Below are 72089 nucleotides of genomic sequence, written 5' to 3'. Positions count from 1 at the left end.
ATTCATCATCCAAGATAAGATGGCCGCTAGAGAGCATAGACCCCGATGGGTAATACATACATATGTATTCTTTCAGAGAACCCCATAATGAAATAAAACCAAACATGGCATGAATGTACATGTAACTAATGAAATGCTGAACAAGTGTTTACTTTGTAGCAAATCTGCCAACCAGGTTGGCTACGAACGTGGGACTTAATTTAACAAAGGAAGATATGGGAAATACATACATACGACTTCTTTAAGAAAACCGTTTAATTGATTGAAACAAACATGGAACGAACGTTTCTTTTGAATAATGTTACTTTGTAGCTGATTTGTCATGAAATATGGCTGCTAGCCAGCTACAGGGAAGTAAGTTTAACATAATTCCCTATAGAACCCCTGAATAGAATGAAATCAAACATGGCATGAATGTTCCTAATGATGTGCTGACCTTGCGGGGTTACTTCTCAGCCAAACCATTGTCCATTATGACGTCCAGCATGGGACTTCATTTAACATAAGACCCTATGGAAAATACATTCAAATGCCATTTCTAAAGGAGCACTGAATGGAATGAAAACAAACGTGGCATAAATGTTCCTTATAAGATACCGATGAGACCTTTATATATGTATCGTTAAAATATTTATAACATTTATAGATTGAGATATACTAGAAACTGCAGAATATTAAGAAAAAATATCTACGTATAAATCAACATGATCAAAATTATCAATTGACATCTTGTTGATGTATAAAAAAAGAAGATGTGGTATGATTGCCAATGAGACAAATCTCCACAAGAGACAACATGACACAGAAATGCACAACTATCGGTCACCGTTCGGCCTTCAACAATGACCAAAGCACATACCGCATAGTCAGCTATCAAAGGCCCGGAAATAACAAATGTAAAACAATTCAAACGAGAAAACTAACGGCCTAACTTTTGTACCAAAAAAGAACGAAAAAAATAATTATGTAACACATAAACAAACTACAACCACTGAATTACAGGCTCCTGACTTGGGACAGTCACATACATACAGAATGTGGCGGGGTTAAACATGTAAGCGGGATCCCAACCTTCCCCCTAGCATGTTATTGTCTACAATTTCAATGAATTATTTTGTTAATTTCCTTAAACTTTATAGAAGACTCCTGCTTTTGATTAAATTACGGGGCCAATATTAAATCAATTTTGGCCTGAATCATATAAAGATATCTGTAATGATTTTAATCTATTTTCAAAAGATTTCCAAAACCAAAGAAGAAGTAGGTGAGCGACACAAGATCTTGAGAGCCTCTAGTTAGCTTTGCAGCTATGTCTTTGTTTATTCCTAAAGTACTACTAACATTTATTTTGTATCCTGTTTTCCAAAATTCTCTCTTGTATATGGTATCTTATGCTAGATGCTTATTATTCCAGAAAGTAATTGTAAAAGTAAACAGTTCTGACTAGATTTTTTTAAGGGGTATTTGTTGAAATTAGCAGAAACAAAATCCATGATAAATTACAGAACGTTATTGTGTTTATTTAGACAAAGAAATATTTCTGATATGACCAACAGTTGGTCCAGGTTATCAGGTTATCTACTGAAACTATCGTAGTAAACATAGTATACTGATCTGATATTGATCATGAGCAGTGAACTAAATTGAAATAACACAAGTGTCTTATAAATAAAGGCAACAGTAGTATACCACTGTTCGAAATTCATAAATCGATAGAGAAAAAACAAATCCGGGTTACAAACTAAAACTGAGGGAAACGTATCAAATATAAGAGAACTACGAAACAACGAAAACGGAATGTAACAGACACAGAAACGAACTATAATGTAACAATGGCCATTTTCCTGACTTGGTACAGGGCATTTTATGAAAAAATGGTGGGTTGAACCTGGTTTTGTGGCATGCCAAACCTCCCGCTTTAATGGCAACGTTAAATATAACATTAAAATGACAACATTACACGACAGGGCTACAATGAATAAATGGGAGAAAATATAGGACAGAGAAACAAACAAATATTTCAGTTGTCTCATTTGCAATCATACCACATCTTCTTTTTTATATTAGCCATCAAAAGGTAACAGGTTAAAAAAAAATTAAAACAAATTAAAAATTATACGCCACACAAAACTATGCTCAGATGAAAAAAGTTTGAAAGCCATAACAACTACTCCTATATCTACTATTTCATGTATATGTGGATACTTCTAAATCATTACTTGATTAACCGTTGATCGCCGTTGACAATCGCTTACAATATTGATTGGTGATTGTTTAATGTCCAGTGGCTAGTATTTCATGTATATTATATGTTTGTAACAAGAGCATGTGCGTATCGTACAAAATATTCTTTAAATTTTGTCACAAGGGGTGAATAGGGTTATAGACATATGATTATTCTTTCGTCTTCGTCCAATCGCCAAAAAATTGTTTGCAAAAATTAGGTGTCAGTTTAGTTGTGCCGGATGTATAGATTCGCAGCCATGTCCAGTCAGAATGGGGACCACCTATTACAGTACCTTTTTGTATCAATTGTTAATATTTCTCGTCATGAGGAAGCATAAAAGATGTTGCAATTGACGTAAAGCAAACAACAATAGATGTATCAAAGTTTGTCATTAGGGATGAAGAGGAGGACATTCGACCTGTCACGGACAGATTAGGATTCTTGCCATTGGGCACGTCACCTGCTGACCTCTAAAGTTGTTGAATGTTGGTATAAATCTAGCGGAAGCCTACATGCAGTGCAGAATTGTATCGCTGCGTTGAAGACCCTAGTATGGTAGCATGTGGCGGTTCATTCGTCTGGTTGTTGTCTCTTATTGCAATGGCTCGTAAAGCAAATAATAATGAGACAAGAGCTTGTAACCATCAACAAGAACTTGCGGTCGTCAGATGTTCAGTACTTCAGTACTTTGTATATACTTTGTTCTTATGTTGTGCTGTAACACTGTTGTCACAGGTAAGGAGAGGGTTGAGCGCTCATAAAATGTTTAAACCCGCTCCATTCTTTGTGTGTCTGCCCCAAATCAGGAGCCTGTAGTTCAGTGGTTGTCTTTGGTTCAGGTCTGCCATAATTTTCTTCGTTCATTGTTACGTTATGAACTAGACAGATAATTTTCTAAACTGAATTGTTTTATATTTTTCATGTCGGGGCACTCTTATACTCGACTATATGGTATGTGTTTTCATTGTTGAAGGCCGTACGGATACATGTAACTATGATTGCTTACATCCAACTCATTTGAATTTTGATTGAGTGTTTGTCTAATTGGCGATCATACCAAATCTCCTTATTTTTATTGAGGATACCGCCGGTGACTTACAATCCTACAGGAGTTGTAGTAAAATTTTTGTTCATCTGAAGTGCTTTAAGATTTACCTTCGCCAGGAAAGATTATGAAATATCAGTAGGTCCAGAAAACCTAAAGAGTTATGTCTCTTTAGCTAACAAATAATTTCATAAAAGTTACATTTGAATGCTTTTTAAATCCAATTGAATTTAATCGGTAACTATCGGTCGAAATGGTTCATAACTCTACAAACATATGTACCACCAGTGGCGGCGAAACATATTAACTTCAATGACAAAGTCTTTAACATGTTACTTCCATGTTCAAACAAAGGTACTTACTCCTATATCTACTATTTCATGTATATGTGGATACTTCTAAATCATTACTTGATTAACCGTTGATCGCCGTTGACAATCGCTAACAATATTGATTGGTGATTGTTTAACGTCCAGTGGCTAGTATTTCATGTATATTATATGTTTGTAACAAGAGCATGTGCGTATCGTACAAAAGTTCTTTAAATTTTGTCACAAGGGGTGAATAGGGTTATAGATATCTGATTATTCTTTCATCTTGGTCCAATCAACATAAAAATTGTTTGCAAAAGTAAGGTGTCAGTTTAGTTGTGCCGGATGTATTGATTCGCAGCCATGTCCAGTCAGAATGGGGACCACCTATTACAGTACCTTTTTGTATCAATTGTTAATATTTCTCGTCATGAGGAAGCATAAAAGATGTTGCAATTGACGTAAAGCAAACAACAATAGATGTATCAAAGTTTGTCATTAGGGATGAAGAGGAGGACATTCGACCTGTCACGGACAGACTAGGATTCTTGCCATTGGGCACGTCACCTGCTGACCTCTAAAGTTGTTGAATGTTGGTATAAATCTAGCGGAAGCCTACATGCAGTGCAGAATTGTATCGCTGCGTTGACGACTCTAGTATGGTAGCATGTGGCTGTTCATTCGTCTGGTTGTTGTCTCTTATTGCAATGGCTCCTAAAGCAAATAATAATGAGTTAAGAGCTTGTAACCATCAACAAGAACTTGCGGTCGTCAGATGTTCAGTACTTCAGTACTTTGTATATACTTTGTTCTTATGTTGTGCTGTAACACTGCTGTTACAGGTAAGGAGAGGGTTGAGCGCTCATAAAATGTTTAAACCCGCTCCATTCTTTGTGTGTCTGTCCCAAATCAGGAGCCTGTAGTTCAGTGGTTGTCTTTGGTTCAGGTCTGCCATAATTTTCTTCGTTCATTGTTACGTTATGAACTAGACAGATAATTTTCTAAACTGAATTGTTTTATATTTTTCATGTCAGTGCACTTTTATACTCGACTATATGGTATGTGTTTTCATTGTTGAAGGCCGTACGGATACATTTTACTATGATTGCTTACATCCAACTCATTTGAATTTTGATTGAGTGTTTGTCTAATTGGCGATCATACCAAATCTCCTTATTTTTATTGAGGATACTGCCGGTGACTTACAATCCTACAGGAGTTGTAGTAAAAGTTTTGTTCATATGAAGTGCTTAAAGATTTACCTTCGCCAGGAAAGATTATGAAATATAGGTCCAGATAACCTTAAGAGTTATTATGTCTCTTTAGCTAACAAATAATTTCATAAAAGCTACATTTGAATGCTTTTTAAATCCAATTGATTTCAATTGGTAACTATCGGTCGAAATGGTTCATAACTCTACAAACATATGTACCACCAGTGGCGGCGAAAAATATTAAATTCAATGACAAAGTCTTTCACATGTTACTTCCATGTTCAAACAAAGACTTAAATAAGGTCCACTGTTACAAATCCCAAAGAAAGGAAGCAAATCTTATAACGGAGGTTAAAACAACCATGGACGTCAAGTTGGTTACCTATTCCCTATTCCCTAATCCCTATTCGTTGCCTATTCATTACCTATTCCCTATTCCCTATTCGTTACCTATTCCCTATTCGTTGCCTATTCGTTAACTATTCCCTATTCGTTGCCTATTCGTTACCTATTCGTTACCTATTCCCTATTCCCTATTCGTTACCTATTCCCTATTCGTTACCTATTTGTTACTAACTCCCTATTCCCTATTCGTTACTAATTCCCTATTCGTTACCAGTCCTATTCGTTACTAACTTCCTATTCCATATTCGTTACCTATTCCCTATTCCCAATTCGTTACCTATTCGTTACTAACTCCCTATTCCCTAATCGTTACCTATTCCCTATTCCCTATTCGTTACCTATTCCCTATTCCCTATTCCCTATTCGTTACCTATTCGATACCTATTCCCTATTCGTTACATATTCGTTACCTATTCCCTATTCCCTATTCGTTACCTATTCGTTACCTATTCGTTACTAATTCCCTATTCCCTATTCCCTATTCGTTACCTATTCGTTACCTATTCGTTACTAATTCCCTATTCCCTATTCGTTACCTATTCCCTATTCCCTATTCGTTACCTAATCGTTACCTATTCGTTACAAATTCCCTATTCCCTATTCGTTACTAATTCCCTATTCCCTATTCGTTACCTATTCCTTATTCCTTATTCGTTACTTATTCCTTATTACCTATTCGTTACTTATTACTTATTCCTTATTCGTTACTTATTCGATTTTTGATATCCTTCCCCCTTTTTAATTGGTTATATTCTAATGTCTGGTTATAGTTTTAAATTTGTTGAGGTAAAATGACCTTTTTATGACCTATTTATATGTGTTTGTGCTTAACCGATCCTGTTGCTCTATGTTAGATACTTATTTGTTTCTTATTTGATTTTTATACGTTCTACCTTTTAAATGTTTTATATTCGTATGTTTGAAGATCTGGTCCTTGGTTCGGAAAAGTGAATTCACCTTTTAGCGCTTGTATAAAAATGTAGATGTGGTATGATCGCCAATGAGACAACTCCCCACAATAGACCAAAATGACACAGACATTAACAACTATAGTTCACGATACGGCCTTCAACAATAAGCAAAGTCCATACCGCATGGTCAGTTATAAAACATGTTAGCGGGGTGTACATCGTTTCGGAGCTTGACTAATACCTTGTTTATAACACGCGTATTATACGTTGCACCTTTTAGAAAATGATTTTCAATTGTGTTCTTGTCTCTGGCGGTAACTATGTGTTCTTAGAGATGAAATCACTCTATTAGCACGTATGTACCCGTTCCAGCGCTCGGTTTATATCCTGTTACTTATTCGTTCCTTAATCGCTTTTAATACGCGTGGTATACGTTGCACCTTTTAAAAAAAGGATTTTAAATTGTTTTCTTGTTTCTAGTGGTAGATTGCGTTTCTAAGAGGTGATATAACCCTATCAGCGCGTATGTAGCAGTTTCAGCGCTCGACTGAAACCCTGTTACTTATTCGCGTATAATACGTGTGTTATACGTTGCACATTTAAAAAAAAATATTTTCAATTGTTTTCTTGTCACTGGTGGTAAATTTGGGTTCTAAGGGGTGATTTAACCCTATAAGCGCGTATGTACCCGTTTCAGCGCTCGACTGTTACCCTGTTACTTATTCGTTTCTTATTCGCGTCTCATACGTTTGTTATACGTTGCACCTTTTAGAAAATGATTTTCAATTGTTTTTTGGTCTCTGGTGGTACCTATGTGTTCTAAGAGGGGAAAACCCTATTAGCGCCTATGTAACCGTTTCAGCGCTACACTGTTATCCTGTTACTTATTCGTTCCTTATTCGCGTCTCATATGTTTGTTATACGTTGCACCTTTTAGAAAATGATTTTTAATTGTTTTCTTGTCTCTGGTGGTACCTATGTGTTCTAAGAGGTGAAAAAACCTATTAGCGCCTATGTAGCCGTTTCAGCGCTACACTGTTATCCTGTTACTTATTCGTTCCTCATTCGCTTATAAAACGTGTGTTATACGTTCCAATTTTAAAAAGAAATATTTTCGTGTCTCTTGTGGTTACTGCCGGTTCTTAGAGGTGAAATAATCCTAATAGAACATATGTACCCGTTTCAGCGCTCGACTGATACCATGTTACTTATTTGTTTCTAATTCGCTTTTAATACGCGTGGTATACGTTGCACCTTGAAAAAAATCGATTATCGATTGTTTTCATGTCTCTGGCGGTAATTACGTGTTCTCTGAGGTGAAAAAAACATATTAGCGCATATGTACCCGTTTCACCGCTACACTGATACCCTGTTACTTATTCGTTCCTTTTCGCTTTTAATACGCGTGGTATACGTTTGACCTTGAAAAAAATCGATTATCGATTGTTTTCATGTCTCTGGCGGTAATTACGTGTTCTCTGAGGTGAAAAAAACCTAATAGCGCATATGTACCCGTTTCACCACTACACTGATACCCTGTTACTTATTCGTTCCTTTTCGCTTTTAATACGCGTGGTATACGTTGCACCTTGAAAAAAATCGATTATCGATTGTTTTCATGTTTCTGGCGGTAGTTATGCGTTCTCTGAGGTGAAAAAATCTATTAGCGCACATGTATCCGTTTCACCGCTACACTGATACCCTGTTACTTATTCTCTTATTTTCGCTTTTAATACGCGTGGTATACGTACCTTGAAAAAAATCGATTATCGATTGTTTTCATGTCTCTGGCGGTATTTACGTGTTCTCTGAGGTGAAAAAAATCTATTAGCGCACATGTATCCGTTTCACCGCTACACTGATACCCTGTTACTTATTCGTTCCTTTTTCGCTTTTAATACGCGTGGTATACGTTGCACCTTAAAATAAATCGATTATCGATTGTTTTAATGTCTCTGGCGGTAATTACGTGTTCTCTGAGGTGGAAAAAACCTATTAGCGCATATGTATATGTTTCACCGCTACACTGATACCCTGTTACTTATTCGTTCCTTTTCGCTTTTAATACGCGTGGTATACGTTGCACCTTGAAAAAAATCGATTATCGATAATCATTGTTTTCATGTCTCTGGCGGTAATTACGTGTTCTCTGAGGTGAAAAAAACCTAATAGCGCATATGTACCCGTTTCACCACTACACTGATACCCTGTTACTTATTCGTTCCTTTTCGCTTTTAATACGCGTGGTATACGTTGCACCTTGAAAAAAATCGATTATCGATTGTTTTCATGTCTCTGGCGGTAATTACGTGTTCTCTGAGGTGAAAAAAAATCTATTAAGGGCACATGTATCCGTTTCACCGCTACACTGATACCCTGTTACTTATTTGTTGATTTTCGCTTTTAATACGCGTGGTATACGTACCTTGAAAAAAATCGATTATCGATTGTTTTCATGTCTCTGGCGGTAATTACGTGTTCTCTGAGGTGAAAAAAATCTATTAGCACACATGTATCCGTTTCACCGCTACACTGATACCCTGTTACTTATTCGTTCTTTTTTCGCTTTTAATACGCGTGGTATACGTTGCACCTTAAAATAAATCGATTATCGATTGTTTTCATGTCTCTGGCGGTAATTACGTGTTCTCTGAGGTGGAAAAAACCTATTAGCGCATATGTACCCGTTTCACCGCTACACTGATACCCTGTTACTTATTCGTTCCTTTTCGCTTTTAATACGCGTGGTATACGTTGCACCTTGAAAAAAATTGATTATCGATTGTGTTCATGTCTCTGGCGGTAATTACGTGTTCTCTGAGGTGAAAAAAATCTATTAGCGCACATGTACCCGTTTCACCGCTACACTGATACCCTGTTACTTATTCGTTCCTTTTTCGCTTTTAATACACGTGGTATACGTTGCACCTTAAAATAAATCGATAATCAATTGTTTTCATGTCTCAGGCGGTAGTTATGTGTTCTCTGAGTTGAAAAAATCCTATTAGCGCATATGTCCCCGTTTAGCGCTTCACTGATACCCTGTTACTTATTCGTTCCTTATTCGCTTATAATACGTTTGTTATACGTTGCATCTTATAGAAATGGATTTTCAATTGTATTTATGTCTCTGGTGAAAACAATGTCTTCTTAGAGATGAAATAACCCTATTAGCGCGTATGTACCCCGGCGTTCCAGCGTTCGGTTAATACCCTGTAACTTATTCGTTACTTATTCGCTTATAATACGTTTGTTATACGTTGCACCTTTTAGAAAAGGATTTTCAATTGTGTTCATGTCTCTGGCGGTTATAATGTATTCTTAGGGATTTCACCTCTAAGAACCGACAGTTACCACCACAGACAAAAAATAATTCTTTTTTAAAGTGCAACGAATAAGTAACAGGGTACCAGTGTAGCGGTGAAACGGGTGAATATGCGCTAATAGGGGTTTCACCTCAGAGAACACATAATTACCGCCAAAGACATGAAAGCAATCGATAATCAATTTATTTCAAGGTGCAACGCATACCACGCGTATTAAAAGCGAATAAGTAACAGGGTATTATCCGAGCGCTGGAACGAGTACATACGCGCTAATAGGGTTATTTCATCTCTAAGAACACATTATTATCACCAGAGACATGAACACAATTGAAAATCCTTTTCTTCAAGGTGCAACGTATAACAAACGTATTATAAGCGAATAAGTAACGAATAAGTAACAGGGTATTATCCGAGCGCTGGAACGGATAAATACGCGCTAATAGGATTATTTCATCTCTAAGAACAAATTGTTACCACCAGAGACATGCACACTATTGAAAATCCTTTTCTTAAAGGTGCAACGTATAACAAAGGTATAATAAGCGAATAAGTAACAGGGTACTAACCGAGCGCTGGAACAGTTTCATACGCGGTAATAGGGTTATTTCATCTATAAGAACACATTATTACCACCAGAGACATGAATACAATTGAAAATCATTTTCTAAAAGGTGCAACGGATAACAAACGTATTATAAGCGAATAAATAACGAATAAGTAACAGGGTATTAACCGAGCGCTGGAACGGGTACATACGCGCTAATAGGGTTATTTCATCTCTAAGAACACATTATTACCACCAGAGACATGAACACAATTGAAAATCATTTTCTAAAAGGTGCAACGGATAACAAACGTATTATAAGCGAATAAGTAACGAATAAGTAACAGGGTATTAACCGAGCGCTGGAACGGGTACATACGCGCTTATATGGTTATTTCATCTCTTAGAACACATTATTACCACCAGAGACATCAACACAATTGAAAAACGATATATTTCAAGGTGTAACGTATAACAAATGTATTATAAGCGAATAAGGAACGAATGAGTAACAGGATATTATCCGAGCGCTGGAACAGGTACATACGCACTAATAGGGTTATTTTATCTCTAAGAACACATTGTTTCCACCAGACTTATGAACACAATTGAAAATCATTTTCTAAAGTGCAACGTATAACACATGAATAATAAGCGAATAAGTAGCGAATAAGTAACAGGGTACTAACCTAGCGCTGAAACGGGTACATACAAGCTAATAGGGTTATTTCATCTCTAAGAACACATTATTATCACCAGAGACATGAACACAATTGAAAATCCTTTTCTTCAAGGTGCAACGTATAACAAACGTATTATAAGCGAATAAGTAACAGGGTATTATCCGAGCGCTGGAACGGATACATACGCGCTAATAGGATTATTTCATCTCTAAGAACAAATTGTTACCACCAGAGACATGCACACTATTGAAAATCCTTTTCTTAAAGGTGCAACGTATAACAAAGGTATAATAAGCGAATAAGTAACAGGGTACTAACCGAGCGCTGGAACAGTTTCATACGCGGTAATAGGGTTATTTTATCTATAAGAACACATTATTACCACCAGAGACATGAATACAATTGAAAATCATTTTCTAAAAGGTGCAACGGATAACAAACGTATTATAAGCGAATAAGTAACAAATAAGTAACAGGGTATTAACCGAGCGCTGGAACGGGTACATACGCGCTAATAGGGTTATTTCATCTCTAAGAACACATTATTACCACCAGAGACATGAACACAATTGAAAATCATTTTCTAAAAGGTGCAACGGATAACAAACGTATTATAAGCGAATAAGTAACGAATAAGTAACAGGGTATTAACCGAGCGCTGGAACGGGTACATACGCGCTTATATGGTTATTTCATCTCTTAGAACACATTATTACCACCAGAGACATCAACACAATTGAAAAACGATATATTTCAAGGTGTAACGTATAACAAATGTATTATAAGCGAATAAGGAACGAATAAGTAACAGGATATTATCCGAGCGCTGGAACAGGTACATACGCACTAATAGGGTTATTTTATCTCTAAGAACACATTGTTTCCACCAGACTTATGAACACAATTGAAAATCCTTTTCTAAAGTGCAACGTATAACACATGAATAATAAGCGAATAAGTAACAGGGTACTAACCTAGCGCTGAAACGGGTACATACGCGCTAATAGGGTTATTTCATCTCTAAGAACACATTGTTACCACCAGAGACATGAACACAATTGAAAATCGATTCATTTCATTTCAAGGTGCAACGCATAACACACGTTTTATAAGCGAATAAGGAACGAATAAGTAACAGGGTATCAGTGTAGCGCTGAAACGGGAACATATGCGGTAATAGTTTTTTTCACCTCAGAGAACACAAAATTAACGCCAGAGACATGAAAGCAATCGATATTCGATTTATTTCAAGGTGCAACGTATACCACGCGTATTAAAAGCGAATAAGGAACGAATAAGTAACAGGGTATCAGTCTAGTGCTGAAACGGGTACATATGTTCTATTAGGGTTATTTCACCTCTAAGAACCGGTAGTAACCACCAGAGACACGAAAATATTTCTTTTTAAAATTGGAATGTATAACACACGTTTTATAAGCGAATAAGGAACGAATAAGTAACAGGATAACAGTGTAGCGCTGAAACGGGTACATGTGTACATAGACGCTAATAGGGTTTTTTCCCCTCTTAGAACACATAGGTACCACAAGAGACAAGAAAACAATTGAAAATAATTTTCTAAAAGGTGCAACGTATAACAAACGTATGAGACGCAAATAAGTAACAGGGTAACAGTCGAGCGCTGAAACGGGTACATACGCGCTTATAGGGTTAAATCACCCCTTAGAACCCAAATTTACCACCAGTGACAAGAAAACAATTGAAAATCATTTTTTTTTGATGTGCAACGTATAAAACGCGTATTATACGCGAATAAGGAACGAATAAGTAACAGGGTATCAGTCGAGCGCTGAAACTGCTACATACGCGCTGATAGGGTTATATCACCTCTTAGAAACGAAATCTACCACTAAATACAAGAAAACAATTTAAACCCTTTTTTTAAAAGGTGCAACGTATACCACGCGTATTAAAAGCGATTAAGGAACGAATAAGTAACAGGGTATGAACCGAGCGCTGGAACGGGTACATACTCGCTAATAGTGTTATTTCATCTCTAAGAACACATAGTTACCGCCAGAGACAAGAACACAATTGAAAATCATTTTCTAAAAGGTGCAACGTATAATACGCGTGTTATAAACAAGGTATTAGTCAAGCTCCGAAACGATGTATACCCCGCTAACATGTTTTATAACTGACCATGCGGTATGGACTTTGCTTATTGTTGAAGGCCGTATCGTGAACTATAGTTGTTAATGTCTGTGTCATTTTGGTCTATTGTGGGAAGTTGTCTCATTGGCGATCATACCACATCTACATTTTTATACAAGCGCTAAAAGGTGAATTCACTTTTCCGAACCAAGGACCAGATCTTCAAACATACGAATATAAAACATTTAAAAGGTAGAACGTATAAAAATCAAATAAGAAACAAATAAGTATCTAACATAGAGCAACAGGATCGGTTAAGCACAAACACATATAAATAGGTCATAAAAAGGTCATTTTACCTCAACAAATTTAAAACTATAACCAGACATTAGAATATAACCAATTAAAAAGGGGGAAGGATATCAAAAATCGAATAAGTAACGAATAAGGAATAAGTAATAAGTAACGAATAGGTAATAAGGAATAAGTAACGAATAAGGAATAAGGAATAGGTAACGAATAGGGAATAGGGAATTAGTAACGAATAGGGAATAGGGAATTTGTAACGAATAGGTAACGATTAGGTAACGAATAGGGAATAGGGAATAGGTAACGAATAGGGAATAGGGAATTAGTAACGAATAGGTAACGAATAGGTAACGAATAGGGAATGGGGAATAGGTAACGAATATGTAACGAATAGGGAATAGGTATCGAATAGGTAACGAATAGGGAATAGGGAATAGGTAACGAATAGGTAACGAATAGGGAATAGGGAATAGGTAACGAATAGGGAATAGGGAATAGGTAACGAATAGGGAATATGAAATTTGTAACGAATAGGTAACGATTTGGTAACGGATAGGTAACGAATAGGGAATAGGGAATAGGTAACGAATAGGTAACGAATAGGTAACGAATAGGGAATAGGGAATAGGTAACGAATAGGTAACGATTAGGGAATAGGTATCGAATAGGTAACGAATAGGGAATAGGGAATAGGTAACGAATAGGTAACGAATAGGGAATAGGTAACGAATAGGGAATAGGTAACGAATAGGCAACGAATAGGGAATAGGTAACGAATAGGCAACGAATAGGGAATAGGTAACGAATAGGTAACGAATAGGGAATAGAGAGTAGGTAACGAATAGGGAATAGGGAATAGGTAACGAATAGGGAATAGGGAATAGGTAACCAACTTGACGTCCATGAAAAAAGGTAGTCTACATAAATACGTATCGAGAATTATATCTAATGAGACATTATCTGAAACACACTACAAGAAAAGAAAATAGTGGATACACCCCAAACATGAGGATACTAAAAATGGGACCAAACAGTATTAGTGGAAGACAAAAGATGTATGTTGTTCGTTTTGTTGTGTTCCTACGTTTTTAGAATCTGAAGGGGTTCTACTACTTACGGAAATCAGATGTTGTTTTGCAATATAAATTTCCTAAATACGTGTATAAACAAGCAGCTATACGTGTTCAGTGATACTTTTTATTATCATCGTTAAACAACTGGTTGCCTTCAGTCGTATTAAAAGGATTCAGCGAACAAAGTCATATTCTGTTCTTGGTATCACGTATCATTCCGAATAGTCAACTAGTTATATCAATTCTTTCCTTTTGTCATGGTTTTTACACGAAATGTGTTAGACGTTTCCATCTTTGCCAATATGCTAAATCAAAAGTGTCGAGCTTATAAGACGTCAACGTGAATGTTTTTACTTGCGTATGTCGTCACGTGGACAACAACCAATCACAAAACAGTATAGAAATCTGACATTAAAGTCGAAACGCAAGTCATTGATACACGAGAAGCCACTAAAAGCAAGCACGAAGCTGTAGATACAATGATGCTAGTAAACAATGTATTGGTATTATAGCAACAAAACACATTAACAATTATTGACTTCAAGTTCCAAGATCTTGGTTTTCTGTCCTGACTTTTGTAAACACAATGTATCTTGTAGATTTTCGATGAATGGATACGTTTTAATGACACTCTGTAAATATGTTTTATAAAGTAATGTATCACAGCCACATACCAGTGGATTATCTCCCATGTCGACAAGTATAGGGACGGGTCTTTGTAGAAGTTGACTTACGATTGGCGGAACGTTCACAAAGAGATTGTTCCTCAAATTCACAAACAATGGTTTGTGTCTTTTGCTTGCAGTTGTACTAGAACTAAAGTCTATATAATCTAATTCATTGGTGGATAAATCTAATGTTTCCAAATTTGGAAAAGTCACTTCCCAATTTATCATTAAATCTGGAAACGACAATAGACTATTATTAGACATATTAAAAAGTGTAAGTTTTGGAAATTCTGAATTTTGTAGAGGAAGAATAAAATATGTCATTCCATCAACACTGTTACTGATATCTATTTTTTCAAGATCTTTATAATTACACATTTTTGTTGATGGCTCTTTATTCGGCAGCAACAGATCTCCAGCGTCCATTATAACGCCCTTTGATTCCAAGCCGGTGATATCTTTGGGCTCCAAAATAAGTTCATAACTGATATTTTGCATTACCAGAGAACTTAAAGTTTGTTGTCCACAATCGAAAGATTCCTTAGAAAAAATGCTAAGCGTATCAAAAACACTACTTTCTATTACACTATTTTGCAACTTCAATTTAACCATTCGATCTGGAACATCCGACATCGATGAATCGAATTCATGAAAACCATGCACGTGACAACCATCTACCCAGAGTTCGTTTATATTCCTTGATTTCATTGGCCATGGTAATCGTAACTGACCAACATCTCCGCATGTTATATTTAGAATAACAACAGTAGTACCCGAAAGATCAGACAAAAGTTTCCGAATGTCTCTGAAATCTAGAAAATTTACTACATGAATGTTGCATTGAATAACATTGTCACTGAGACTACAGAATCTATCTAATCCTGGCAAATTTGAAAATACTGAAGCTGATGCTGCATGCAGTAAAATCATTAAATATAAATGGCCGAACATATTTTACACACTCACATCTAGTTTTTAAAGTAAAAGTCCGTCAGCATTTCTGGATTATATACTCTATATATACACTATCCGACTGATGAACTATTTTTACTTTACTTGAACATAAATAGATTGTAAACATTGTCTACACCAAGTAGTAACTGTCTCAAGTAAATTAATTATATATTTGGTATTTCATGTGATGTATGTCTTGTGGTAAAACTGTGATATTAAAACGTCGTGACTACATGTTTGTGTGGCCAATAAGATTCACTGTACTTATATATAATAAAACAATTTTTTTATACTTAAAATTGTGGCAATTAAATATGTTTTTATAGTTGAAATTGTTCGAAATATTATTCAAACGACACGGCCTCAAGACATGCAGAGGTCACCATATATATATTTCGATGATGCCGGCAAATCAATATAGAAATACGACGATAAGTTATGATAGCCACTGATATATCTAATAATAAATAGTATCCTTTAAGACCAAATATTAACAGGTGCGAGTAACAAGTAGATTTGGTTATCTTACGGCCTTCACCAACAGCAAAACGCATAGCATATAGTTAGCCATACAAATGCACAGGGATGTCAAATTGTATAACAATTCAAAAGGTACCTTTTATAGTTTTGAAACTAGTGATTGAGCTTTTTTTGTTGATAGCAACATTTGGGTACATTTGTTCAACCTCAGGACACTTTAAATTTAGATATCAGCACTTGGGTACGCTTGCTCAACCTCAGGTAAATAAATAATTATTTGCATGCAGTGAATTTGGTTTTTGTGCAATAATTTCACTCCATTTTCCTGTGATCTGAATCAATTCCTATATCGCTTCGTTAGAACGTCATTATAGTTGTTATTTCTGTGTCATTTTAGTCTCTTGTGGACAGTTGTCTCATTGGCAATCATACCACATCTTCTTTTTATATTTACATGTTGGATTTAAGATGAAGTCCGACAATAAACAATCATGGTAGAATCTGTCATCTTTAGTTTTAATTAGTTCTGTGATTTCTTTATGTATAGCCGTCTCCTCCATAAGCTTACCCTTATATGGAACATAATTTCCATTTTTGCTGCTGTTCATTTGCAACTCAACACTTTTTTTCTGTTTATTTTTTAAAAACGTTCGAGCTGGAAACCTACATAGAAAAAAAGCATACAAAAATCCTAACGACAAGGGCGGACATGAAGAAATATAATTGTTCCATGAAAAAATAATATAAAATTCAGCAAGAACAAACGCACAACAACAGATTTTCGAATCAATAACGTATCATTTTGACATTCTTACTTTATTAGGCTAATTTTGGTATTTTATCAGCCAAACAAAACATTTCCATACTTAAGTGAAGTGTGAATTTATGGTTAATAAAGCGTTGTATTTATTGTGCAAATCAGGATGGATCATAAAAACCATCAATCAATCATACATAATTACAAATTATATGATTACCATAATTAATGTACATATGATAGACTATTGTCGTTTTTATTGTTTACTCTGGTTCAAATCGGTCTGAACTGGTTACGTATGATATCTGCATACTAGTCCTTTGTAACTAGAACTATTTTTGCAAGCAACATGTACAATTTTACCCAGATGTTCATTTTCTATGTAATTTAAGGACTTATTTTTTTAAAAACATTTTAATTTAATTTTCGTTGTCAGGTTCTACATGGCACGTGACAGCGACATGATGTTAATAGCTGTTTAAATAATAAACCATAAGTCTTACAAGGTTTATAATGTATCATAAACCAAAATTTTGTATGTACTGTTTTTATATGTTTCTTGCAAGATAAAAGTCTGCACTTTTTAGTAACAGTGGCGGTTATCTTTAATGGCAGTCTGACTCATGATAGTGATATTCTGCTAGTGGATGATGAATGTTTCACTATTTACAGTTTTAAAGATATTCTGTTGTCTTTGCTATATTTCTTGCTATTTCATTTTCATGAGTATTCAGTTTAGCATTTCTCATTTCAATTGGGTTATTTGACCCTAATCCACTAACCATGGTTTTGTTGATCTTGCATGTTTTGTAAATCTTTCATGATTGAATACTACTGCCCTTTTGATTCAATATTTGCATTATAATATCAAAATTACATAAAAAACGAGTCATATATACTAATTTATTATGTTTACAGTTTATTATTGATATCACTTATGTGTTCTATTTCTAAAATAGCAAAGTTCCGCTCAAACTTTTCCAGTAGTTTCCGCGACCATTTCTTTACAGTCGAACAATGGATAGTAGTAGAAGATTACTTGATCTTTACAGCAAGGTCAGCTAACAATATCATTGACGATGAATTGAAATAACTCTGCTTTGGAGTGAATTTGAATTGATTAGAAGGGGGAAAATGCCATAAAGAGGTTTTGTTACTAGCCAAGGAGCAATTATGGGTGAAACCCTAATAAGTCACCCACAACAACAACAAACGAACAAAAACTTGTTTGAATATTTGTTTAATATAATTTTCAAACTTGTACCACAGAGATAAACTGGTCAACAATCATGCAATAGATCAATTGAAAGAAAAATATACGAGACAATCATTCGAGAATGTCCAGCACAGCACAACTACATGGCAGGTGTCAGTTTTGAGTATCCATATTATTACAATCTATAAAATTCACATAGAAGCCAATCAGACAAACCCAGTACATCAGTTTAATCCATATACAAGTTCATATAAGTTATTTCTCGACCATTAATATGTTAAATAGGACCGTCTTCTATCTCACGATAAGGTGATAACGTGAATAAAAGGAGACATGGGTGTACGTAAAAAAAGACAAACGATATATAAATTCAAATGACATCTAGAAGTCAACAAAGGTCAACAGATATAACACTTTACAAATTTGTTTTGTCCGTATCGTTTTTCTCAAACCAAGCATACTCTCACACCTCACCACATGAAAATTTACCTGAAAACAAACACTCTATACCCCCTTCCCTCATCTCCAAAATGAAAGAATGCATAAGTATCAGAATAAATCATAGCTATTGGACCAAATGGGAAAACAAACAATTGTTAGGTCCATCAATGGTAAACTATAATACATGGAAGAGTTAATTTATAATTTCTCAATAATTATTGACGATAGGTTTATTATAAACCAGTACCGAAACGGGTTATCTAACAGTGTGCACCACATTTTTTATGTTATTTCGAATAGACAGAAAAAATATTACAGTCATTTCTTATAATTTAATTCTAAATTCCATTTTAAACCGTAGAAAACCATGAAAATACGTTAATGACGTCACGGTCACATGAAAACAAAACTTTACGACACAAGAGATGAATTCAACTTTCCATTTCTAAGTAGCAACATTCCAGCAGCGCATGCATACGGAGTATAATTATATCTCCAAATTGATACGATATTCCTAAGCGTGTATTCCCTATAATGATTTCTTTGATAGGGGATTGCTGCTCACAAGGAAGCTATTAAAACAAGAGTTCCAACTGGTGAAGTTGAAATCATACCTTAGTAAATTTTACAGAAGCCATCACGAGTTGGTTGACCGTTACGGAATAACCGTTTCACATATGATATCGGATATGTTCCTAATGTCGTAACTAAAATACCCTTCTTTTTCATGAGTGTGACCTACCGAATTAGACTATTTACCGGATTTGTTATCAAGTAAGCAACACGACGGGTGCCACATGTGGAGCAGAAATTGCTTACCCTTCCGGAGCACCTGAGATCACCACTAGTTTTTGTTTGGGTTCGTGTTGCTAAGTCTTGAGTTTTCTATGTAGTGTCTTCTGTACTATTATTTGTATGTTTGTCTTTTTATTTTTAACCATGGCGTTGTCAGATTATTTTTGATCTATGAGTTTGACTGTCCCTCTAGTATCTTTCGTCCCTCTTTTATATGTTTTTGTATTTAAAACTCATAAAGCTCACTGGTGATTCTGTACTCAAATATATTAAAATAACAAATGAGGTCAAGAAAACCTTGACATACATATGTTATTACGATACATAAGATCTTCAATCGTTACATTCACCATTTCCGATTTATGAGGAAAAACATGTTATAAACTCTCTTTTGTGTTAATTTCAGTGACTGAATTTACGATATTAACAGCATTATCAAATAATATACAATAAATCATATATGAGAGATACTTCTTACAAGTTGCTAGATGTTATTTGATAAAACAACTAGAAATTATGGTGTCAGAATAGAATATATTTCAGCGAACATACGGTGGCGTTATTTGTCACAAATCGACACTTCGTTCGATGAAAGACACCATGCCGCAATCTGTAAATGCTAGACAATTTAAGATGCAATCTTATTTTCCATTGGCAGTCAAAAGAAACTGTTCTCTTGGTATTGACTATATAAAAAAGAAGATGTGGTATGATTTCCAATGGGACAACTGTCCACAAGAGACAAAAATGACACAGAAATTAACAACTATAGGCCACCGTACGGCCTTCAACAACGATCAAAGCACATACCGCATAGTCAGCTATAAAAGGCCCCGATATGACAATGTAAAACAATTCAAACGAGAAAACTAACGGCCTTATTTATATACAAAAATGAACGAAAAACAAATATGTAACACATAAACAAACGACAGCCACTGAAATACAGGCTCCTGACTTGAGACAGGCACATCACATTAATAATGTGACGGGGTTAAACATGTTAGCGGGATCCCAACCCTCTCCCTAACCTAAGACAGTGGTATAACAGTACAACGTAAGAACGAACTATAAAAAATCAGGTGAAAAAGGCTTAACTCATCAGATGGACAAAAATACGCTTGAACGTGGCCGGGTACATGTACATCCGGACAACAAACAAACACTAGGAACAGATCTGAGAGTACTCGCAGTTGTCTGGCAGCTAGTTCAAAGCCACTAACAACTAATAAAAAAAATCAGTGTAAAGACGTCATAAACAGTCAGAGAAAAACATGACCTTGTGCAATGCCAAGTTACATATATCGACAGATTAATTCACTTATAGTCCGGCCGATTGGTGCAGATATAGAGCAGAATTGCTCACTTGATGAGGAAAGCATGAAACTTTGCATAGTAGTTCTTGGTTATATACCCTTTGATTTCAGCTATGGACCCACTCTGAAAAATCCAATATGGCTGCCATTTTCAAGATGGCGGTAAAACGGTATAAATATCAAGGCTGTCCTAAAGGTATTCTATATAATTTCGGAAATTAAAGTAATGATCCTTTAAAAATGGACTTCATGTTCTTGAATTAGTTATCCATTAATTTTAAAGTATAAAAAAAAAAATGGTTATTTCTATAACACATACATTTGCAAATATGGCTGCATATACAAAAACAAATCGTGAATTTCAAAATTTTAATCAATATGTTACATGTTATTGTATTTGTTCTTTAAACGCTTTCAGTTTTAATGCTTGGAATGAAATAGGTTGAAACGAGTCGATTGAACGTTACTATAGGTCGGTTAAATGTGGTGGAATAGTAGGTAACTCATCTGAACTTTGAGGCAGTGCCGAGGGCACCTTATATCGTGTCTCTTCAATGCCACGTCTTACGTCACTTATCGCGTTTTCATCTGTCGTACCCACTACATCGTCAAATTATTCAATGTAATCAATAAGTGTACTTTTCTTCTGGCGGATTAGACGATTTCCATCATTTAAAATGGTTAAGGGGCAATTATTTCCATTTCCAACTACGTCCGAAACTAATTCGCAACTATTCAGCGAGGATGGTCCTACAATGCACTGCTGGTCAGCACTTTTATTACTTTTAATGGTAACAGTCATTTTTGAGTTTGGTGGATCTGTGATGGTTCGTTTTATGCAAACTTGCTGAGTTGAAATCTCGTTTCCACTGTTAACAAATTAATGCCGAATTTATCACTTTATTGTTGATGGTAATTGTGGGAGTATTTATGTTTATCACTTCGCTCAGTGTGTCCAAAATATCTAGGCTAAGTATAACATGGTCTGTTAATGGCTCTTTGCACACATCCCACTGTATGTTTACTCTATTAATGTCGAGAGTCGTTCTGTATAATCTTCCCAATAAAAAGCTGTTAACCCAAACTACGTAGCTTTACGTTCTCCAAATCTCCATTTTCTTCCGGAATTATTAATTTCTTATTTACTAATGTTATTATTGCAGCAGTGTCCACAATCATGCTCACATTCTGGTCATGTATAGTAACTCGTACTGATAGTACCTCGTACTTCTAAGCTCTTTCAAATGGTTCGTCTAGTGACAATATCGGACGAGGCCGTGGGCCTCTGTTCAATTTTGTGATGAGGTTAGGTTTCATGGCCAATAAACGTTGGCCTACTGACCCGACTCTTTGCTGTTCAAAGACTCCATTGTTGGGGTTGCACTTTGATTTGCTCCGTATCCTGGTTAAGGTGACCGTTGTCTGAAATAACCGGGATTTCTGGAGTTTGTCCGTAGAGATGCTAACTGTTGTCTTTAGGGACTATATGATCTCTAGCTTAGTAGGGGTGTTGCTGATAGATAGGCATTATAAGCTTGGGTGTATTTCTATCTGGCGATCTACCGCAATTGTATTGCTCAGGAGATCTAACACGTGTATATTGATTAGGTGATCTTCCATGATTATTTGATCAGAAGAACCGACGTTATATTGGTCGGCCAATCCACGGTTATGTTGATTTGTTGAAAGCATAACATCAGCTAGTTTTGTAACAATTTGTGTGAGGTTATGCACCTCATTATCCAAAGGACTGCTCATATTTCCTTTATCGGTCGGTAATACTGCACCATCAGCAAAGTAGACATGTCGATGGTCATAGTTGGCACTTTTTTTATCCATATATCGCCATCTGGTTTTCTATTGATGTTCTCAATTGTTTTAACAGCTTGTTGAATGTTTCTGAGTTCCTTTCTATTACATGCCTTGAAGAATCTTTGTCTTAACATCCTCGACGGAATGCTTCGGTTTGAATCTGGTTTGATCGTCTTTCTTGCTGAAGCGCTGCTCCAAATGTAAGTTTTTTTTAAGGCCATTGAATCATCATCTGTGTTTACCTTGCGAGGTACTCACAGCCAACATCGGCCTGGCAATCTGGGGCCTACACACATTTCCCCTGTTTTCCCATTGTCATCTACCGGCAGTTCGTTCAAATTTGTAAATGAAAGCCTCCCAAGTCATGGATCCTCTTCAATTGAGTTTTTTTTCATTTTTTGGGAGCTGTGGGCTTCGGCTCCGGCTCCTTGCACCAAGATTTTCTTGCCATCGGGTATATTCTCTCTCCAATGAGTAGTCTGAATAAGAGGTGTTCCCACACTCTTTTTGGTTTCCTCTGCCCTTTCCTGGATCGGTCAGTGGACTCAGCAGCTGTTATGGGAAGCCTGTTAGAGCTCCAGGAGCTGACGAGATTGTCATAATTGGAGTGATAAATGTATATTTGCCATTGGCTCGACGGGGATGATACCGTAAGTAGGCACTGCATTCAGCATTTGAGAAACTTGATAGAACCCACTAGCAGCCAATTGTTTATGTAATGGTGTGCTGCTCTGAACCAAATATTATTGACTCATAGTAAGTGTGCGTAAGAAGATACATAAGCCTTTAGCTGGTATCATTGATTAGTACTAGAGGTTTATAGTATATGTTCTTAAATGGAGATTATTGTTGAATAATTTGTACTGTCTCATGCAGGGCCAATGGCCCTGACATAGGACTTTTGACTTAAGGTGAAGACACCATCAACAGAGTTGGCGCGGTTGATGGTTCATGCGAACTACAATTGGGGAAAGACCCAAGGCATGGATTTAGTTGTGTACTTTTGGTAAACTTGCGTTGTACTGGCTAAGGTCAAATTTTGGCTTAGAAGATGTGTCCGTTGCAGGAATTTTAACTGCTTTATTTCGATTGTCATTTGTTGGAAGGTACCCTGCTGTTCAAATGCACTTTTAAATTGAACTGTGTCTCCTTCCTCAGTTGTTGTCAGCTTGTCCATTCGTCTGACCACAACATTAGATATCTTATTGGTCTGATCATCAATTCCGCCAAGCAATTATTACTATCCTGTCTTCAGAGATATTGCTCTCATCTGTTCGTTATTAATATTCATTGCCTCTTTCTGTTCAGCTTGAAACGTAATGAGACCAACACATATTTGATCAATTTGCGCTTCGCTCTGTTTTATATTGCGGTATATCTCAGCTGTACTTTGAGCATTAGATTTTCTATCTGCTAAAAATTCTTGGTACAATTTTTAAATAGTCATTTTTGAGCTGTTCTCTGTTAAAGCGTCTTCAGTTGTGGGTTTCTCCATATCCCCAAGTGATACAGTGTCTGCCATTTCAATGTTCTAGTCCTTGTTGTCCTCAATTCCTGCCATTTCACTGATATGTGTTTAAATGATTCTCAATTCACAGTTTAATATCTCAAATTGCAAAATATTGCGACCCGCAGATTTATAAGGCAGATAAATCCCAAATCACAGCTTTTATGTGTGACCCAAGACAACAAATAGTGCAGCTTTTAATGAAAGCTACTATTGCAGCTTGTTATGAAAGCTACTACTTTGTGTATGAAATTACAAGCAAGGCAAAATCAAAAAGGACAGAACTGGGACAGATACTAAATGACACTATACATTAATAAAATGCTTATATTCAGGTCAATTCTCTGAATAATGAATATCTGCTTATTTTTCAAGGCGGCCATTTTGAAAATATCCGCCATTTTGTATTTCAAAGATAGATCAACACAGAATCTTGCTAAGTACACCAAGTCATTCAAATATGTTAATTTGTGTTCTTTCAGCATCAAATCCACTGTGGTTTGTGCAATACTGGAAAATATTTTTGAACGTACGGCAGCCATCTTGAAATAAGCCGCCATATTGAATTTTGAGGGTGGGTCCATAGCTAATATTGCTCAGTATACAAAAATGTACCATCATGCAAAACATGGCGCTTTCCTCATTATTTGAGCAATATTTTCACCGATCGGCCGGACTAACTGTCATATTCCTGACTTGGTACAGGCATTGTCCTATGTAGAAAATGGTTAATTAAACCTGGTTTACAGCTAGCTAAATCTCTCACTTGTATGATGGTCGAATCAAATTCCATCTGATTTCTTAATTCCTTACATACGTATTCCTTTTTACATCAGAGGCCCCTGAGGGGCCTCGGGTGTATTGCCATCGCCTACTTTTCAATTCGCGCAAAGATCAAAGAGATGCATATATAATTAGTTTTGGAATAATAACCGACATTATAGACCCGCGGACCTATATAGTGCAGAATAAAATTCCGTATCACTTCTTTTAAATTCATGTTTTCAATGGATACTCAGTTTTTTAAATTTTTGCAAAATTTATAATATGAAAATGTTTTGTCGTTAGAAATATTTGTATTTTAATCAAACGATCTTCAATATCAAAAAATTGTTGTTGCGGATGAATACCACGAGTGCGCAAGAGGACAAGAGCGAGTGTGTAGAAAATCGAGAGGAAATCAATTCACACATTTATACACAGAAAGGTAATTATATTTCAATTATTTGATTTGGAGTAACCTTTTTAAACCGTTTGTAGCATATATTTGTCTATAATATTAACGTAGCAAAACCAGGAAAATTTAATCTGTCATATTAAATATTAAAATAAATTATCAGGTCACGTCCCCCGCAGCCATTTTGAAAATACCAGCAGATTGGGTAGGAGCAACAAGAACCTTCAAGGCCTTTAAAGATAAGGTTACTATTTGTGTATTTTTTTTTTTAGTTAAATTTCTTTTCTTCGTAAATAACAAGTAGGTAGATTGATCACTTGGACACACACACGGAACTATTTTCTGTTTTTTAAGATACTGTTTCGGATTTTCGCTCCCCGACTTAGTTTGTTGCATTCAATATGTCCCCTTGACTGGAAAATACGCGGAATTTGTAATGACTCTGACTATGTCTATGTAAGTAATTCTAATATATAATTATTATTCAGAGAAGACTTTTTCTTCTTCCTATAGAGTTATACTCTTTTTAAGTGTATAAAGACTCTTGCTCGTAAAATCAAGAGTCTTACTTTACACTGAAATGTCACAATTTGGGTTAATCACATTTACTGAATTACTATAGATATATTGGGAGAAACCTTAGTTTTGGAGATATAAATATAGATTAACTGTCCTGTTTTTTAAGTCTTCCTTAGCTTGTAGTATTGTATTATTTTGACCATATATGACATGTATCGCCAAAATTATATGATAATTTGATGACATACTTGTGCTTATCATTCTCTACAGCATTATTTAATTTAAATGTGTAACCATATCCATGTCAAATTTTAGTAACTTATATTAGACATTTGTTCACACATACATGCATATGTGCATATGAAAACTTGAATTGAGCAAATATGATTAGTTATATCTATGAGAAATACAATCAGTTAACTTTATCTATGAGCACCCATGAGATCTTAAATTGAGCAAATATGATCAGTTATATGTTGAGTAAAATTTGAGCTAGATCTACTCAATTGAGTTAGATATATATCAATATTGAGACTAATCTAAATGGTTATTTGAGCACACATGAGCCTATTTATACTATTGAGAGCAATATTGGGATACTGCATGAGCAAACTAAGCAAATCTTTATTGAGACAAACCTATGAGCGCTATATTTTTAAATTTGTTCTTGACAATTTTTTGTTTATTTTAAAAAAAAATATAGGGACAACAGAGTTGGTGTATGTGGGTTCAATTCCCACCCTAGGCATTCATTTATATTGGCTGGTGCAAAGCGGGCAGTTTAGCTTAGTGGCCCCACACTGACTCTGTTGTTCATATGTTACTTAATAAAATTAGGCGGCATCGTTCAGGTCTTGCCATCTTTATTTTTCTATTCGAAAATCAGACACAACAAAACCATTGAATAATTGTGAAAATTATACCACAGATAACTATGGTAAAACTTTAATTGTTTTTTGCATAATTAAACTTGGCTGCCATCCAAGATCTAAAACGTTTTTATATTGATGAATTATATATATCAGATTTGGATTCTTTTGGTTACAAAACATTTTGGATGGTACATGTAGGTAGCGGCCAAATCTTTATTCCTAAAGGCTTAAAGCTTTCAGGTCTGAAAATTGCCCAAAATCATCACATTTTGACAAATTTGGAACATAAAATGTACTTTTATGAAAAGAACTGATTTATTGAGTGTTAAGACTTTTGAAATAGACCCAAATTACGAACCAAATTGAGAACATTTTGGAGTTTTATATAGTTTAGGCTATTTTGGGCAATAAGTGAAACTTGTCCTTTGAATCAGTGGTTTCACAATAACCATTATATACTAAGTATCTGTTAAAAGATAGCTCTTTCACAGTACATTGTTAAACTTAAAGATAAATATATACCGACAATGACCAATATTAATGATGGAATGAGATTATACATGTATATATACTGTTTTATATTGTTACATGTACATACATAAATGAAAATTAAAACCAAATTGTTGTCATTATTCATAAAAAAAGAAAAGGGAGGTATGATTGGTATAAATCAGACACCAGCTCTAGACAAAATGATGAAAAAGAAATAAAGCTTATAACCATACAACATTTTTACAATCAGAAAAAAACTATACATAAATCAGTTAGAAATAGCCATGAAATGTCAAATGTTAAACAATATATACAAGAAAACTAATGGCCACATCAATGTACAATCGGGAAATCAAGATATACACCAAAAAATTACAAGGCCTGTTTTACAGGTTTCTTACAAAGGACCGACACATTCATATGGTAGTTGTGTTCTATATGTATAGTGCAAAATGTTCTCATTGCTAAACCAGTGGTATCCAAAGTATTAAATCCAGAACAAAGTAAAAAAAACCTAACAGTTGAAAAACTATCCAAATGTTGTGATATTCAATTAACAAAAATACCATCATTAGCAAATGGCTATCTATATAATTATAATACATTGTAATATTTACAATGAACCATTTAATAATTAAAAACCAATTGTTCAAAGAACAATTGAAGGTCTTTCCACAAGTGAAGATCTATTTTATTATCAAAATATTAAAAATCAATCTAAAATGTCAGTTCCTATGGCTTTATAATATATAAATATGAATTTAAAGCAAAGGTCAAAATCTAGAACGTGCAAATTACCTATGACCTTGACCTCAATTTCAAGGTCATAAACCAAGGATCTCAAATCAAAAGACCCTAGGTCTTTATTATGTATGGTTAATGAGTTATATGACTTTACGCATAATTCTAAATATAAGATGGGCAAAAACTCCTATTTATTGTTTACGCACCCTTTCAACAAAAATTTATAAGTAACGGCATGTTGCAACTAACAATTTAGTGAAAATAAGATGTAGATATGTTATAAGGTTTTGAAAATAAGTAAAAATAAGCCAAAATAAAAAATATAGAATATGACCTTGACCCTTGACCTTGACCTAATCTTCATTTTTTTTGGACCAAGGATTTCAAATTAAAAGACCCTAGGTCTCTATCACTTATGGTTTACCAGTTAGAAATGCAAATCACTTATATCAAATACATAAGGGGGAATAACTCTCATATGGAGTATCAGGATAGCTTCGGTTAAAACTAAACTCCGAATCCTGAAGATGTAACGAGCATTTTGGTAAAATAAATTTGTCGTAATCTTTTACGGTTGCGAAGGAGTAGTGGCCACAAGAAAAACAGTGTTTGGGGAGATAACTCTTACTGCGCGGTTGTCAGTTTTAAAGCGTATAAACTATACGATATCATATTCCAAATATCTAAGCAACATCTTTTGAAACAACAAAATTACGCAAGAAAAAAAATTAGGCGGAAGAAAAAAAAAATAATAATCAGAACAAAATCAATAGGTCTTTCCACGGAAAGGTGGAAAGACCTAATTAGAAAACAGAACCTACAATGTACATGTATAGCTGCTAATTTAAAAAAAAAAATATAATGGATAAATGATTGACTGTGTTACAATAAAACCAAGATACAAATGTAACTCAGTGAAGCTATTTATGAACATTTAAAGAGTTTGTGTTGACTGCAACAAAAATCTAGAATAAGGGATAGTAATCTTGCTGTGTTAACATCCATTTAATTAGCAATTGATCCAAAAGCTAAATGTTTCAGAAAAAAGACCTGGATACTACATGTACAAACATTGTTAATTAATGCCATTTGTAGAGCAGGATCTGCTTACCCACCCGGAGCACTGAGATCACCTGTTTTGGTGGGGTTCGTGTTGCTCAGTCTTTAGTTTTCTATGTTGTTTCTAGTGTACTTTTATTTGTATGCATGTCTTTTTCAGTTTTAGTCATGGAATTGTAAGTTTATTTTCCATTTATGAGTTTGCTGTTCATCTGGTATCTTTAGCCCCAAAGTTTCCCCTGGGTCAATTATTTTTTTCGCCACCTCTTTCGCCAAAACAATATATTTTTCCCCACTTTATTTTTTAATTAGCCACAATATTACAATTTATCTGTTTTGATATGATTGTCTTAAACCTCTTTTTCATAGTTCAGTGAGTGACTATATAGCTACTTGAAGAATTGTTTGCTATGTTGATTCTCTATTATAAGTTATACGCTAACGATTTTTGTATGTGTGCAACTATATGGTCATAATGCCAATCTAACAGTTCTCATTTGACCAAGTAATCATTGATAATTCACAAAGTTAAGTTTCCTAGTTCAAGTCAGTATCTCAGATATGATAGCATATTATATTTAATATTTGTACTATATTGTATGGTGAACATATCTGTCTGGTAGGTATAATATAAACACCTGTCATTTATCAATAATTCAACACAACATGAGGTCCTCTGATGTTCAGTACTTCAGTACTTTGATTAATAATTTCTGTGGACCTATCAAGACTTGTTGTTATTGGCAACACTTTTGGATTACTGATTTTCAACCAAAAATCAGCATTCCAAAAATGTATTTCGTGGAGGTTTGTCCTATATTTAAATGAGGCAGAATTAAAACAAGAACTTTAAAGTACAAAAAGAAGGTAGCATTTCTTTTAACCTTACGATGCTTTATATCGATAATGTCTGCTCTTTTATAGTTTGCCGTCCATGTTGAACGCATCTATCCAATCAAGCCGGATACCACATATACAGTTAAATATGTTTCTTATCTGAACATATTAGTTCCTTTATACAGGTTTCCTGTTGTGAACTTAACATTTCTATGTGTCACCAGCGATTGTATAGTATTTATGATATACTAGTATATCGCACAGTCGGTACGATATGACAGAGTTTGATAGAGAAGTAATGCTGACGTGGAAGCGTTTATACAAAGGTTTCATATAAGTTTAAGTCATGTTTGTAAGCTGAACGGTTGACATCATGATGGGATTAGCTGATATGAAACATATGTGCAAAATGTGACCATACATATGTTCCAATTAGCTTTGCCAAAGTGTCGTCCTCTTTTCTCCGATTGTGACATCAGAGATCGAGACTAATCACTGATTTTTTTTTAAATCATCACTTCCAAATCCTCAAGGTCTCTACCAGTTTTTTGTGTTTGTTATACTCGTTTCTTATGTAGGGTTTGATTAACTATTGTTTTATTTTCTTCGTTTTCTTTATGTTATTGCTTGTTTATTCTCCAACGTTTGATTTTTAAAATTGTTCCTTACGGTAATTCTGCCTCTTTTGCACACGACAAACATGTTAACCGAAAGCATGCACACTATATCATACTTTAAAACATTCTCATAGAACCAGTGACCACTGGTTTTTGTTGTTCAAAAGCGTAGTGTCTTTTTTTTAGTTCGTTGTATAGCCAAATCAATAAGGAGGTTCGGGATAGAATATAAAGAAAAACCGATCTGTTTGACTGTTTCTCTGTCTGTCTGACAATTTGCTTTGTAGACCCAACTACTTCTCACGGCATTGACAAATATTGATTATATTGTCAAGGTGGAAGAATCTTTTAAGGGAGATACCCACAGTTCTAGCTATTCACCTATGTATCTCCTAATTATTTCTTAGTTTTATATGATCTTAAAATGAACAAGCTATTGACTACTAGTATTTGGTTAAATGAAATTCATGCATAGGCATAGTCAGGTGTAAAAGGAAATGTGTCTTCATTTATACAGGTATGAGTGTTAATTGATTAAGATATGAAAAAAGTAAGTGCATTTTCCCGTGGAAAATAACTACATATTTGCCCTTATCTCTCTGTAATAGTCACACGAAGTGTCCTTTAATTGTTACGCGCCGACTTAAAATTAAGCCAAATAAAACAGAAGTATTGAAATGTACTACATCGTTTCAGAATAATGTGCAAATATTTAAAACATGCAAATTTCTAAAACATTCTGACTGACATTCAGCACTTTAATTTATTACAATCAATGAGAACTTCATTAATTTATCTAAAAGCCTTGGTAATACATCTGGATTTGATGTCTTAAAAACTGCTTTATATCAAACATAGATTGACGTTACTGATTGATACCAGTCTGTCATTATCAATTGCAATAAACAAGACAGTGCTCAATTGACTAGAATACATTGGCCAATCATATCAATAATAGAAAACAAGACAATTATGGGTTGTCAATAAAAAGTAAACAGGTGTCATTTGTATTTGTCTGTAATTGTGTAATTGGCAATAACAAAGGTTTAGGAAGTTGTTTCATATATATTATCATATTTGTATGATAACGGAAAGCCCAACATAAAAACAAATGTCTGTTTGATGTTTTTCTTATGTAATTAGGAATTTGTAATAAAAACATTATCTGTCACTCATTTTATTAAAACATATTTTTGTTTAACGAATTTGCATTATGCATTTGATTAAGTTATTTCGAGCACATTACTTGTTTTTGTTTCAAGAATGCTTACACACAATATAATATTTACCATCTGCATTATGTTTACGTTATTGGTTCGACCATGTGGAGTTCTCTCGACCAGAAACTAAAAATAAGCTAATGATTTGAACATTTGTGGTCATACATTACAAAGTTCTAGATTATAAATTACAATACGACTGCTACAGGTGGAGCAGGATTTTGTTACTCCTCTGGATCACAAGAGATCAACCTCAGTAATTGGTCGGGTTCGTGTTGATAAGTCTTTAGTTTTCTATATTGTGTTAGCACAGTTGTTTGACTTTTGGTCTGTAAAGGATTATTTTCTTGTGTATGTTTAGTGAACTTTATATTTGAAAACAAGATGACATACCCATAGAAAACACGTGTCTGCATAACTCGTTCTTGTTTTAATGAGGCTAACTTTATTCTCGGGCTGTCAATAATAAGTAAAACAAGCATTATTTATATCATTTGACTTCTTATGAGGTTATAAAATGAGAACTGAATGATTCAGACCACTACTTTATAGATTTACATGTGAAATTCAAGTCACACAATGTTTAGTTTCAGTCTATCGTTTGCTCAGAGAACCTGTAGTATCATTTACTTTGTTCTCGTTTCACTATAAACAATGAAAATGAATCAGAAAGTCAACGAGCCAACAATCCATACCAAAGAGCAGAAAACAGTCGAAGGCAAGCAATGGGGTTTCTGACAACACAGCAAGAAAATACCGCACACGAAAGCGTCCTTCAACTGGCCTCTTAACAAAAATTTGTACTCGTTCACTAAGAATGAACGCCAGATTAAACTCCGAAATACATTGTGTATACATAAACTAAAATTAAGTCAAAGTTTCTCCTTTTGCTATAATTGATGATTTTTTCTAACATCATAACCCAAAACCATAACTAAAGGATTTACCAAATATTTTTTGTACTTTTGTCTCCAATAAATAGTTTTCTCAATGTATATAATATCATATCTTTTTATTTTCATAAAGATATAATTTGTTTTTGTATGAATACTTCCCGAAGTTTGACAAGGGTATACTACTTTGATTTTGTCATAGTTTGGTTAAATTGGTCATGGATTGGTAAGGTCACTTCACAGAACAACATCCTCGGTTCTTTTCAAATGAACAAATAAAAAGCAAATAGCATGTTTGAATCCTTATTGTACGGTTGATAATTATAGTATGGTAGGTTATTAACTACTGTCAGGGTTAAGAGAAGGGGCAAGGGAGCCCTAACACATTTAAAACACAGCATATTCTAAATGTGCGTATTTTAAAAGTCAAAGTCTCAAAGCAGTGGCTGCCGTTTGATATTGTATATCATATTTGTTTTTCGCTGAATGTTTTGATTATAACTTAGGTCGTTGAGTTTCTTACTTAAATTGCTTAACTTTTATGTGGTCGGAGCCTTTAATTTCTCGCTAAAAGATACGGGGGTTTTAAAAATCATTGAAGACCGAAAGGTATCTTAACATTAACGTCATTTGGTCATCGGGTAGATACGAAAATACTAAGAGAGCAATCTTAGATTCATAAGTTAAAAAAGATAGACAACAACACCATGAACAACACCATAAACAATACGTGAAACAGATTCATAGATACACTCAATGAGTTTAATCGTTGATTAACCTCACAATTATAAGTTTCTGGACTTCAATTTTATGTTTCGTCAACTTAATATACCTCACAATTATCAACAAACGCGTAAACTTTCAAAAGTAAAAACATAAAACAATTAAAAAACGGAACTATTATTAAATCAAAAGACAACTGTTTGTCCTACACTATTAATTAAGTCACAATAAAATGTAATTATAAAAACTATTGGATATAAATAATCTATTTGAAAAATAGATGCATTGATCCCAATTTGGTCGAAAATAGAGGGTCGCTATTTAGTCCAGAAATAAATCTACGATACGGTCTATGGGTTTATTTCTTCTTCGTGCAATATAAACACAAGAAACACAAAAATGTAAACGAAGAAACTAAGATGATTAATTTCGATTGGGTTTTCGCTTCGTAATATCAACAACAGACGACAACACCATGAACAAAACGTGAAAGGTATGCATAGATACACAGAATAAATTAAATTAAACATTAAACTCAGACACAATTACATGTAACAGAAATCTAAATTATCAACCTTCGTTAGGCAATCAAATTCGTGCGTTACTATTGAATTGCATACTGAAGGGGAGTTGTGATATTGAAAAGTAAAATCACAAAAATACTGAACTCCGAGGAAAATTCAAAACGGCTATTCTCTAATCTAATGGCAGATTCAAAAGCTCAAACGCATCAAACGAATGGATAGCAACTGTCATATTTCTGACCTGGTACAGGAATTTTATCATGTAGAAAATGGCGGATTGAACCTGGTGTTATAGCTAGCGAAACCTCTAACTTGTATGACAAGCATTTAAAACATTCAAACATGTAGGTTTCTTTTTGTTTGATAAGAATTTATTCAAAATAATAAGAATGTGTCCTAAGTATACGGATGCCCCACTCGCACTATCATTTTCTGTGTTCAGTGGACCGGTAAATTGGGATGAAAACTCTAATTTGACATTAGAATTAGAGAGGTCATATCATAGGGAACATGTGTACTTAGTTTGAAGTTGATTGGACGTCAACTTCATCATAAACTACCGTGACCAAAAACTTTAACCTGAAATTGGACAAACGAACGGTACGACGAACGGACCCACAGACCAAAAAACATAATGACTCTCTACTATCGTAGTTATAGGTGGGGTATAATAACAAGATAGAGAACCCCTTTTTAACTTTTACTTAAATTAGCTTTTAACATTCTGTATCTGCAAACATACTTTAATTCAAGTAAACACTTTTTGGAACTATCAAATTGCTGGCTTATTTGTTATTTGCAACACGTTTTTCAATAAAAAAAAATCTGCAATCTGAAAATACAAATGTGCTACTCATACTTTTGGCGTCTTGTCCTTTATTCAAATGAGGCAGAATTGGTATAGGAGTAATAAAGTGAACTTGAAGAAGATAGCATATTCGTTAACCTTACGCTAAGCTTTATTTATATATAATAGTCTCTAATTGCAAGGTTGCTGACCCTGTTGAACGCGTATATCACATTTAACTGAAAACAAGCACATAAACATTTTATTATGTCACATATCTGAACATACTATCACATTTGGAAATTGACAATTGACGACTTGCTTGAAACTAAAATTGACGACAAAAATTTATTTTTAGGGTTCCTGTAGTGAACTTTACAATTATATGTGGCACCATCAAGCAGCGGTTGCAAACTAGCTATTACTATTCAAACAGTCGAATCAATAAGCCTGATAAAGTAATTCTGCTAAAAAGAAAGCTTTAATACCAATGTATCTTAAGGTGTCTCGGGCCTTTTCGAAGTTTCTATCAGAAGTGCCGTATTGTTTGTTATTTTATTCTTTACAGAACGTGAATCAAATTGGTAGAAAAAACATTGGGGGTCACGGACCATTTAAGCTCAAAATTTTACTTTTAAACAGGTATGTAATGCGACCATTTTACTATGAAATGATAGGGAAAATAGAGGTGTTGACATATTTTATCGGAATATCAGAAAAACGTTCTATGACACTTGATCCAAAACTGTAATATAAAAAGCTGAAATATAGGTCCAAAGAATGAGCAAATAAAAACATAGGTCACCGATACGGGAAAAAAAAAATGTTTTGCCTTAAAACCCACATTTTGGCGGGAAAATGGTGAAATAATCGATGAAATGTCATTTTGAGTCTTTCACAGATACGCATAATAACAATAATATTTTTTAGTTACATAACTACAATGATATAACGTTTTTAGTCAATCAAAATATTTAAAAAAAAATATATTGAATTTACGACACATACGTTTCGTGTGCATTGTAATTCATGCGTGAAATAATGCGCAGTCGAATAGTACCAATCCACCTTAAAAGCAAAAACTAATATCACAAAAATACTTAACTCCGAGGAAAGTTCAAAACGGAAAGTCCCTAATCAAATTGGAAAATCAAAAGATAAAACACATCAAACGAATGGACAAAAACTGTCACATTCCTGACTTGGTACAGGCATTTGATGCAGTCATGTCTATGTAAAGTTAATGGTTGTCGTTATGTTACGATTAGCCTCTTTGGCAACCGAAGGCATAGACTCTCTTTCATATATAAAACCTTCCTATCAAACCCGTGACCACTGTTTTTTTTTCTTTCTCGTCGTGTTGCATGTGTAAGTACACAACTAATGACATGAGTCTTATACGACGAGATCCAATAAGAAGCGGGTGAGGAATTTATGCGAAATAATGACAAAAAGACATGAAATTCCTAAGAACATGTTTATTTTTAGTTTTTACAAATAATCTTTAAAATAGTCAATATTGATAACAAATTCCGAAAGATTTTGTAAAATACATCTTCAGTATACGCTTGCTTCTTCTGAAAAAGACTTATCCCTGACGCTCGAATAAAAACACCAAATAAAGTAGGAAGAGCATTGAGGGCCAAAATTTCGAATACTTTTGCCATATATACAAATTCATTCCTGGGGTAGAAACTCCTTAATATTTCGAAAATATATGTTTTGTAAAGGGGGCCATGTACGTAGTTAGTGAATTTAATTATGACCATTTCAAACATTACGATAACTCATGTCAACACAACAGAGCTGGTTAAACCCTCGGGGAGGAAACATCCATCAGCAGTGACATCAACCCATTCGTTGTAAATACGCTCATCGTATGTAAACGAGGTTTCATTTAGTATGACGTATTTTTTCAATGTATTCTAATTAATTTACTGTCATGAAAATTACTTAAATATCTGGTAGATTAACAAATTCATTATAACTCATTTATGATATCTCCTGATAAGAACGCATAGACAAATTATATTTATATATAAATAATGACAATGGATATTATGACATGTTATTTCTCGTATATCAGGGGAAATGATTGAATCATGAAATCATGTGACAGTTATTGCATTCCATGTAACAATCAAGTTTGAAATACAAGTTTAGTGCACCTTTTATCCAGGTGTCTGTTAGATCCCATCCCCGACCTTGCAGTATAATCATCGTCATTTGAATGATATTTATGCACCATTTATCTAGGTGTTTGTTTTTTTCTCATTTGTATCCCCGACCTTGCAGTAGAATCATCGTCACTTGAATGGTCTTTATGTACCTGTTATCCAGGTGTTTGTTTTTTCTCATTTGTATCCCCGACCTTGCAGTAGAATAATCTTTACTTGAATGATATGTATGCACCGTTTATTCAGTTGTTTGTTTATCCTCAATTGTATCCCCGACCTTGCAGACATAAATTATCATCGTCACTTGAATGATATTTATGCACCGTTTATTCAGGTATCTGTTTGTCCTCATTTGTATCCCCGACCTTGCAGTATAATCACCGTCACTTGAATGAAATTCATGCAACGTTTATTCAGGTGTCTGTTTGTCCTCATTTATATCCTCGACTTTGCAGTATACTCATCGTCACCTGAATGATATGTATGCACCGTTTATTCAGGTGTCTGTTTGTCATCATTTGTATCCCCGACCTTGCAGTATACTCACCGTCACTTGAATGGTCTTTATAATATGTTATGCAGATGATGCAAGAATGTTCTTAGGCGAAATGAGAAAAAAAACCCGAAGAATTTATAATTGTTACTATAAGTCGGAAAGGCATCAATTAAGGAACAAAATAAGCCAAAAATATTGACAGATTTCACAGATTCTATTCGAGATATTGATTTAAAAAAAATGCTGACTCAGATTTATACCTTATATTTGCATTAGCATCAATTGGGTGTTAAATTGAAGATTTGAAATCTAGAATCTGCAAAAATTTTGGAAAATGAACTTTTATGAGCTAATGAAGTTATATGGAAAGAATAATTGAATTGAAGTGAATTCTGATATAGCCAACAAATATAGAAAAAAGTGTTCCATTTTATTCTGTAAAAATGGCTACACCAATAAATATCATACGAAGGGACGATCTGCTATTCTCGGTATCAAATTGCTCTAAATTCATTTTGAACTTAACTGGTTTCTTAATTACTATGACACCAAAATTTCACAAGAGAACTTTCTTTGTTAGTACGACATATACTACTAAGAATCACTCCATTTGATATGGTTTACTTTGTATAAATGAAGCAACTGCATAAATTACTGTGAATATTTCAATCAAGATAAGAATGAATAATATAATCAGTACAAGACAAAAATTGAAGATAACAAGTCTTCAGTTGAAACTGGATAGAAAACAATATTGTCAAAAGATAAATACGCAGAGAAAACTAAAAAGATAAAGACGCAGAGAAAACTAAAAAGATAAAGACGCAGAGAAAACTAAAAAGATAAAGACGTAGAGAAAACTCATATAGTACATCAAAACAAATAAACAAAAAACTAGAAAATGAAAAAAAAAACACAATTCAAGACGTAACTATTGGAAAAATACCCCAAAACAACGTGAATGAAACTTTGGAGGTGAGTTAATCGTAACCCTTACAATGTAGCCTTCGCAGATAAGCACTTATTGACATTGACATTTTCCTGCCATTCAAATGATCCACTAGGACTATCCGTTCACCCATGGATGATGATTTTTTTGTCTTTTAACCTCATAGAATAAAAAAAATTATTCTTGGATTAATTCATCATCGTGCAAAAAAAATATACGATAGATATAGGAAGATGTGGTATGAGTGCCAATGAGACCAATCTCCATCCAAGTAACAATTGATAAAGGTAAACCATTATAGGTCAAGGTACGTTATACGGTCTTCAACACGTTCGTGTAAAGGGAAGCAATCAAAATAAATTGTGTATTCAAATATATCATGTATATATACAACATATGTACTGTGTGTAGTATTTGTATTTTATCCGTCTGATGAGATAAGCCTTTTTCAACTGATTTGTATAGTTCGTTCTAATGTTGTACTGTACACCGCTGTTGTTAGGGAAGCGTTCGGATCCCGCTTACATAATTAACCAAGTCATATTCTGTATGAATGTTCCTTTCCAAAATGAGGAGCCTGTTATTCAGTGGTTGTCGTTTGTTTATGTGTTATATATTTGGTTTTTCGTTTATTTTTGTACATAAATTAGGTCGATAGTTTTCTCGTTTGAATTGTTTTACATTGTCACTTCGGGGTCTTTTATAGCTGACTTTGCGATATGGGCGTTGATCATTGTTGAAAGCCGTATGGTTACCTATAGTTGTTAATGTTTGTGTCAATTGGTCTCTTGTGGAGAGTTGTCGCATTGACAATCATACCACATCTTCTTTTTTTTATATTTGACCTATATCACATCTTCTTATATTTCTTGTCGGAAAATAAGGATCGCCTAGTATTTCACATGTTTCTTATCGCAAAAAGATGCATTTTATAAATACAACAATGGAAATAATGCAGCCTACATATATTTTTCTGCTATTTACAAATGGTATTTTAATGAATTATTTGAATCCAAAAAATGGTCTCTAATTTTTAAAGAATGCAACATAGTATAAACGCTGATCGCGAAGCGAAACACAAAATGAACTGTCACACAAAACAAAATATTCACATTACTGTTTTCACAATATGGAAGCTGAGTAACAGGACACTTAATGTTAAGTATAAGTAAGTATAACGAACAAAAATATTTTAATGTGTACCTATTCTTTGTACAATACGTGACTGAATGCAGGATAACAAGAAATATATTGAATATCATATTCAGTGTACTTCGTAGCAAGAATATTTTTGGCCAGCATTTTTAATTAAGCAGAAGACTTACACGGAAAAATGTCTATCAGGAAGCTACACATAAATATTATTCAAGCAGTTTCTATACTAAAATCACCATTGACCACGGAGACAAAGAACAAATATATCGTATCACTGTAGAAAATTAATGTTTTTTAATTTATTATAAGTCTTACTCACATGGTGCAAAATAGGGCTTAAATTTAGTTATAGTCTTATCACATCCAAATTATACACTACTCAAAAACTTTTGCTTTTTTGTTTTGTTAAGTACAGGCCTTTTTTCTCAAGGTTTAATCCTACAGTATTATTTTTACAAAACTTACATACAAGCTAATTTGACATAATTATTTCCAATATGTAATAAAAATGTATCTACATGTGCTACTTTTATAGATAAATGAGGTCAAATACAAGGAAAAGTCAAGACTGGACAAAAAAGTCACATCAAAACCTTGGGTTCATATCAGGAGTTCCGGAAAGGTTAACAGATATTATCCCACAAGTGACATCCGTCGTATTTCTTATGTTAAGTGTAGACTCGAACGCGAGTCTCATTCAAAGATTTCACAATCGAAGAGGAGAAGGCGAGATTGTGGTTACGATATTGAAGCTCAAGTGTCGTCATGATCTATGACACACATTAAAAGAAAATTATGATAGAGAAATTGAGAACGCATAACATTCTAGCTTTATATAATTGGCTGATTCATTTGATATAACATTTCAAATAATAATACCTTTTATCATCAACTGATAACACACAAAAACTAATTGATCTCAATGAAAGCAAATGTGCAATGTTTGAATAAATGAAAATAAGTACATCAAGAGAATTGAAAACTTATTGTTGACCTCTAGATATCTTAAATATATTTTGTCGTTCGAATGCTGTTTCATTGACGTTTACTGCATATGTTCTTTCATTAACAGTAAAAATACCACCTTAATAAACAGTATTTATGTCAACTGTTAAATCGGCCGAAAACAGGAATTATTCACAAGAAAAAATTAAATCAAACAAACAAAATTTGACAAAAATGATGCTCTGACGATGCAACAGGCAGTGATGTTAAAGTCCAACTTTTTCCTCGTTTTTAACCTGCAAACAATTTTTCTGATTGAGCTGTATTTACTTTTGATATGCAATTTTTAAATCGAAGGAAAAGACATAGGTAAATGATTGTGTCAGAAAGATAAATTTGACGCCCTCACGGTATCTGTAATCTATTTCATAATATATATATAATGTAGGACAATTGAGAAGTTGTACCTTTCAAATGTCCTAGCTCTTCGATATGCGATTATGCGACACTGTAAGTGGTTGGAGGGAGGTTAGAAAAAAGACAAGGTTAAAGTTGAACAATATGGCATTTTAGAAAAATTTACCAAAAGTTACAATGCTCACAATATGATGTACACTCCTCTCTGGACAATATTTTAACAAAAATGATAAAGTTCAACAATTTATCATTTTTGGGATCCTTTTTCTATAGTTCATGTGTTATAAAGTCAATTTGGGAAGTATTTCACACTTAAGACCTGTTTGCTCTTCTCAGTTCCGCATGTCGAAATTCAATAATAATCGAGGTCGTAATTTCTTTTTCACTATTTTACCTGTTGTGACGTCATTTAAAAAAAGGATAGCATGTTATCATGTGCCAAAATACCGTCTGAAATCATTCTAGGCACAGATCACACCGCTGTATCACTATACACATGTATTTACTTCAAGTGTTTTAAATATAAATCTATAAATAAAAGGAATTTAAATGAATTTAAAAATATCTCAGTAGACAGGAATCGTTTATAGTCCAATCCAATTCGGGTAGAAATAATCAGAGTAATCTTTGCTGTACTGTTTTCGTAAGTCAGTCCCCTCTACTGCGGGCCATTTGAAATATGTGACTTCTCCTCCCGTAAGCCATCCAATCCACCATCCAAACGAACCGACTGTTGTTATTGTATGATTACATAATGATAAAGTAGCAACGATTACCTCCCTTTGCGGATTAGACAAATATTCAACTTTTGTGTTGTTAGGCATATTAGCTCTAGTCCATGGCAGATCTAGAGATGACACAATAAACATAACATTTTGATATTTTGATTTAAAATATTGCACGGCCTTCGTCATATACTGTGGTGTTGCTACATTATAACCATGCGGATTATTCAACCAGTCTGTTCGGCGTACATGAACACCGACAAGAGTTATGTCCCTTCTAGATCCTATATTGTGTCGTTTGATTATCTGATTTAGATCATTTTCTGCTTCCTGAGGTATTTGGTCTCTAAATGTAAATTGTTTCCTCAGTTCAGTTGTATAGTTGTCAAAATATTTATAAGACTGTAAACAAGGAAATAGTCTTATATTTTGAGAACTGTTGAAGTTTAATAGATTTTTGTCATATGCACAGTTCTGTTTTTCTAATCGGACAGTAAATTTGCTGCATATGGTTATGTTATCCCATAGATCAATGTCATGGAGTTTGAATATACGATTTAACTCTGAATGTTTAGAGATGATTAACCGCATACCTTTAGACCTAGCAACAGCAAAGTGTGTTGCAAATTGGAACATCCGGTTTCCTAAGCCCAAAATCTCTACCGGACATAAACAATGAGTGAGATTGGCAAGTGTAGGATAAATAGCCGATGTTTGCAACCCTTTAGTAGTGGAAGTATAATTGACTTGCTTTATAAAAGCTTTGCTTGATAGAGCTGGTATGGTTTTTCCTATCTGGTTTATTGACTGTGTTTTCGTCGAGTTGCTATTAAACATGAAAAACTGATAATTGAGGACCTCCAAAAATTGGAACGTATTAGTATTCGTTTGAAAAACGAAAAAGATCAATACAACGACACAAGCTACCCATGGGATTACTATACCTAAAACACAATGAAAAAAATAAATGAATACAATATTATTGTGTATGCTTAGAAAAGAAGTTAACAATAACATTTTACAAATATATCTGCCTTGCATTATCTTACCACATATACATTTCTAGGAATGTGAAAGCACCTACTTGGAACTCTGTTTTTCATATGGTGGTCGTAAGCGTGGTTTACTTCAATATACGGTTAGTAGTAGTGCTGCATACCTTTGTAAAAACTACACGGTGTTGAGGAAAAATCTTTAAGGTTTCAACAGACGAAGATTTTGACGATGAACGATTGAAACAAATTAATAACATACATTAAAAGGTGACCAGTTGCTATTGCTGGCATTTGTTTTTGTATAAACCAATGTTAGTAAATTCTTGATATTGAAGACTTGATCACATTAATAGGCCTCTAGTCTAAATACTACATGTTAAAATCGTTCGGTGAAATAAATTCGTTTCACAGTGTGCTAGTGACATTATATGCTCTCATCCCTTATAGAAGTCACTGACCCTATAAATATATATATATATATATATATGTAACCTCATACGATATATATATATTCCATTAGGTTACAATATATAGCTAGCACACTTCATTCGAATCCCCATATGGAATTTACTGACCCCATGTATATCGTATTAGGTCACTAGCATACTAGGTAATACATGCATTAGTTACATAGTGTCCTAGTGACCGAATACAATATACATGGGGTCAGTAAATTTCATATTGGGTGAGAGCAAAGCTCGAACCCCATATTAGTTACATAGTATGCTAGAGACCTGATACTATATACATGGTACCGTTATGAGAGCAAAGCATGAAACCAAGATGGAATTTTCTTATCCCATATATATCGCTTCAGGTCATTAGCACACTGTGTGACGAATTCATCTTACCAACTATCTTAACATATGTACTAGTGACCTATAGCTATCAAAGTGATCAAGTTTTCAATATAAGGAACCTACTTCCATTGGTCTATACAAAAACAAAGGCCAACCTATAACATGCAACGTTTACTTGTTATATATAATTATCTTTTTAAAAATGATTTTTTTTTGCATATATTCTACATGTTCTAGTTGTTCATATTCATTTTCCCGTATGTTGTCTGGGTGAAACATTTCAGATTTACGTGGTGGTGTTTCCCTAAAGGGACGTAACAGCACTACTAACCGTGTATTTAAATACATCATGCCTACTAACCCCATATGAAATACACAAGTCTCCGCGTGGTTGTTCTTAACCAATGATATTACTAGTAATGAATAGGAGGTAAGTTAACTAATAATATCGAACACATAAAAAGATCCTATTAGTAAGGGATATTATTCTATATTATCTATATATTTATTAAAGAAAAAGCATGCAATACCCAACAACACTATTGGTAGACTTATCATGTTCTTTATAAAGCAGAATGTATGAATCAAAAGTGATAAAGACAAGAGGAAATACAATAAGAAAATTCCCTCCAGAATTCATTCATTGCTCAGGTTTGTTCATCTACAATGGGAAATCTAGTGACAAAATAGTACCTCCCCTGTAAACACTAAAAACTGATCTTCTAAATGTTTGTCACAATTTTGCAAGAACGGAATCAACTATGGATTCACGGAATACATTCTGGTAAATAGTAAAAATAGAAATAGATTGAAAGAAAAACAAAACTTCCATTCAATGCTATCATTTTCCTCCTTAAGCAGCAATCGACAAGTACAGCAGGCGGCTATAGAAAATTTATATAACGTGTTCGCTATTAATCTATATCTATATTTATTATTATATCGGGTAATATAACCGTCGGCAGTCTTCGGAAGTAACCTCGATACTTAATTAGATGGTGTCCAGAATATTGGAATACGCACAAAATGCTGATACATTTTATCAATACATGCATCATGAATTGTTTATTTTGTTTATTACATATATCATGATTGTTGTTTTGTTTAATCTGCATCTGTGATATCTTTGGAAACTTTTAAATGACTCTATTGTTAAATGACGTCAGTGAAAATTGAAGATTTTATATGCAGAACATCTGGTGTTAACAAGATCTTTTGAGAAATTCCTTATGCCATTGGTGTGCTTAATTCAATTTGAAAAAAGTACTTCACATAACATAACAGTGATGTATTCAAAGAAAATAAATACCCAATATTTGATTGATTGTTTGTTTCAGGCCCAGTATGTCATGCATATTAGGGACAAAAACGAATCACATGTAGCAATATGCATAACCAATAGATGCTCTACATAGAAGGTGGGCCGTGATGGCGGGCAGTGCATTTTGATGCGCGATTAAATGTATTGATACTCCATTCCTTTAAGTATTGCAGAATATAATGTGAATCTTAGCGATTGAACCTTGGTCAGTCTTTACATAATGCGTCATATTATTATATATTTTACTGATCAACACGATTGGTTGGGATTTGATCAAACTGATAGCTCATGTTGAATACTCTTTATCATGTTTATATCTCTGTATTTGGTTTACTTTACCCCTTTCGAGGCCAAGCTATTTTATTAAAATAATATCGCATTATCGTGTTTTTTCGAAAAAAAAATGTACCAACTCGATAAGAGCTTATATTCAGTACGATGATAAAATACTAACAGACACTCAGATAAATAGTAAAATTACCTTGCAAAATCCATGTTATACTATTTCAATCTTTTTTTTCCTTCCATGTGCACAATTCAATAAAAAGTTATACAAATCAAACAAAAGGGTTACTCTATTCCCTTATTATGCATTTTTACTTGTATTTTTCATTATTAAAAAGTAGTGCGTTTATTTATATTTTACTGAATTGGATACAAATAGAAAAAAAAGTAAATTGATATACAACCATGTATCAGATTGAAAGTGTTCTATCACTTTACTGGATATTAGTTACTATCGAGTCAAAGCAATTTTTGTCGTGCAACCTAATACAGTGTTTTGTCCTGATTCATAATATTAATGTACATATATATTGTTTATTCTTGTATAGATAAAACGTATACTGAGTTTCAGAATAAGAAAATATTTCGGAATTTACTTTATCATTTATCTTCTCATCTATGCTTTGTGACACTCTAGGTCATTTGTGACACTCTAGGTAATTTGTGAGACTCTAGCTCATTTGTGAGACTCTAGCTTATTTGTGAAAAACTCTAGCTCTTTTGTGAGACTCTAGCTCATTTGTGAGACTCTAGCTCATTTCAATCAAGTGTATGTTAATTTTCTGATGGTTTGTTTGGGTTGTAGGAGAAAATCATAACATATATATAAAGACTTACACTTTCTTCTGCTCTTCATCATCCACAAATACAGTTTCTGTTTCATCCTAAAACCATATAAATAACGTCAATGAATATGAACAATGTCGAGATATGTTTAATCATTATTCATAAAAATTAACACATGAACTTGTGAGATATGATATCTTGAAACAATTTATGTTTTGAAAATCGGTATTTATCAAAACAAACTATATACAAACAATTATATAATTGAGAACAATTAATGAATTGGTTACTTTTCGATTAATCTTAAGTATTGATACCATATACCTGTTTTTTTCGTATCAATTATAGTATCATAAACCAGGTTGATTATAGTATCATAAACCAGATTAATAATGGTATCATAAATCAAATTAAATATAGTATCATATACCCGGTTAATTATAGTATCTTAAACCCGGTAAATTATAGTATCACAAACCAGGTTAATCATAAACCAGTTAATTATGGTATCATAAACCAGGTTAATAATGGTATAATAAACCAGATTAATTATAGTATCATAAACCCGGTAAATTATAGTATCATAAACCAGATTAATTATAGTATCATAAACCAGGTTGATTATAGTATCATATACCCGGTTAATTATAGTATCATAAACCCGGTAAATAATAGTATCATCAACAAGGTTAATTATAGTATAATAAACTAGGTTAATTATAGTATCATAACTCAGGTTAACTATAGTATCATAAACCAGGTTAATTATAGTATCATAAACAAGATTAATTATAGAATCATAAACCAGATTAATTATAGTATCATAAATCCCGGTTAATTATTGTATCATTAGCCCGGTTAATTCTAGTATCAAAAACCCGGTTAATTATAGTATCATAAACCCGGTTAATTCTTGTATCATAAACCCGGTTAATTACAGTATCAAAACCCGGTTAATTATAGTATCATAAACCAGATTAATTAATAATTATAATCATAAACCCGGATAATTATAGTATCATAAACCAGATTAATTATAGTATCATAAACTAGATTAATTATAGTATCATAAACCAGGTTAAATATAGTATCATAACTCAGGTTAACTTTAGTATCATAAACCAGGCTAATTATAGTATCATAAACCAGGTTAATTATAGTATCATAAACCAGATTAATTATAATATCATAAACCCCGGTTAATTATTGTATCATAAACCAGATTAATTATAGTATCATAAACCAGTTTAATTATAGTATCATAAACCAGATTAATTATAGTATCATAAACCCGGTTAATTATAGTATCATAAACCAGGTTAATTATAGTATCATATACCCGGTTAATTATAGTATCTTAAACCCGGTAAATTATAGTATCACAAACCAGGTTAATCATAAACCCGGATAATTGTAGTATCATAAACCAGATTAATTATAGTATCATAAACCAGGTTAATTATAGTATCATAAACCAGATTAATTATTGTATCATAAACCCCGGTTAATTATTGTATCATTAGCAAGGTTAATTATTGTATCATAAACCCGGTTAATTATAGTATCATTAACCCGGTTAATTCTTGTATCATAAACCCGGTTAATTATAGTATCAAAACCCGGTTAATTATAGTATCATAAACCCGGTTAATTATAGTCCCATAAACCAGATTAATTAATAATTATAATCATAAACCCGGATAATTATAGTATCATAAACTAGATTAATTATAGTATCATAAACCAGATTAATTATAGTATCATAAACCAGATTAATTATAGTATCATAAACCAGGTTAATTATAATATCATAACTCAGGTTAACTATAGTATCATAAAAAGTAAAATCACAAAAATACTGAACTTAGAGGAAGATCAATTGGTAAAGTCCATAATCACATGGCAAAATCAAATAACAAAACGCATCAAAAACGAATGGACAAAAACTGTCATATTCCTGACTTGGTACAGGCATTTTCAAATGTAGAAAACGGTGGATTAAACCTGGTTTATGATACTATAGTATTTGTCCATAAACCAGGTTAATTATAGTATCATAAACCAGATTAATTATAGTATCATAAACCAGGCTAATTATAGTAGCATAAACCCGGTTTATTATAGTATCATAAACCAGGTTAAATCTGGTTCTATAAAACCAGGCTAATTATAGTATCATAAACCAGGTTAATTATAGTATCATAAACCAGGTTAATTATAGTATCATAAACCAGATTAATTATACATTATAATCATAAACCCGGATAATTATAGTATCATAAACCCAGTTAATTATTGTATCATAAACGAGATTAATTATTGTATCATAAACCAGATTAATTATAGTATCATAAACCATGTTAATTATAGTTTCGTAAACCAGATTAATTATAGTATCATAAACCAGGCTAATTATAGTAGCATAAACCCGGTTTATTATAGTATCATAAATCCAGTTAATTATTGTATCATAAACCCGGTTACTTATAGTATCAAAACCCGGTTAATTATAGTATCATAAACTCGGTTATTTAAAGTATCATAAACCAGATTACTTATAAATTATAATCATAAACCCGGATAATTATAGTATCATAAATCAGATTAATTATAGTATCATAAACCAGGTTAATTATAGTATCATAAACCAGATTAATTATAGTATCATAAACCAGGTCAATTATAGTATTATAAACCCGGTTAATCAAATTTTATAGCTTAGGTTAATCATAGTATCCTATACCAGATAATTTAAGTATCATAAGCCAGATTAATTTTAGTACACTGTGTTTCATCAACCAGATTGATTAAAGTATCATAAACCAGGTTAATTATAGTTTCATAAACCAGGTTAATTATAGAATCAGAAACCAGGTTAATAATAGTATCATAAACCAGGTTTAGTTAAGTATCATGAACCAGGTTTAATTAAGTATCATAAACCAGGTTTAATTAAGTATCATAAACCAGGTTAATTCTTGTATAAAAAAAACAGGTTAATTCTATTATCATAAACCAGGTTAATTACAGTATCATAAACCAGGTTCATTCTAGTTTTATAACCCAGGTTAATTCTAGTGTCACGTAACAGGCTACTTCTAGCATGACATATCATGTCAATTTTGGTATTATATACCAGGTAAATTATAGTTATATATATTTTATTAATTCAAGTATCATACGCCATGTTTATCCTAGTATCATATCAGAATATTAAGGAGATGTTTTATGTTTGCCAATGAGAAAACTATCCACCAAACTTCAAATGAAATAGATGTAAGCAATTATAGGCAACCGTACTGCCTTTATCAATGATAAAAAAACCACCATACCATATAGTCGACTATAAAAGGCTACGACATGAAATTAGTTTGAGGAAACTAATGGCTTAATTTATACCAAAACAATTTACGAAGAAACAATATGTTCATCGGCATTGATTTTCAAAATCTACAAAAACAGTACTGATATAAACCTATGAAAGTAGTTTCATAAACATCTGCCAATAATTGTACACATGAGATCGTTAACGATACAAAATAGTTCATGGGCACTGATTTTCGAACTTGTCCGAGACATTGCTGATACATGTATAAGTTTTACAAAAATATGGTATGAATTGAATAAGTGAGAGCGATAACAAGACCGGACAGACGGATGGACAGTCGCCAGATATTTCTATGTCTCCTGCTATGCTTTGCGAGTGGTGGGACAAAAAACAATAGACACAAAGCAACAAAATTAGAGTTCACAAATCTAGCGAAAGCTAGTTCAAAGAAATTTACAACTAATAAATGAATCAACATCTCCACGAATAAAGTATCAATCATTTCCCATCCAACAGATTTAGTGTAAAAACGTAATAAAAAGTCAAAGAAACGCATGATCCTGTACAATGCCAATATATAAGTTAATAGTATCAACAGGATGTAGTTCTCAATACTATACATATAGCGATAAATATCTATTTATGTTGGTTTTTTTTACCTATAAAACAATATTTAAAGATTTTACTCCTGTGTTGTTTTAAGAATGAGTTAATTCAAAATATTGAGTAGTTTACATGGATCTTATCTAATTTTAGTGACTCATAAACAACATCGCAGTAACAATAAGGATGTGATATACAGTTTTTAATAACAACTCTATAGTTACAGACAAACTTCCAAACCAAATATTTGTATCTATGAACAAAAATATGTTAAAGGATTTATTTATTTGTGATGACGAAAACCCTGACTTAATAATTTATATCACTTTATTTCTAGTATCATATGCCATGTTAATTCTAGTTTCATATACCAGGGTACTGTTTGTATCAATGCCATGTTAATTCTAGTATGAAATATTCCGTATCCTATTTGTCATCTCTAATAAGAAACAATAACAATGACTATTTATATCACACAAGTAAAAATATACATTTTCAAAAGGATGAGCCACTATAAAAGGATTTTTTCAAAAGGCAGGACAATCGGGAAGACATCTAAAAAACATCTTCTTTTAAAAAGTATTTCATGGCAGATTTCGACATTAAAATAACAAATATCAACTAATTGCAATACAAAAAAACTTAATTACATTGTTAACACACGTTCCCATTTCGCCTTAGTTAATTCTTTTCTACCTGAAAATTTATACTAAGGCGAAATGAGATTAATTTTATATAATGCTTTGACAGCTAAGGCGAAATGAGAAATAACCCATATTTAAACAGCAGGTTATACTAGTATCATTTGTCATGTTATTTCTAATATCGTATATCAAAATAATTCCTGTATCATACACCAGGTATATTTAATTATCATATACCAAATTAATTTTTATATCATATACCAGTTTTATTTTGGCATATTTTACCTCAGCTGTATTTAGTAAAACGTTTAAGAATTTTTGGTCGTCAATGCTCTTGAACTTCGTTCTTTTTTTGGCCTTTTAAAACTTTGTTTTATTCGAGCGTCACTAATGAGTCTTTTGTAGACGAAAAGCGCGTCTGGCGCAAATATAAAAGTTCAATCCTGGTATGTATGATGAGTTTATTTACCGGATTAATTTCGGTATCATTTATTAGGTTAATTTTAGTATCATATACCAGGTTAATCTAGTATCAAATACCAGGTTATAACCAACATTTTGTTCGGGCAATTTACCTGTACCAAGTCAGGAAAATTACAATTGTTTTTACTCGTTCCGGTCGATGATTTAGTCTAATGTTTGATTTTTTCAGGTTTCGAAGAGTTCTTTTTTTTTTATTTACCGTAGACATCGGTTATATATTGTTACCTTGAATACCTTTTCTTCCATGTATATACCAGGTTAATGCAAGTATCCATCACTGTACCGGGCTTATTTTAGTATTAGATAGCAGTTGAATTTTAATCCCAAATATCATATTTAAAAAACAAACAGTCCGTATAATTAGTTAGTTTGGTTAGTGAAACAGTCAAATAGAGCTTTCCTACATTTTGACGAACGGTACGAACGAACCTACATGGAGTGTGTATTATATAAATTTACTAGTGTAAAACCATTCAAACGGGAAAACCAACGGTCTTATCTATATAAAAACGAGAAGCATGGCTGAACCGTTAGAGAAGTTACATACAAACAATAACTGGAGAGATTAATATATTTTAGGTAAAAATGACAATGAGAATGATGGTCGTAGTATGAACGTAGTTAAGTCATAAGAAGAGCGTGTTGAGGACGGCAAGGGCGTGCTAGGATTGTACTGTGGTCGTGAACAGCGTGGTTTAGTCGTAGTGGAAGCGTAGTTTGGTCGCGGTGAGAACGTGATGGTCGTACTGAAGTCGTAATGACGTCGCTGTGAAATCGTATCGCAGCATCTTCGAATAGAATCACGCTTTCGATACGATGGCACAGCGACCTTTGCGATCTTACTGCGCTCTCACTACGCTTCTACTACGACCTAATTTCGCCACAACCGCACCACGATTGTTTTATACATGTTCAAAGTTGGCCACGCTCATCACGCTCTTGAAGACCTCACTACGACCGTGATACGACTTTTCTGCGATCTACACAATCGTACTACGATCATCAAAATTTTAATTTTTTTCACAGATCGTAATGCGATCTTGGCATAATGGGACTGCGGTATTAAATATCTATAAATTGGAAAACTACTCTATAAAATTAAAAATTGATGTGTCGTCAACTTGAATGTCTGTCGAATTAGTTATATAGATATCCATGTATTCTGCTGGAAGTAATTGTTTTCGTACTTCTAGTTTAAAAAATTAGCCATTGGACAATATTATTTTTAGCAGAGTATGCGATCTCTGTACATATTGCATGTAGCTGTGTTTAGCATGAGTAATTGCAGATACAATTGTAATTGGTTTTCCTTTCATGACTTTATATTTTTGAAAACACTTGTTTATAGCTTACTACGTAAGAATCGATAATCCATTATCATCTGCTAGATACAAAAAAAGAGACATTGTAAAAAATGTCTATGATCATTTAAAATACAACAGGTTATATTGCCAAGAAATTCACACCTACAAACAAACAATCTTCTTAGTTTTAAATTTCTGAAAATATTACCATCAAGTTCCAGAAAAGATATAAAAAGAAAAGTAAAAAAGAATCGATAAAATCAAACGCTCGACATTAAAGGTTAATCGAGTGTGAAATTTTCAAATTGAAAAAAACAATGCCTGCTACGGTATTTACGACACAGCTTTCGTAAAATTAAAAAAACTAAATGAACAGCAGTTAACAAAACAGGAGCAACACGAAACCCTTTCAAACAAAACTACAGGTAATCTCAGGTAATCCGGATAGGTAAACAACATTTGCTCGTCTTAGCAAATTTATCATTTCTAATTTATGAAATTTGATTTCTGAAACAATTTAATCGTTTTGTATAATATGTATTTCCAAAACATATTTGCAATATTCCGTTAAATTGACAAAATTGTGTCATCAATCAAAACAGTCATAATTGGTTAACGTGACACGAAGTATATTTCAATTTTATTCAAAAGGACCCCGTTTACACTGAAAAAAAAATCGATCTTTACTACGATCGAAAAAGATCGATCTTTGGTCCAATGTAAACGGGTTAGATCGATCTTCAATAGGACTTAAAAAGTCTACCTCAAGAGGTGGTTTTAAAAGATCGATCTTTTTTTTAATCTATCTTTTTTCAGGTGAATGTTAATATATTTAGATATGAAAATAAAGGTCAGATCGGTTCTTTTTATGTTGTAGTGTAAACGCGCTGGTTTAAATAAGATCGATCTCGATCGATCTTGCTTGTGCAATGTAGACGCGAACTGGTCTGTTCAAGATCGATTCAAATAAAGATCGATTCAATTTCAATTCTAGTGTTAATGGGGTCTAACATCACTAGATACATTAAAAACATGAAGAGAAAAAAATCAGCGAATCGACATTTCAATCGCGAAAAATATAAGACCCATACTGATTTTACCTCTGCATTTATTTATTTTTTCAAGTTAAAAACGTTCACCTTGTTGGTAGTTTAATTATATATTTTTAATAACTGTGACGAGTGGAAACACGAGATAAAAATGTTGAATCAAAAATTGTTTGTCATAAAATCTTTACGTTATATGTTTAAAATTTTAACATAATATTTCATAAATACGCCAAAGTTTTCTATTCGTTGTGAAGGAAACAAGTATGGTTGTTTTTTTTTACGTCCCAATAGCAAAATAAAATGACGGCATGTAAATTTAAAGGTCAGTATTGAATATCGCCACTGAAGACATGATAGTAAGCAAAGGACACCATAATGCCCCAAAAATACCTTAATAAATGATCAGTAAACACTGTTTGAACTTGCTAGACGTAAGGACAATTATTTACAACAGTGTAATTATAATTGACTGTAGTTTGTCATTTGAGTAATTTTAAGAAGAATTTTGTTTCTATCCACAACATTTATTGAATTGGATCATAAACTGGAAGAAAAAAACCCATATCAAAACGAATTCTTGATAAAAAAAACCAAGACAAACCAATTGGAGCGACATTAAACGCAATCCACAATTAAAAATACAAAAAAATTAAAATCTCACCTGAAACGTCATTTTAATCATACATTATTTTACTAAGATTGCACAAATAAGGAAGTCGTTGCCAGGTACGATGTAGTCTTAAGAAATCACATGTTATAAAATAACTTACGGGTCTTTATAGATTTGTTAATTAAATTTATACTGCACTCGTTCTATTTGAGCAGTCATAATGCGTTGACCGTATATTTCTATGTCATATACAGTCAATGACCTGATATCACTTTTTTCTCATGAATATTTAAATAGAAATTGCCGAAATTATAATATCTATTCATACGACCAATTCAACCTGTTCTTGTTTCCAATGTATAAAACGACTCAAACTTATTTCTCTTGCAATTTTTAGAAGAAAAAAAAACATATTTCACTTGTTTATATTTTTGGTTTGCAAACTATATATCATTATGTTTTATGCTTATTGTTGATATTTTAGTTCATTCTCAAACAAGCTTGTTCATCATCGATTGCAGGTTTCAACAGGTAGATGTATATTTCATTGTGCTGTACATTTCTCCGCCTGCATGATATGAGGCCTTTTTATAAAAGGGGGAAGTGCCCGAATATTTAAATCAAATAATAAAATACACACTAAACGACAATTGAAAATATACTCTGAACAAGGTATTAAATAAAACTGGAAATCAACATCAAGTTTAGAAAATCTCCATTTCTTTTTACCGCTTAATTTCATGATGTTAGTTCAATTATTTTTTTGTCTTTTTAGTTGGTTTTTTCATATTCAACCTATTTATTATGATTTAAAGACATATTGTGCATAATAACTTACCTTAAGAAATACATTGCAAACACTTGATAGTATGACTAAACCTTTTCATGATATGTAAACATGAAAACTTAGGAACTAAGCTTACTCCATGCATGCATGGACGAAGGTAACTAACTGACTATTAGATTGCAGTATAAAGACAATAAAAGTGCATTGACTTGACATATCAACGATATAAAGATGAGGCTTAGAAACGGGGAAATGCGAGGCAGAACAGACAAATAAGGAAGTCATTGCCAGGTAGGATGTAGTCTAAAATAACATGTTAGCATGCTATATAAACTATCTAAAGGGTCTTTATAGATGTGTTAATTAAATGCATAAGTATTTTATCGTAAGCATCTTTAATGTATTCCGCGCTTTACGTTTGCAAAGTCACGATTTAAAGGGGTTTTTCATTTGAGCAAAATAAATTTAGATCAATTTAAAAATGCGCTTCTGTAAATATAGACAATGCTGTTTTCCATAGGAATTATTTTTACGTCTAAAACTATTCACCTTTAGAACGAACTGTCGTTAAAATAATATATTTTGAAATGAAACAAATTCCGTTGAATTAGTTACTTTTCGATTTATCTTCAGCATTAATTTTAGTACCATGAACCTGGTTATGTGAGTATCATAGACCTGGTTATGTTAGTAGCATACACCAGGTTAATTCTAGTATCACATACCATTTAATTTTAGAATTATATAGAATTATAAGTATAATAGCATCATATATATCAGAACAATTTAAGTTTCAATATGCCATGCTAAGTCTAGTATTATAGACCAGGTAAATGATAGTAACATCAAGTTTCATATGCAATGTTTGTTTTAATATACCGAGTTATGTCAAGTATCATATAAAAATAAGGAGATGTGGTATAAAGTCGGCTATAAAAGACAACGACAAACTTTCAATTGAGAAAACTAACGGCTGAATTTATAACGAAACAATGTACGAAGAACAAACATGACAGACATGAACCAACGGCACAGACTGAAAAAAAGGATCCTGACTTGTAATTGTTATAATTGTATTGCATTAAAACAAGTGAGATAATACTTAAACATTAGCTATATATATGTATAAATGAAAACAGAAAGCAAAATAAATTAAAAAAAATATCAAACAAATAGGGGGTTTTAATCTACTTAATCAATCGTGACCGTAGTTTCTAAATTTTCATGAAACAAATAACAAAATTTAGCACAAAGGTTTTGAACATGTTTGAATAAGTGATACAAATTTGGACATATTAGGTTAAGAACAAAATATCCAGGAAAAAATGCTAGAGGCAAATGTCTATAGGTTGGACTGATCATTACAAAATGGGACAGAAACATAAAGAATTTTGAGGGGTTAAATACGTTTTAAAGAGCTCAGTTCATCCTTTAACCTTGGACATTCATGTTGCAGCACAACATAGGCACAACCTGTAAAACAGCAGTTGCAATTAGCTTAACTTAAAAATCGATACGAGGCATAAAGATAACTTAAATCAAAACAAAAGTAAGATAGTTCAAATCCAATTACTACTAATAAATAAATCAAGTTCTCCCAGACTAAGGTATTAATCCTTACACATTCATTGGAATTAGGGTAAAAAAGTAATAAACAGTCAAAGAAACGCATGAACCTGTTAAATGCAAATATATAAGTTAACATTATCGACAGGATGTAGTTCTTATTTCTGTACATATATAGCGATGAATATTAAGTTTTGTTGTTGTTAAAAAACCAAAAACAATGTTTATACCAATAAAAACAATTTTTAAGATTTAACGACTGTTACTACCAAGAAACCATATAAAAAAGAAGGTGTGGAATATAGTCGGTTATAAAAAAAAAACCATAGATCTCAGTCTCATATACAAGATTAATTCTATTATCTTATACCAAGCTAATTCTAGCATGTTATACTGGTAATTTTAGTATCGTGTACTAGGTTAATTTTATTCAGATACCAGGTGAATCTAGTATCATTCACCATGTTCTACCCAACATTAGTGTTTTCGGATAAATACCTGTACTAAGTCAAGAAAAATGACAGCTGTTGTTCACTCGTTCCATTGGTTGATTTAGTCTCATGTTAAAAAAAAGAAAACGTGGTACATGTATAATTGCTAATGAGACAACTCTCCACAAGAGACCAAATAAAACAGACATTAACAACTAAAGGTCACAATACGGCCTTAAACAATGAGCAAAGCCCATACTGCATAGTCAGCTATAAAAGGCCTCAAAATGACAATGTGAAACAATTCAAACGAGAAAACTGACGGCATGTTTTTTCAAGGTTTCGTAGAACTCCTGCTTTTTAATTTACCTTTGACTTTGGTTATTTTGTAAATAATTAATTACTATCAGGTTAATGTAGGTATCATTCAATGTACCAGGTTAATGTTAGTATTAGATAAATATAAAAGGTTGATATCATATCATGCACATATCATATTTAAAAAAAAAACCGAGGCGTATAAAAAGTTAGTTTGGTAAAAAAAAGGGTCAAATAATGACTATTGAATGCACACTTTTTATTTAACGTTTTATGTAAAGAAATTCTCTATGTTACGGTTTATTTCTTCCTCTGTGATATTTTGTCCTGGGGATAATTTGTCCCAGTAATTTTTTCCACACATGGTATTTCACAGGTAGATTTTTTCCAGAGGAGTGAACAAATATCTGTGTTATGCGGATAGTATGTACCGGTATTTATTTGCCATACCCTATTTCACAGAAACCTGTGAAATAGAGTCTCATTAACTACTATACAAATCTGCATAATTTATCAGAGGGAGGTAATTATGAGCAATTTATATTTTAAAGATATTAATATAATATATATTCCTGAATCCATTCATAGTGAAATTTTTCCTTGAATCTTATTTTATATATATTCATTTATATAAAAAGATGACTTACAACATTATTTAATAAGACAGATAACATTTCACAGATAAATACTATCCAGCTGTTAAAATTGCTTTTGTTCCAATATATTGTTATGCTATGATTTATCTGATTTCCATATCAACAACTACATCTTTGTCCCCAGACAAAACGATTTATATAGTTAAAAATATCATCATAATCAAATTCTTTCATTACTGTTAACAGTAGTAATGCAACTATATTTCTGCCTTTAATTTTTAATATATTTTTATACTGAGATCTGAAAACAACTCACTTTAACATGTCAATTCCACTTACCTTATTTAATCATGATATTATTTCACAATTACGATCTTTGAAAGTACTTCTGGTTGTCTTTCTTATGTTTCACGATAATTTTCTTTTTAAAAGAACGATATTTACCTGAATATTTCAGGAAATTTTTCAATGATAATTTGTGAAACAATTTCCCATTGTAATATATTTGTTGTCACAATTTAACTTTAATTCAAATACACTATTATTATTTCAAATTATTTGTTAAGGATAAGTTTTTTCAAATAACTATTCAATAAGTTATCTACCTAGATAGAATTTCACGGCAAAGGAAAAAATATCCCAGGGAAATGTTTTCCTCCAGATAAAAAACTACTGTGACTTTTTCTCCTTCGGATCAAATTTCAACCGGATATAATCATGATCATTTTGTTTTAAACATACACATGCATTCGTAAACTTTTCCATATACGAGTGGTGTTTCTCTTGCATAAACTGAATAGTTGTATATATATAAAAAAAAAAAAAAAAGGAAAACTATTCTATCAAATCGAAGAATGACGTATCGTTAACTCTAATGTTTGTCTAAACGATGATATAGCTATTTATCTATATGTCTCAAAGTAAGTTTTTCAAGCAGATGATTTCGGACTATACATATACATACACAAAGAAATTAAAATCTCACCTTCAACGTCTTTGTAATCATACATTATTTAACTAAGAACAGACAAATAAGGAAGTCATTGCCAGGTAAAATGTAGTCTTATAAAATAACATGCTAACATGCTAACATGCTATATACATAATATAAACTACCTAAAGGGTCTTTATAGATGTGTTTATTAAATTCATAGGTATTTTGTCGTAAGCATCATTAATGTATTCCGCGTTTTACGTTTTTAAAGCCACGATTTCAAGGGGTTTTTCATTTGAGCAAATTTATTTTATATTAGTTGTTTAAAGTTGCACATCTGTAAATATTGATAATGCTGTTTCCCATATGAATTGTTTTACGTCTAAAATTGTGCATTTTACTATTAACTTTCGCAAAAATAATATATCCTGAAACGGAAAGTTCTTATGCTCCTATCTTTGCTAAGTTTAAAACATAGGATGGTGCGGCATAATTTCAACATTTATATTGCCTTGAACTTCTAAGAGTTAAAAAAAACTTGCACTAAAACTATGTGATATCCTTTCCTTTACTAAGAGTCTTACTTATAATTTATTTTTTCTGCTACCCAACAGCATGTGTACTGATAAAATTCAGTAGCTGTGTCTCTCTGATATGCAACATAGAGATCATATCTGGAAACCAGTAGGTAATTTCTATAGAAAACAGAATATCTATAGAAATTAAATATCCCCATAAACAGGCGTGGTTTGTGTATCAGCTGTTTGACAAAATGCAATCTTACAACTCTACGTTAAATAGACCTCCATGTCATTTATTATAATTTAAGATATCGTTGTTTGGTAGCCATTCTCTTTCATACTGATTGATTGGTTGAACATTGAACCCAGGGACCAACATGTTATTCATATTATGTATGAAAACAAGTGCTGAAAATGTAAGATACTGTTGAGCATAGCGGTATGACCTTTTTAAAAGATTTCACCTACAAAAAATGATACTTTTTACGATCAAAAGAGTGGAAGAGGGGCGGCGGTGGCACTGGATCTCATCTGATTTGAGAACATTGCGAAGTACATTTTTTTCACTACGCACACAAGAGGTAAGTCATTTAGAGGGATTATATGTGTGCTTCAGCTAAACTCCCTCCTGCCCCTTAACAAAAATCTAATGCTGCCGTACGTAATTATGAAATTATAAGATATAAGTAGTACGGTGCATAGTTTAGAATATTGCATGATTAATACAATTTATTTGTTTGATGTAATTTTGCAGGTTATAGCATCATTAATTTCCCGGGAAAAGCACAGTATAAACGGAATATATAATAAATATATTGCGGAAAAAACAGTACAACACACGAGTTGTTTATATGTTAATAGATATCAACAGCATACCTGGACGTCTGATATCAACCATGCCCAATTGGCTATACATTTTTTGTACCCCACTGACTGCATTGGTTTTCACTTGGTCTTTCCGTCTTTATATAATCTGTCGATATCTGTATCTTAAGCTTGGCATTGTATACGGTCATGTTTTTTTCTTTCTGTTACTGACGTCTTTACACTAAATCCATTGGATGTTTGATGTGTACTGACTGATATTTATGTCTGAGCTGCATAATTTTTTTTATTAGTTGTAATTGGCCTTGAACTAGTTGTCAGTAAGTGCTAGTACTTTCAGATCTGTACTTTTTGTTGTAGGGATGTATGAGTACCCTACACGTCCACTGTGTGTGTGTGTTTTAGATGTATTTCTGCTTTGTATCAATCTGACGAGGTAAGCCCTTTTCATTTTTTTTTTATATTTTGTTCTTATATTGTACTGTTTAACCACTGTCCCATGTTAGGGGTTTGGGTAAGGGGGAACACTGGATTAACCCCGCCACATTCTGTAAGTATCAGTCCAAAGTTAGGTGCCTGTAATTTAGTGGTTTTCGTTTGTTGCTGTATGTCATATTTGTTTTTCGTTCATGCTTTTGTAGTTTTCTCGTTGAATTATTTTACATTTTTTATTTCAGGGCTTTTTATAGTTGACTATGCAGAACGGGTTTTACTCATTGTTGAAGGTCGTACGGTGACCTATAATTGTTAATTGCTGTGTCATTTGGTCTCTTGTGGAGAGTTGTCTCATTGGCAACATTACGACTTATTTTCATATATGTGTAATTGTTTGTTTTGGTTCTTTTTTATCATTGTCTTTTTTTTTCCATTGAATTGCCTGTCTTTTGTCGACATTTTTTTTGAAGTATTTTCTTGAATTCCCTTTTTAATCGGATATCTGATGAAAAAAAGAATTAGTAAATTCAACCTTCACCCTAAACTGAGACATTAGTGTATCATTGCAACATAAAAAGACACCCACATGTACCAAGTTTTAGATGAGTTTTATTGATGTTCAAGAAATGTCTTGGTATTCCCAAACGGAAGATTATACAGGCAGAAGAAGAGGTATACTTAACAACAACATTATTTTCATTTACCTGTGTATAACATGACGTATTTTTTTCAAAGTTGATGTTTTTCTGATATTGTTTAACATTTTACAGCAATATAATACTTTTACTTTAATTATTAAAAAACTTATTTTTATTAACTTTGTATTTAAATTGTATCATAGATCAAATGTATTCGTTCATTGTGTGTTAATTTGTGTTACTACGTTTATTGATTGAGTTAAGCCATTCCAATTGTTATTTTATTGTGTGTCTTTCTATGTTGTGATATTACACTATTTTGTCAGATAATTAAGGGATAAGGTTTGGTACCATTTAAACGTTGAATCCAGCTGCAATTGTTTGCACCTGTCTTAATAATTATCAAAGGTACCAGGATTATAATTTAGTACGCCAGACGCGCGTTTCGTCTACATAAGACTCATCAGTGACGCTCATATCAAAATATTTATAAAGCCAAACAAGTACAAAGTTGAAGAGCATTAAGGACACAAAATTCTAAAAAGTTGTGCCAAATACGGCTAAGGTAATCTATGCCTGGGATAAGAAAATCTTTAGTTTTTCGAAAAATTCAAAGTTTTGTAAACAGGGAATTTATAAAAATGACCACATTATTGATATTCATGTCAACACCGAAATGTTGACTACTGGGCTAGTGATACCCTCGGGGACGAAACGTCCACCAGCAGTGGCATCGACCCAGTGGTGTAAATAGTTATCAAAGGTAACAGGATTATAATTAAGTACGCCAGACGCGCGTTTCGTCTACATAAGACTCATCAGTGACGCTCATATCAAAATATTTATAAAGCCAAACAAGTACAGAGTTGAAGAGCATTGAGGACCCAAAATTCTAAAAAGTTGTGCCAAATACGGCTAAGGTAATCTATGCCTGGGATAAGAAAATCCTTAGTTTTTCGAAAAATTTAAAGTTTTGTAAACAGGAAATTTATAAAAATGACCACATTATTGATATTCATGTCAACACCGAAATGTTGACTAGTGGGCTAGTGATACCCTCGTGGAAGAAACGTCCACCAGCAGTGGCATCGACCCAGTGGTGTAAATAGTTATCAAAGGTACCAGGATTATAATTAAGTACGCCAGACGCGCGTTTCGTCTACATAAGACTCATCAGTGACGCTCATATCAAAATATTTATAAAGCCAAACAAGTATAAAGTTGAAGAGCACTGAGGACCTAAAATTCTTAAGTCAGGAATCTGATGTTCAGTAGGTGTCGTTTGTTTATGTGGTTCATACGTGTTTCTCGTTTCTCGTTTTTCACATAGATTAGACCGTTGGTTTTCCCGTTTGAATGGTTTCACACTTAGTCTAGTATTTTGGTTTTGAGGCCCTTTTTAGCTTGCTGTTCGGTGTGAGCCAAGGCTCCGTGTTGGAGACCGTACCTTGACCTATAATGGTTTACTTTTATAATAGTGACTTGGATGGAGAGTTGTCTCATGGGCACTCATGCCAAATCTTCCTGTAATTATAAAATATCATTTGAAATGGCTTAACTCGATCAAAAAGACATTTGCACATCGTATAAGCATATCTGCACATGATATATGGATTTTTGCACATGATATAAGGATTTTTGCACATCATATAAGGATTTTCGCACATCATATAGTGTCAACTGGGCACCATTTGCACATCATATAATGACAAATGCATATCAATAACGATAATGAACATAATAAGACAGTTTTGGCAATTCACAAATTATAGTATGGCTTTATGTTAGATTCATGGGAGGATATATACCAAGTTTGCATTGCGTATGCTTCTTGAATGGGGGTTCCTCTATTATTGTCTGGAATATAGTTGGAAATGTGGTCATTTCTAGACTTCTCCCTCCTGTTCGAGTCGTTGATATTTCAAATCGCCCCTTCGTTTCGTTTTACCCACTTTACAGAATCATGAAGTTAAAGTTGATGGGCATATTAATGTGTTCTACTCTTATTTATGTCTGAATTATCCGCTACCTGATCATATGGATGCTAAGCAAACAATAAGTAACGAACCCATCCTTGTAGGAAGAAAACCTGAAAAGGTATATATAATTTCCAGTGTCTCCTAACACAATTTGTATGAAACACTACTTTCTCTGCGGATAAATATAGAATAACCATACATTGTCTCGAAATATCAATGTTATTTGTAAAAGGCTTAGAAACAGGTAGAAAGCGAGGCTGTGCCGAGCATTTCTATCTGTTTCGAGCCAAGTACAAATAACATTGATATTTCGAGACAATGTATGGTTAATCTTTATATACTGCAACTCTTATAACTGTTCTAAATGAAGTATTTAGGGTAAAAACCCTCATTTCTAAATTTTGAGTGGAAGACGTAAAATCTCCGCGAACCTGTATGTTTTATTGACGTCATAAATATGACTCTACGGAAACACATTGTCAACGTCACAAACAAGGTGATATACGGTCAGTGACTGTATATCACATATGAATATACGGTCAATGCAATTTGACTGCTCAAATAGCACAGCTGCAGTATATATTTCAATAACAAGTATACTTGCTGGTATATAAAGAAAATAACATATAAACTAAAACGCTGTTATCAAATCATTGTATACTCGGAATGTAACCTCTTCGGTCTCCTGATTTTATATATTTACATCAGTTCATTCAGCATCTATTATTCATGGTGTATATTATTTTTGTTTCAAAATGTATTCTTCATTCACTTCGGTCTCTGGAACTCCATTTCTGTTCTTTTCTCCTCCATTGTCCTATGATTTATGTTGCTGAATCTTGTTTTCTGTATAGTGTTAAGTGACCTCCTTCCGATCAGCCACACTATAATTTGTCAATCTTTTATCACAATACTTATGCTTTTAAAAAGAATTATTAATGTGTGTTTGTTTTTTAATCATACCTTGTCGTTAGCAATATAACCAGGAATGTCGACACAACGGTGTCCACAGTAATTAAACCGGAGTTGTATAATATGTTATACCTTAAAATCAATTTTGTATTTCCGCAGCGAAATGTTGATCGATATTATTTGAAAAGATTTTTTATATTCGACATCTATACATCTGCGAATTTCGAAAATATGTATCGGCAATTTGACAGAATCGTTAATCTTATAGATCAGATTACCATACTGGTATATATCTAAAGATCTAAGCCTTCGATAATATGATACCAGTGAGTTGAAAAACAGAAATATCGTATCGGTCAACCAATTCGTGATGTAGTCATTAAAACGTATGCGGTTTTGTTTTCAGCCGCTCATCCCCAAAACTTATAACATATAAAGCACTAAAGAGCAGAAAGAAAACAACGAAGAGCATACTGGCAATACATCTAACATATCAAAACCATACTTTATTGATACAAGACATTCTGGACATTTGTCAAACATAAAAGTAAAGAAAACTTGTTAGAAAATCAATGATGCAGAAAGGTGAACGTTTCACTGAACCAGCTGATAAGGAAAACATCCGTAATGCAGAATTTAAAACTGCATTCTTCAAAAGAAGTACATTCACACAAGACCAATGTTTGTCCTCTAAGCGATTGAAATTAAATATGTCAGCTATAAAATCTTTATCATAAATACAACATGGCTTCAGGAAAGGCAGATCCTGTGAAATCAACTCAATTCAAGATCTAGCTAACAGCATGAACATAGAATATCTAGCAGGTGTACTGATAATAGACTTTGCTAAAGACCTTTGATAAGGTAACCATTTTTTGCAGAAGAAATGATTGCAGCCACTCCCGTCTCATCATTTAAGACCATATGAAATAGGAACAACACATACACCTGAGATCACCCCTAGTTTTGGTGGGGTTCCTGTTGCTTAGTCTTTATTATTCTATGTTGTGTTTTGGGATCTATTGTTTGTCTGTTTGTCTGTTTTTCTGTTTGTCTGTTGGTCTTTTTCTGTTTTAGCCATAGCATTATCAGTTTATTATTGACTGATGAGTTTGAATTTTCCTCTGGTATCTTTCGTCTCTTTTTTATACATTGTTATACAGCAGATAACAGACAAAGCAAATAAAACACTCGAACATTTGCGGAGAAACATCAGAACTTCATCAACAAAAGTTAAGAGCCAGGATTACATCAGATTTAGTCAGACAACAGCTAGAATATGCCTCAACTGTTGGGACCCTGGCAGAAGAATATATCTACAAAATAGAACATATATAAAGCATCGCTGTAAGATACGTGAAAAATAAGAACAAACCAGCTGCTTTTGTCACAGAAATGATAGATCAACTACAATGGAAATCACTAAAACAACGAAGAAAAAGAAAGCATACATGGTCATGTTTTATAAAATAGAGACTTATGTGAAAGAAACGAAAGGCGACTCACACCACCATTGCGTCAAGAGAGAAATACACTTCCAAAACCATACCAAGTACCAAACTCACGTATGGGTGCAAACAAGATGGCATACTTACCACAGACTATATGGGACTGCAACGCCTTACAACAGGACACCCAACAGGCAGATACACTTGGTGCCTTCAAGGTCATAATGTCAAACTTCTAGAACCTTTGAAGGTTCTACTAGTTTTAGTCAGATTTCGACGTTGGAAAAATCAAATTTCACTTGTATGTAGTTTTTTTTCCAAGGATCACAGCACACATGTTTTTTTTTACATGAGATCTTCAGAAAACAAAACTTACTATATAGCATAATCTTCAATTGTTTAAGGAGGCTATTACCCGACAGAAAAGAATCAGAAACGACAGAATCTTTGTTGGAGCAGTATTTGTGTAAGAAGCACACCCTTGTTAATGAATCCGAATAGTGTGAAGATACACGAGCGTAACACAAGAAGATGGATCAGAGGATATTTACTACAGTTCAATTGGAAGTAGACATTTAGAAAATTGAAATCATATGTTTTCCTTCGATTCTTGTTTGAAGTTTGTGTAAATATGGAGGAACATTTCAAGATATGAAGCAGACCTTCGTGTTTTGTAGTTTTCCTAATCTAAATAGTCTGATTTGCTGGTTTATCATATTATTTGACAATTTTTTTGTCACATATGTGTAATGAAGCACATTTTTTTTAAATAATTCATTTTCATGAAATTTTCACGATTTTAGTTTTCCAAAAAATCCAGCGTTTTAATTTTTTAATTTCAATTAGAAAATATTTATGCATTATTTGTTAGAACAAATTTGTGCAAACTTTATACGTATTTAAGCCAAATGTCTAAAAAAAAAAAAAGATTCATGAACTCGTTTTTTTCTTAATCTACATGTAATGAATAAAATCGAATCGTACATGTATATGCTTCTAAATTCTGCGACAAAGGTGCACAGTAAATAAAAGAGGATTTTGGTTTGCAATTTTTAATTCTTCATTGAAGTTTTAGTGAAACAGAAATCAATATTTGACTTACTAAAGCACAAAACTAACATTGTTTTATGTAGTACTGTCAACATATATTTGTTCCGCCTAACAGAAGTTCCACTGGAAACTTTGTTATAAACAATGTCATAATACCTATTCCTGTTGGAACAAATATTCTATACCATTTATTCCGTTAGGAACATATACTGTAATATTTATTCCTGTGGAAATAATATTCCAGAATATTTATTCCTTTTGGAACTTATATTATGAAGGAACTTCTATTCCGTGACAGTACTAGTACATTGTAATACTATTTTAATGAATATGCATTTCGAGAATATACCGATAGATTTTGACTACTAAAGTATGTAAATACAAATTTGTAATCTTAAACAGTAACAAAAACAATATAACTGATACTTCTTTTCACTAATATTATGATAATAATACTAAATACTTATTAAGTAAGTGATGAACATGTGAGCCTTTTATAGCCGACTATAAATAAATAAGCTTGAAATAAAAATAATAAACTTTGAGACTATACAAGGTTACGTATGAAACAAATAAAAACATTTCGTAGTTTAAATCTGCGACCCATTAGTCAGTTAAAAGGATCAAAGCTAATAATGTCTTTGATAAATTTCGAATTAAAGAGTAATGGATTTGAAGCCGAGAACAATAAAATCGATAGATTAAGAAAAGCCTGTGCAGAAGTGATTTCTCGAGGGATTGTAACAATCAAACATACAACAACACTTCTTGACATGTGCTCAAGAATCATTATACGGATTGGTTTACTGAAATTGCATTATATGAAATAATACAGTAAAATATCTTAAATTGAGATGTGATACATTTACAATCTAACCTGGAAGTGTAAGTTAAAGGTGCTGATAAATAGGATAACAATTATGAAGGAACTAATAAATATTTAATGTACATGAAAAAAAAATAATATTTAATAAATCTCCATAATCTATATTTACATATCGCAATCCCTTTCATGATGTTGGTATTAAGTATAATAATATTGCTAATGTTTCACCTAACTTTTTGATCAAGAGATTGGCTGTTTTGCATATGATTGTCATATCTAAAAAGCGGTCGAAAGTTGTTTTGATAGGAAATAAAAAAAAATAATATCGACCAGTATGATATGCTCAATAGAACAAAGCAATTAAATTATTTTTCCAAACTGAAATATCAAATAACTATTCTAGTAAATAATCTTTTGTTCACTATTGAATTGTCTAAATTTGTGTCTGTGAGTGTCTTCGATTTTTAAGAACTCATTACGATTTTTTCTGATTAAAACAATCTACATGAAACCTAATAATCTTCAAGAGGATCAAATACTTTACTTCCGTCGTATTGAACAATATCTTCAAGCATTTAACAAGTAATTCAACCTTTTCAGGGTAGACGGCCGTCATCTAGTAAGTCTTTGTTTTCAACAGATAAACTGAATGCAGTGATTAAGTCTACTGAAACAATAAAAAAGCAGATATGGAATGTCCAATTTATATTGAATTCCAAATATCTGCTAACTACATGTATATATACGAATAAAATCGTATTGTAATGTAGAAAATACTTTAAAAGTCTTGAAGTCTTGGTCGAAGAAAGATAATTCTTAATAATTTATCTTCACCTGACACCATTAAGTAATGCATAACATCAGGCCAAATTGAATACCTTGTATGTCCTCTATAACAAATAATTGTCACATATGAACGACAAATATTTTTCATGCATAATATTTGAAGAATTTGGAATAGCAAATATATATAATTTTATGATCAATCCAAATGCCCAATACATAATAGCATAATTATATGGTCTGAGAGTTTGTATCTTAGATAGTCCCAGTATTTCATACAAGGAACAATACAGTCATAATATACCACAGCTAGCGCACACTACTCTGTAATGGCTTCTTGAAAAACGGTACAACCAACATGAGCATCGACCTTATGGTGAGAGAATAAACATATGGCATTGAATGTAATGTGCACGACACAGTAAACGTATTTACACTTTAGATATTTAGCTGACTTTTGTCTCCTAATGACCTTAGATCTGCTCCGATGAACCTTCTGCGTCAAGCAACAATCTCTTTTTAGTTGTGACTTCAATTTTTTTTTTATTGTCATGTCCAAGTTACGGGAAGCTACCTGTGTAATTTTACGTAATGGCAGACAAATTTGCATACAAGTGTAAATATGTCTTTACCTTCATCGCGCATTTTTTGTATTAAGAGTCCCCATTTTGTAATCCATCAAAGGATCTTCGAACTTTAGGTTTTAAATATTCTTTTTTTTAAATATAGATAAATAAAGCAATATAGCTTTGATTTATTTTTATTTACTATCACTTAAATTAATAAAAATTAATGCTCTTTCTCTGCAACGCATCTGATTTCTTCTCAGACAGTAGTATGAAATGGGGTCAGTCACCCACCAAAAACCCACCGGAAGCCACGTCACAGCTAATCCTCTTAACTTTGACGTTAAATCCGGTCTATAATCTCTTAATCCTCTTAACTGCTACTTAACATCCGGGTTATAATCCTCTTAACTGAAGTGGGTTAATCTCTTAATCCTCTTAACTGCTACTTAACATCCTGGTTATAATCCTCTTAACTGAAGTGGATTAATCTCCTAATCCTCTGAACTGCTACTTAACATCCTGGTAATAATCCTCTTAACTGAAGTGGATTAATCTCTTAATCTTCTTAACTTGTACTTAATATCCTGGTTATAATCCTCTTAACTGAAGTGGATTAATCTCTTAATCTTCTTAACTTGTACTTAACATCCTGGATAAAATCCGGTGGGGGGAAAAATTAACGGACATGTTTTTTAATCCCCCCTACCCTCCTACGTATTATCTTGTAAACGTGGCATACACGTTGAGACATGCACGTTAACATCCTAAAGTTTAATCTTGTAAACGTATAATCTAAATGTAAAAAGTTTATAAACTAAGAAAAACGTTTACTATATAGCATACATCATTAGTAATTTCATAAGAACAAACAGTATAAATCTCCAAAATTTTAATATGTATACACTTTTAAGAGAAAGAGAACTAACAGGGAAGATCAGACGATCACGAAGAGGTCCCAAAAAGACTGCAAATTTGAAAAGGAACAGGGTTGATAAACTTCATCATGAAGAACTATCTCGGTGTCCAGTAGAAACATGGCTTCTGAAAAACGGTTACATTGTTTGTATTCTATACAACTTTGAACACCACCCAGAGTTTATTGAAGATCTATATTTTTGTGGATGTTACTTTGATGCAGTGTTAGCAGACTACAAGTTTATGGATCCTGTCAACTACCAATAAGAAAAAAATCCATGTATATCATTTACATGTGTACAACGGTCCTTTTAAGGACCAACAAATCATTCAAAAAGAGTCTATTATTGTTGTACATGATCAGTTCGTTTTTCTTCTCCAACGAATATGAAATATCTACAAAAGGTTCACAACTTGTTTATTTTCGAAGAAAAGAAAACTAGATTGTATATTTTATTACTTTCAATTGATAAACATACATTATTTCAACTAAAACAACAATATGATAACAAAAGTTTTCATATTGAAAATTGGAAATTACATCTTCTTAATGAAATTCTACTATAAAATATAGACATATATATATATATTTTGTGTATTTAAAAAAAAATATATTTCGAGTTAAGATGTCAGAGAGGATGAACACAGAAAACCTTCAAACAAAGTGGTGTTTTTTCGGACAGAATGTACCAAAAGCAGAGATCGTGTATTTTTGTCAGATGATAATAGTTTTCATAATTGTTATTGCGGCAGTTGTTAATTTATCAACACAAAATGGGAGTATAGAACTATGGGTTAGTTTATTAAGTGGTTGTACTGGTTACATTTTACCAAACCCTTCTATAAATAAAATATAAATGAGATTCACATAAAAAGAAGGGAGGAAAAAAGTATTCGAGTAACCCTCCTTCTAACCACGTGACCGAAACGTTCACCATACGTTTCGTTTATCTCTTAATGAATCATCATGAACAATTTAAGCCGCTACCACAACTATAAAAGCACACAGTTATATCAATGGCACAGGCACAGGTTGATTTATCCAAAGAGGTGTACGGTTGTGACTTTGATCACTTGCATACTGATTTATTCAAGAAACAGATCGAGTGTTTAATTGATGAAACAACAAAAGTGGTGGTGAAGAAAAGAGGAAAACATACTCGAATACAGCTTGTTGTTAAAGGGAAAAAGATTCTGATCACTAAAGAAAATTGGACGAAACTGTGTTATCTAAAGGACAGCATCTTATTTCTCCATTCATTTATAGACGAACACTGATAGTACAATGGTGGCAATTAAAGTTGGTATGGAAAAAAGACTGCTTTCAACTATATTACTGTTTTCTTTTGCTGAATTATTGGATGAAATGGTGCAACAATTATCAAAGAAGTTTTGTCAGGGATGCAAAGTGGAACATGGATCACAACATAGACACGAATGTTTGATGGATAGTGAACTAGATAAACTCGAAAAACATTTTGATCAGGCGTTCTGTGAGTTTAAATACAGTCACATACTAGGAAAATACAGAGAAAATGTGAGAACATTGACCTTGGAAAATAGTGTCGTTTTAAACTTTTTCATTCTTCATGTTTTGTTCATGGACACGCTTCGATCAGAAAAAATGAAAGTGAGTGTTTATAATTTAATGGAAAGGAAATTAAAACTTGAAGGACGTTTCACACAGTAATATTGTATTTTGTGTAAATATATGTATATTTCATTGAATAAATTTATATTGATGTGGAATTTTTCGTTGTGTATTTATTTTCTGGTAAAGATACAAAATGTTATATCATTTCATAAGTTTTCGTATTCATTCGTATATTTCCGTATGTATATATATTTCCGGTAGTATTCGGAAACATTCGTTTATTTCCGAATGTATAATTATTTCCGGTAGTAGTCGGAAACATTCGTTTATTTCCGAATGTAAAGTAATTTCCGATCATTTCCGGAATCGTTCGTTGATATCTGCTTTTTCATTGGGTTGCTTCCGTATTTTACTTCATTGGTTGCATTTTATTGTGTACTTAATTTCTTTTTTCTGGTTATGTATATTGTTTCTTTTTTTTCTTGATGGTGATGTATTTTGATTCTTGTTTCACTCTCTGGTGGTATATTTACTTGTCAAATAAAATAAACCAAAATAATTAGAAACATCAGTGTATAAAACAAACACATATCTTGAAAAATAAACACAACGACATAAGACAATTAAGGTGTAGACAACAAACAAACAAACAAAAAAATGTGTGAAGACCAGGAGAAAGTGCTTTTACCATTTCAGTCACCGTGTTGTATACAAATAGTTGGACCTACTCAGTCAGGAAAAACCATGCTTACATATAAAATACTAGCTCAATCTGAATACCTATTTACAAAAACACCAAAGAAAACCATTTATTGCTACTCTGCATATCAGGATTTGTTTTCAGAGATGGAGAGGAAAATTGAAAACATAACCCTTCACGAAGGTTTACCAACTAGTGAGGAAATTGATAAATGGTCAGAAAATAAAGAACATATGATTCTTTGTCTTGATGATTTATTGTGTCAAGCTGCAAACTCTAGTGATGTTTTAAATCTTTTTACCGTTAAATCTCATCATTGTAACATATCAGTTTTGTTTTTGATGCAAAATCTTTTCCCTCCTGGAAAATGCATTCGTACTATTTCGTTAAATGCGACATACATAATCTGTCTTAAAAACCAACGTGACAAACACCAGTTATCAGTATTAGGAAGACAGATTCTCCCAGGTCAATTAGACTATTTCATGTCAGCTTATGAAAAGGCAGTTTCTTTAATATATGGATATATTATTATTGATTTGTCAACACACACAGATAAAAAATATTTATTGAGAACAAAAATTTTCAAAGGAGAAGATCCAGTAATTTTTGTTCCG

At 33.0% G+C, this 72089-nt stretch overlaps 2 protein-coding genes across 2 annotated transcripts; both read right to left on the bottom strand.

Moving 5' to 3' along the window:
* Nucleotides 1-14687: 14687 nt before the first annotated feature.
* Nucleotides 14688-15782, bottom strand: LOC139525056 (uncharacterized). Its single transcript, XM_071320233.1, has one exon. It carries the CDS (start codon nucleotides 15780-15782, stop codon nucleotides 14688-14690), a length of 1095 nt encoding a protein of 364 aa, XP_071176334.1.
* A 24421-nt stretch (nucleotides 15783-40203) lies between these two features.
* On the bottom strand, nucleotides 40204-58418 carry LOC139522375 (galactoside alpha-(1,2)-fucosyltransferase 2-like). The gene is made up of 3 exons (XM_071315902.1): nucleotides 58329-58418; nucleotides 45676-45722; nucleotides 40204-42381 (listed from the first exon to the last, which is right to left on the bottom strand). The coding sequence occupies exons 2-3, from the start codon at nucleotides 45719-45721 to the stop codon at nucleotides 41297-41299; spliced, it is 1131 nt and encodes a 376-aa protein (XP_071172003.1). The 5' UTR covers nucleotide 45722; nucleotides 58329-58418; the 3' UTR covers nucleotides 40204-41296.
* Between the last annotated feature and the right edge of the window lie 13671 nt (nucleotides 58419-72089).

The sequence above is a fragment of the Mytilus edulis genome, chromosome 5 (assembly GCF_963676685.1).
Source record: "Mytilus edulis chromosome 5, xbMytEdul2.2, whole genome shotgun sequence".
NCBI lineage: Eukaryota > Metazoa > Mollusca > Bivalvia > Mytilida > Mytilidae > Mytilus > Mytilus edulis.
Note: the sequence above shows the minus strand (reverse complement) of the source record. Positions and strands in the feature narration are given on the sequence as shown.

What these genes read in the sequence shown, in the direction of transcription:
- LOC139522375 (XM_071315902.1), bottom strand. Translation starts at nt 45,721, where the DNA reads ATGAAACAGAAACTGTATTTGTGGATGATGAAGAGCAGAAGAAAGT. An exon ending in GATGAAGAGCAGAAGAAAGT is followed by an intron (nt 42,382 to 45,675) that starts GTAAGTCTTTAT and finishes ATTGTGTTTTAG; the next exon opens with GTATAGTAATCCCATGGGTA.
- LOC139525056 (XM_071320233.1), bottom strand. Translation starts at nt 15,782, where the DNA reads ATGTTCGGCCATTTATATTTAATGATTTTACTGCATGCAGCATCAGCT.